General features: G+C 36.7%; 3 protein-coding genes, 1 long non-coding RNA gene and 1 other non-coding gene across 5 annotated transcripts; 2 read left to right on the top strand and 3 right to left on the bottom strand.

The window, feature by feature from the left end:
- Positions 1-24,544: 24,544 nt before the first annotated feature.
- On the bottom strand, positions 24,545-25,766 carry LOC141598432 (uncharacterized). The gene is made up of 5 exons (XM_074418170.1): positions 25,641-25,766; positions 25,443-25,550; positions 25,272-25,344; positions 25,082-25,180; positions 24,545-24,873 (listed from the first exon to the last, which is right to left on the bottom strand). The coding sequence occupies exons 2-5, from the start codon at positions 25,538-25,540 to the stop codon at positions 24,790-24,792; spliced, it is 354 nt and encodes a 117-aa protein (XP_074274271.1). The 5' UTR covers positions 25,541-25,550; positions 25,641-25,766; the 3' UTR covers positions 24,545-24,789.
- A 2,736-nt stretch (positions 25,767-28,502) lies between these two features.
- LOC141602067 (uncharacterized) lies at positions 28,503-30,422 on the bottom strand. The gene is made up of 2 exons (XM_074422377.1): positions 29,933-30,422; positions 28,503-29,758 (listed from the first exon to the last, which is right to left on the bottom strand). The coding sequence occupies exons 1-2, from the start codon at positions 30,420-30,422 to the stop codon at positions 28,503-28,505; spliced, it is 1,746 nt and encodes a 581-aa protein (XP_074278478.1).
- A 7,803-nt stretch (positions 30,423-38,225) lies between these two features.
- Positions 38,226-38,332, top strand: LOC141602996 (small nucleolar RNA R71). The gene has a single exon (XR_012524897.1). It is a non-coding gene; the product is annotated as a small nucleolar RNA R71 (small nucleolar RNA).
- Positions 38,333-51,542: 13,210 nt separating this feature from the next.
- Positions 51,543-54,492, top strand: LOC141600346 (spermidine hydroxycinnamoyl transferase-like). Its single transcript, XM_074420567.1, has 2 exons — positions 51,543-52,558; positions 53,754-54,492. Exons 1-2 carry the CDS (start codon positions 51,621-51,623, stop codon positions 54,187-54,189), a joined length of 1,374 nt encoding a protein of 457 aa, XP_074276668.1. The 5' UTR covers positions 51,543-51,620; the 3' UTR covers positions 54,190-54,492.
- Positions 54,493-54,907: 415 nt separating this feature from the next.
- Positions 54,908-68,659, bottom strand: LOC141598431 (uncharacterized). Its single transcript, XR_012523505.1, has 2 exons — positions 68,459-68,659; positions 54,908-55,500 (listed from the first exon to the last, which is right to left on the bottom strand). It is a non-coding gene; the product is annotated as an uncharacterized LOC141598431 (long non-coding RNA).
- Positions 68,660-72,089: the final 3,430 nt, after the last annotated feature.

The following is a 72,089-nucleotide window of genomic DNA, read 5'->3' as shown; positions in this document are numbered from 1 at the left end:
AATAATGAGTACAAAAAAAAATACAAAAAAAAAGATAGGATTTACACCCTCAGACTTACATGTTTGACGAAACGAGATTAACCAAGTTAATGTTTAGTGATTGCTCGACTCGAATGTATGAAGAAAGTGCCCTCGTTAGAGGATTTAGATTAAGTTGATTGATGTGTAGTGGTCAAATTGGTCGGTGATGCAACGTGACTGGTACTCATAATGATCCGAGCTTACGTGGTCGATTGATCAAGCACGTAGGCGTCGAAAGCTTAGAGCACGGTCTTAGAATGCAAAGTGAGAAGAGAAGGGCGGACACTCGCGTGAAAAATATGTGGAACGAAGGTCCCTATTTATACTAAAAAATGTGAAGAGTTATGGAATGACTCAAACTTTGGAAACAAATTACGGAAAAAAAAATCTGAAAACAGACGGAAACGAGCTGGAGAAAGGGCGCAGCAGCTGTCGCGATCCTTCCAAGAGGCGCAGCATCTGCTGCGTCATTTCCCCAGAGGTTTCCTCCAGCGGAAGAAAGATTTCCGCGTTTCTTTTATGGAATTGCGGTAGATCTATACTTCCTTATTTCTTAAAATATGATTTACGAGATATATTTTACAAAAAGATATAAAATTAAATTATGGAATAAATATCCGGAATATTCTAGAGCATTCCGACTCGGCATTTTAAACTGTTTCTTAGAAAATAAAGCGGTTTTTGACCCGGACTTCAAATGAACTCTAATTACTGTCAAAACGACCGTATCGGCGCGTAGATGACGACCAAGGGGTAGACACAAGTATTTGAGCTATCACTTGACAATAAACTTACGGATTGTCATAAATCATTCCGTGTACCAAACATGCGGCCCAATCATCACCGGGTGGTTGGCAAGAGGTGTAAAAATGAGGTATCTGCAATCTTCTGAATCCAAATCTCCCCAACAGGATGCCATCATGACTTGTTTATACTCATTCTTTGTTTTCTCTCTTTTAGCCTTGGACTTTATTGTTGGAATATGTGTCCTCCGACAATAATGCGATCACAATTGTCGATCATATTGATCACATGTTTAAATCTCATTTTAAGAATACGTAAGGGATGATTCATTTTATTGTCAACTGATCCACATTAATCGGTAACGATTGACTTGTTAGAGTTTGACGTTACTGTCGTGGGACGGTGGTGGTCAGTTGATCCCTTAAGGTCACACCTAAAGGATGATGCCCTTATCTATAAAGTTGATTAATTGTATGACGATGCAAGTTGATCAATTCCTTAAAATTGAACAACTCGATTTGTGAGAGAGAATAATTATCTTATTGTAATGGGATTAAATAAGATTTATTTTAGTAATAAAATGCCTTGTTACTAAAATTATTTATTGTTTGAGAAACAATAGAGATAGGAATGAATGGTTAATTATAATTACAAGATGTTGTGAATTATAATTACATGACCCATTTTATTTATGTGATCAACTATCACTAGTCAATTTATTGGATGTAATTTAATTAATTCATGAAATGATATTTATGTGATAAATATGCATTAAATTAATTAATAACATGTATCATACTACATGTGACATATTGTGTGACAATTGACAAATTGACAAAATAAAATGGTGGTCCATATTATGTGTAAACCGAAATATGGAGGTAGTATGGGTGAGTGGGTGTTTTGTTTAATGGACAAATAAAACACTATGATTACCTATAATGTAGGGTAGTCTTACACCTACCTTACTTAATAAGAACAAAAGTAAAAAGAAAAGACCATGCATTGGTCTTACATGTCTCCTCCAACCGGTTTTGTGAGGTAGATTAGAGAATTTTATTCTCTCAATTTTACTTATCATTCATTTCTAATATCACATGCAAAAGTTCATGTATTTTCTCTCTTCTCTCTCCTTAATCTTCATCAAAAAGATGAGTTTTTGATTCAAATTGTTTCAAAAAGATTACTAAAATTATTAATGTAATATATGAGTATTAGTAATCAATTTTAAGGTAAACTACTAAACTAATATCTAGCTAATATTATTTAGTGGGGATAAGGGATAATCTTGTGTGCAATCAAGAGAAGAATCTCTACTTTGGGATTTTGGAGGATCATCCTTATATTCATTGTAGCTCAAGAACTAACAAGAACGAGATCTTGTTGGTGCCCTTTTAATCCGAAAATCATATGGTGAGAAAACGATTTCTTTTCTATATTTAATATTGTTTGCATGCATAAGTTTTGTTTTTAATTTTATGACTAAATTAAATGTAACATATATGAATATGTTAAGTAAAGAGATATAGATTTCTAACAAGCGGTATCAAGAGCACAAGGTTGTTTGCATGCAAATCGGTTATTGTTTTTCCGAGTTATACGATTAACATATAAAACTTGTAAATTTGTGTTTATTATGATATATCACGAATTTAATTATGCATGTTAAAGTTTCTGGTCCTAAAATGTATTTAGGATATTTTGGTTAATTTATGGATTTTTATTGTTCATTTTATATAATATTGACATTAAAATGTGATTTTTATGATAAAAATGTCATTTTTGGACGAAAATTAGCTAAACTTCGAATTTTCCAGTGGTTTTTGGATATGTTTTCACATATATTATTTTTAGTTGATCTGGAAATTTTCATAATTTTTGGAGTTCTTATGCTCGAAAAATGGATTTTTCATGTTTAAAATCGGATTTAGAAGAAAAATAGGTTAATATGAGATAAATTTCGAATCTGGTCATAGAAATTTTGTATGTTGTCACATACAATTTTACAAGATGTGTGTAAAATAATAGGCTATATTGAAGTCTTTATGCATGATTTATGAATTTTTGATGAAAAATAGCATAAATAGTGACTTAATTAGTGAATAATTCCTAAAACATACTCCATGACTAAGGAAAAACGTCATATGTTGCATTTTATTATCGATTTCAGATCTAAAATTGAAAAGTTGATAAATACAATTTTTCTCATGTTTTTATGATTATATTTGTTAAAACCGATAAACCGCAACATTGTTTTTCCCGATAAATTTCGAAATTTTTAACCTAAGTTTTAGAACATTATGAGTGTCATGGTATTTTTTCCAGAATGTTCATGAGTTTAAATTTCAAATTTTGAATTTATTTGAAATTTTTGTGATTTATTTGAAGTTTATAGCATTTTATTGTAATTTTGGGTCCATTAATGAACAATTTTAAGAAATATAAGTTAATTATAGTCAAATTGTTAGTGGAGAATAATTTTGAGTCCTAAGATGGTTAGGGTAATTAACTTGTGCATAAATATGATTTTATGTAATTTATTGTGATTTTAAAAGGTTGAATCACGCAAATCCATAAAAACCATTTAATATACGATATTGTCTCCTTAAAGGCGATTTAGCATAAAATTGGGCATGTTCATACATATTATAATGCTGCATTTTATTTATGCTTGTCATAATTTTATTTTATATAATTTTTGAATTATGTAATTTTACTTAGTATGGCCTTAGTTTTTAATTGGTATTACCCGAAATGTATGGGAATATCGATTCGGTTGTAATTTATTGTGATCTCGTATAACCGTTTTGTAATTTAATAGATTTATTTTACTTTAATTATAAATGTATAATAGGAAATTATGTAATTTGTTATGTATTTTATTTATTCCGGAGTTCCTTGAAGACGGTGTCACTCAAGAAGGCGATACATAAAGACAGTGTTACCTCGAGATGCGTGCCTCAACCGAAGTTCAAGGGACCAATGGAGTTGGTTTCCGAATATGTAATAGTTAATTAGATTTTCTATTTTAGGAAGGCCATACTAGGATTTTATTTATGCTTTGCATTTTATTTATATGTTGCATGCATCGCTAAATCACCATAACTAAAACATGCATTATCATTTTAATCGAGTATATCGACCGTGTCAATTACAATTATCGTAGTTCACCGCTTTAGTTCACTTAAAACGTGATAGATAATAAATTGACATGACCTCTCGCTAAAAATAATCAATTGAGACTTAGCCTTAACAAAAATTAGAAACCATGAAGTACCAGTTTCGCAAGGGAGTTGAGCCGGCTTTACCGTAAGACAAACCTTGTTACGTTGGTGAAGTGGGTGATAAATGTCTATCCACCGAATTCATGTTGATGAGGGATGAATCGGCCCTACCGTGCCCAAGTTGATGTGGATTTGGATCATGGACACATTTATTCGAAATTTGGATTGAGCTCAACGGAAGTATTCGTGACCGTAGTCGCATGTGTTCCGGGCTAAAGATAAATGTTAATGTAATTTTATCGACCAAGAGTTCTAAAAGTAGAATCGATTAAAGTGTTAATCCACCGAGTTATATTGATAAGGGATGAATCGGCCCTACCGTGCCCAAGTTAATATGAATTTCGATCTTGGAATCATTTATCATAGTTGGGTAGAGGTCACTATGTAAATGTTATACTTGTTTACAAGTATTATTATAACGATGAATGTGTTATTTTCATTATTCCGTTATCATATTGTTCTATTTCTTTACCACAATTCATATACGATATCATTTCGATTTTTGATTCAAATCTCCTTTAAAACATCGTAACTAAAGACAAATATGAATTTGCTTCTAAAACCTCAAATGAACCATTGCTAAGGATCTATTGTAAAGAGTGTAGATAAAAGTTATTCATTATCAAACAGGTTTTTGATTCTTGACTAACACATCTACTTACGATGAATTGTTTCTAATTTTGGTAACTAGATTTGTTGGAAATCAAAATTGACCAAAATATCGCAACCACTTCAATGAAAGTTTTAAGACTAAAACGAACAAATGAAGAGTAATCTTCATGAAATTCAATTTTGCTTCACTAAGCAAAGACTCATTGAAATAAGTGGGAGCATTCTCTTAAACCGTTAAGAAAAGGGTGAGGTTCAAAGAAGTAAAATTAGAATGGAATTTATACAAGGTAATGTTAAAAGTAAAGTTATCAAGAATAACGATACTAAACCTATCAATCCCGACCGATAAAGTTTTCATTGTCTTAAATGTTGGACACTAGAAAGGAAACTACCTCAAATTGTTAAAGAATAAGCAAATTAGTTGTGGGACATCTAATAAGACTTAGTTCTTTATTTATTGACATAAGTTTTGCTAGTACCATTTCGTCAATATTAGAAACCGATGGTGGTTTTCATCATTATATGCGATACATAGGATGATTAGAATATGACGACTAGCATCAAATAATGTCGAGAGATAGAGTCATTGTGTACTCAATCTAGTTTTGGGTTTAAAGTTGTACCTTAATTAGGAATATTAAGTACATGGACCCTAAATAAGAATATAATTTTTGCTAAGATACAAAAGGGGTTTCACTTTTGTGACCCTATACACCATGATTTGATGTATGGCTAGCCCATTATCAAGGTGATTATATTCTAAACCAAACTAGAATGATATATCATGAAGATGATGCAAGACTTAAATTGGTAACCCAAGATTAAACCTTAAATTCTGGAATGATGAACGCAAAGGGTTATCGAGTACTCTTGAAACCATTAGATTGTTAATGGTATATGCGTATCTTGTATTCAAAGCAAGATGTCTCGTACCTTTTTGGTTGAAAAGGAGATCGAGGTTGTAAATCATTGATCCAAAATAGGTTGATCATTTTCTTTTACCAACGATTTAAGTTGACGCTAATGTGTTCACTTAATAAGGTAAACAGGGAATCCTTGAAGAAGTTCAAAGAGTTCAAAGAATCATGATTTAATCATGATGGGATTATCAAAGTGAAGACTTTGATATAAGCCAAATGAAATGTGATTTAATATCACAAGTTAATCTCTCTTGACACACATTATGGGATAATGTGTGGTTGGATAAGAAATCAAACGCTATTCGATATGGTTTGGACTTCAATCAAGTTACTTTGAGTTACTTGATTCTTTTGGGGATTTTATCATTTTGTCTAAATTATTTTTCCACTAAAACTAAAACGAATCATATGAGATATGATATGGTAAGGTACCATGTTTGTAAGTTTTCACAAGAAACAGATGCTCATTTTTCCTTTTCAATTATCACGAGTACGACGGGTTTGCGGCTCGTGAAGCTGTCTTTCTAAAATACAAGTTTATTTCTAGAAGACAGAGTGGGAGAAATTATTCAAGAGCCACAAAGAATGTTATGTCGCAAGAAACTGGTCTTTCTTGGCTACATGAGACGTTTTGTGTAAGATGTTGTTTCTTTAAAACCTAGGAGGTTAAATTCGTCATTTGTTGAAAATGATGAATTCATGATACTTTTAAGAAAGTAAAGAGCTTATAACTTACAAAGAAATTATTTGATTCAAGTTGATTACTTCTGGAAAGTAATGAACATATGACTTACATAAGAGTGTTTAAGTCACAACTCAATACAAGGCATAGAGCCATGAAAATCCGAAATAAAAAGGCTTGATTAGTGACAAAGGGTTTTTGCACTAATAAAGAGAGATTTCAAAGCAAGATTTTGCACTGGTTGAAATGCTTAAGTCTATTTCGATCTTCTTAGGGATTGTGTTTCATTATTATGAAATACATAGCGAGTGAGTCTAAAACCCACTTTTTCAATTAGAAGGAATATATTCAATACATGTCTTGAGTTTTATAGATTCTTGCCAATCCTAAGATAATGTGAAACTTAAGAGAGAATCTTAAGTAGGACATCAATGAGTTGGAATCAACATTTTGATCATGTGATAAAACTTTTCTCAATAAATCGATAAATTGTGTTTATACATGGAATTTAGTGGGAGTTACGGAAATTTTAATTAGTCTTATATGTGGATGACATATTGATCATTGCGAATGATTTAAGACTTTTGGAGTATTATAATACATCTTTAATATCCGGATTTATGAAGATAAATCCACATGATATGAGCGTCAAATAAGAAGTGTTATGTTCATAAGATTCATGACTAAGTTCAATAAAATTGAACATATTTCATTGATTCCATTTGCTTCCGCTGCCGGATCAATTAAATGAATAATGATGTATAACACTTCATATACTCTGAGTATGATGAATTGTTTTCAAAATCGAATTTAAGTAATCTTTACCAAGTAAGCCATAAAGATTACCCTTAAGTGCTTGCAGAAGCATTAAGGAAGTAAAGCAAAGTGTTTATAATGCAATTTTTGTGTAAGGGTGTTACACAAATGACAATTGACAATTGAGATTGCGCATGGTTTCCGACAAAACCATAATCAAAACACATCAGGATGGTTAAGATACCATTGTGGTTATGTTATTTAAGAAATAGATTTTCTAGAATCGTTCTAGGCAATAAAGAACAATGAGAAATATTTACAACGGAAATTGAGTACACTTGCAATCATGGGATGTGCAAGAAGGATGAGTCCCGCACACTGTGAAAACAGTGGGAGCTATTCTTAGGCTAGAGGGCCTATGTCTTGATTGGATCTCGACACATACTCAGAAAGTTTTGTAATGTTAATGTATACATTACAAAGGAAAACAAGTATGTAGTAAGGTTGAGTAAGGTACAACAAGTTGATAAAACCTACTAACCAAAAACTTCTCATAGGCTTAACATGATGAGTCATGTCATTTCAATTGAATTGAGATGAACAACTACATTCAAGATCAAACTGGATTATAGAATATGAAGTAGTGATCACGTATTGACTACTCATATGATAATCACATTTATCGTTCGAGTTTTTATATCTGAAAACTCCTTTATACTTTGTTACATCCAAATGGGTTGTAGAGACAACATTGAACCCCGTTAAAGTGAACACGGATTAGCATTGTATTCCCCCATAGTCACTTGTATGAGGTGACGTCTCGAAGTGACTAGAGTGTGATGCGATTGATGGAAAGTTCAAGTGCCATAGAGTCATGTGAGATGACTAGTCGATCACATAGGCAGACTGTTAGGAACACCTTGTCGGGCAGTGACCGCTTATAGAGTTCTGGCAAATTTATAAAGCCTGGTCGTGGCGAGAGCTACTATAGTATTCTAATGAGTCGATTCTTTTGACTAAAGACTGTTCGCCTAAGATGGCACAGTTTCAGATTAGCTTTGATTTATGTTACTACGACCTTCGTAAATGGGGTCAAATGGGCATATTTTGGGTTATGATGGCTGTGGCTAGTCGAAGGGAATAAGTGCGATAGGAATTGTCCACCCCCTTGTCAGGGTTAAAACAATATCTCAGGGCCACTCGAGGAGCAATGAACTGGAAATGCGTGGCCACGCTCGGAAGGTATCTATGATAGATAAATCCGTTCAATCAGTTATTCTCCAGATTGAGGAAACCACTCTCGATATGATCACTTGCAAGTACGACCCGAAAGACACCTTGCATTGAGTGGGAGATAGTAATAGGACAAGAGAATTGGTGACGCACACTTGTCGAGGACAAGTGGGAGATTGTTGGAATATGTGTCCTCCGACAATAATGCGATCACAATTGTCGATCATATTGATCACATGTTTAAATCGCATTTTAAGAATACGTAAGGGATGATTCATTTTATTGTCAACTGATCAACATTAATCGGTAACGATTGGCTTGCTAGAGTTTGACGTTACTGTCGTGGGACGGTGGTGGTCAGTTGATCCCTTAAGGTCACACCTAAAGGATGATGCCCTTATCTATAAAGTTGATTAATTGTATGACGATGCAAGTTGATCATTTCCTTAAAATTGAACAATTCGATTTGTGAGGGAGAAAAATTATCTTATTGTAATGGGATTAAATAAGATTTATTTTAGTAATAAAATGCCTTGTTACTAAAATTATTTATTGTTTGAGAAACAATAGAGATAGGAATGAATGGTTAATTATAATTACAAGATGTTGTGAATTATAATTACATGACCCATTTTATTTATGTGATCAACTATCACTAGTCAATTTATTGGATGTAATTTAATTAATTCATGAAATGATATTTATGTGATAAATATGCATTAAATTAATTAATAACATGTATCATACTACATGTGACATATTGTGTGACAATTGACAAATTGACAAAATAAAATGGTGGTCCATATTATGTGTAAACCGAAATATGGAGGTAGTATGGGTGAGTGGGTGTTTTGTTTAATGGACAAATAAAACACTATGATTACCTATAATGTAGGGTAGTCTTACACCCACCTTACTTAATAAGAACAAAAGTAAAAAGAAGAGACCATGCATTGGTCTTACATGTCTCCTCCAATCGGTTTTGTGAGGTAGATTAGAGAATTTTATTCTCTCAATTTTACTTATCATTCATTTCTAATATCACATGCAAAAGTTCATGTATTTTCTCTCTTCTCTCTCTTTAATCTTCATCAAAAAGATGAGTTTTTGATTCAAATTGTTCCAAAAAGATTACTAAAATTATTAATGTAATATATGAGTGTTAGTAATCAATTTTAAGGTAAACTACTAAACTAATATCTAGCTAATATTATTTAGTGGGGATAAGGGATCATCTTGGGTGCAATCAAGAGGAGAATCTCTACTTTGGGATTTTGGAGGATCATCCTTATATTCATTGTAGCTCAAGAACTAACAAGAAGGAGATCTTGTTGGTGCCCTTTTAATCCGAAAATCATATGGTGAGAAAACGATTTCTTCTCTATATTTAATATTGTTTGCATGCATAAGATTTGTATTTAATTTTATGACTAAATTAAATGTAACATATATGAATATGTTAAGTAAAGAGATATAGATTTCTAACATTTATTTCTTTCCATGTGGGACAATTTTTTATCATATGATCAACCTCACCACATTTGAAACAACCTTTGTTTGACATAGATACTTTTGAACCACTAGGTTTATCGTCAACAATTGATTTCTTTTGCTTGTTCTTGAAAATAGCATTTTTAAAACGGATATCAAAAGTTATTGCTTCATCCTCAATGTCAGTATCTTCATCGCTTGAAGCATCTTTCAGAACTATCCCTTTGCTTTTTCTTGAATCACTTGCACGCTTGTTAAGAGTAAGTTCGTGCGCCATAAGTGAACCAAGCAACTCTTGTTAAGAGAGTGAGGATAGATCTTTAGCTTCTTCAATCGCGGTAACCTTAGGTTGCCACTTTTCAGTTAAGCTCCTTAAGATTTATCCTCGGACTCGAATTTTCTACCAATATTTTTAAGTTCATTGGTAATATTTGAAAACCAAATAGACATGCTATTTGTACTTTTATCATCCTCCATAGAGAACAATTCATATTGTGGAATAAGTAAGTCTACTCTGTGTTTTCTGACAAGAGATGTTCCTTTATAGGCTAGTTCAAGACTATCCCATTTTTCCTTAGCAGATGTACATGAAGAAAACCGATCAAATTCAGTTAGACTTATGCCATTTTGCAAAAGAGTCATAGCTTTCGAATTTTTTCTCAGCTTTCTTATAGTCTGCCTCGGTGTAGTCATCCTCGTTCTTTTCATGGGCAATGCCTTCACTAGAAAGTACTATAATTTTATTAGGACCTTTTTGAATAATTTTCCAGCATTCCCAATCATGACCCTTAATGTAATGAGTCATCATCTTTTTCCAAAGACCGTAATTTTTTCCATCGAAAACAGGACACTTAAGATATTTGGAATCCATAATAAAAAGATATTTTAAAATAAATAAAATAAAATAAAATAACAAACTAACAAAATTAGAAAGACGCCGAATCAGCCTCTTTTGATGTTAGCCAATCAAGAGTACGAGGCTCTGATACCAATTGAAGAATCTATGGATCCCTATGAAATACTCAAGAGGGGGACTTTGACCGAATCTGTATTTGTATCATACTTTGAATTTATCGATTAAATTCAAGTGATACAAATATCACACAATATTAAAAACAATAAAATAAGTGATAAATAAACTTGTATAGCGGATTTTTGAAGTGGTTCAGCTTCACACCCCCGAAGCCTACGTCCACTATTCTCGTTTAATTATTTTAGTAACTTTCCACGGATTACAAAATAATCAACCCCTTTTACAACTAACTATAGTTATAATAATGAGTATCGCTAAACACTCGACTTTCTCTCGTTATAAAGAAAGTAATATGAGTATCTCAAAGATTGTTCACACAATTGAACGAATAAGAGATAAATCTATAACCACTATTCTCCAAAATGATACTTAACAAATGTTGACTTGAGTAACACGAATTTCCAAAAAGAAAATAAATCTCGTAATTAAAAGCTCTTTAAGACAAAATTATACTCACAAATTATATGTTTGGAAAAGTGAATTTTAATGTGTGTCAATACCTCTATTTATACGAAAACATAAACAAGAGTTTATCTCGTACTTGACTTGTATAACAATCACGTATAAAAGCAAAGTTTAATCAAATATGTTTTGTAATTTTTGTCCAACTCAAATTCTAACCACACGCATAGGAGGCATGCACTAGAATTTGAGAAACAAGCAAATTATAACCAAAGAGAATGTTACACGTGATGTTATGTTTGAGTCAAATACAATTAGTACAAATCCTATTTCTATGTAAAGATAAAGTTATTAAGCAGCCAAGCTACGAGAGATTGAGTTAATCACAAGTCGGGTCACACATGCAATTGTAAATATATATTCATGTTAAACTCGGAAATAATAGCTTTGTCAATTGTTTAGGTTTAAAGACACCAACCTTACGATATTATTGTCAACCATAGACCGGGTCCTAGAGAAACTCTCGTTTATGACTAGGTCGTCCTGCTACACATGCTTAGTCTAATCCGATTCCGTGCCTCTCGACTTATAGAACGAATTAACAAACTTAATCAATGAATAAAGCCTTTAAACAAAGATTAATCATGACGATACAAACATGTGATAGAAACAATTAGACAATATTATATCAACCTAATTTATCATTTTATATATATTAGTTATTGCATGACTTCCCTAGTCCCTAGACTTAGGAAATTTAGCTACTCATATTGAAATGTAAACTACAAACTATGATGTATGAAATGCTAAACATGATTATAGAAATGATATAAACTAAATGATGAAGCATGAAATGTAATAATAAACTATGTGGTATAATTGAAATACTAATGTTAAAACTACGTGATAACTAAAATAGAAATTTAAACTAAATAAACTAAAATTAGAATTACCGAGATAAGGAATTATAACTTGAACCAAGAACTTGCAATGAAGAACAAATGAGAACCAAAAGCTTGAATATATAATAACCAAATGTTTAACAATAACCAAATGATTAACAAAATTAAAACTAATATGAAAACTATGAGAGAATTTTTGTGTGCTTAAGAATACAAGGAAATGAGAATGTATGATGAAAATTGGATGCTAATTAGGTCGGACCTAGCTCTCTATTTATAGGGAGCTAGAAGTTGAAACGTATGCGCATAGAGGAGGGTAACCCCGATCAGGGGCGCCAACCCCGATCGGGGTTGTGGCTTTCCAGCTCGTTCACCTTAATTTATCTAGTTAATGCCTATGGAATCCAATGCTTAGCGATAAATGGCCCATTAACCGTCCGGAAATGATCTTTAAACTTGGCATCAAATGCACTCTAGAATCCTAAGTTTCAATCTTAGTTGGACTTCAAATCTTGGGCTTGATTTTGCACAAGACGCATTTTGCATTTCTCATTTGAATCCATATCCTTATGCATGCAAATCCATGAAATAATTCAAGGTTAGTCCAATGCTTGCTTCTCACTTTAGCCTTGCTTCTAGTTTCTTGCACAAGTGATGGAATAAGCTTCTAAAAGCTCAACTTCCTACAAAATGTGACAAAACATGCAAAGACAACTAGAATCCAATATTAGCTCATAAAATAACTAAGGTTAGTGCAATAATCATATGAATTTGAGCTAAAATATGGGGTAAAAGTATATATAAAAAGAACACATCGAACTCCCCCAAGCTAAACTCTTGCTTGTCCCTAAGCAAGAAACCATATCCCATCAATTGCAAAATCCCAAAACATGGGCATAAGGAATAATGCAAACATGGATGAGATTTACATGACGGCGTAGCAAGAAAGATTTTGAACGAACCTTTAAACTCTTGCATGATCTTTTGACTAATGGACTCTCACGGTGCACTCAAACTCATTTGTATGTGAAAGGACATTTTGTGTGAAAACACTCACCTATCCTCGACTCATGAGAATGTGTCCGCAATCTAATATAGTAATAATTTCAAAACTACAAGTCAAAACATTCAAATGCAAGCATGAAAAAGAAGCCATATGGGTAAGAAGAAGGCAAATAAGTAATGGGTAAGAAAGGGGAATAAATGTTTTATGGTATGTAGAGCTAAGTCAACTAGTAACAACCATATTCAAGGATGCTCAATTCCCAAAACAATTCCCAAAACTATTCCCAAAAATTCCGATACAAATCATAAGAATGCTCTCCAAAATATACGAATAAGACATGAGAACTTCTTGCATCAACTTCTTCTTCTTCTTTTTCAATTCAAATCATACTTTTTTTTTTTCATTTCATGCTTTTTTCTCTCATATTTTTTTCAATTCATTTTGTTCAACATTTTAATTTTTTCATTTTTTTTCCTCTCTTTTTTTTTCTTCTTTCATTTTTTTCTCTTTTCTCATTTCTTCTTCAAGAGTATTAAGACCAAGCTCACAATGCTATTTCAAGATAAAATAAATCCCAAATGAGAGCCCAAACACAACCAATCAAAGCTACTAGCTTAACAAGGTAGGTAATTTTTATATGTAGCTAGGGATAAATTTTGTGAAGGGGTTAAAAAAGGCAAATTTAATCATGTGAATAGCTCCAAAATGCTAACAACAAATTAATGCATGCTTATAAAGAGATAAAATCAAGACCATACTTGTGCGTTTTGATGAAACACACACCATAAGGAGACCTACACTCACCTAAGAGAGACCGGATATTGATGCATCGGTCCAAAAAGGTGACCCAGGTACTCATGACCATAGGACCACCACACGGTCGTAGAGTTGCTCAGATACCATTTATAACAACCCGACCAAACACAATCGTAACACAACCCCGATAAGATGAGATGTGTACCTTTGGGCCATTATTTGTTCTCACTTAAGCCCAAAAGCACAAAGCCTTGTTACTAAGTGGTGGGTGGCATCCTTTATAAACATATCATAAGCTCCTCACTTTCCCGACGTGGGACAACTTTACTCTAAATTGGTAGGTAGCATCCTTTATAAACATATCATAAGCTCCTCACTTTCTCGATGTGGGACAACTTTACTTTCAATACCTTGGGGTGTTATAATAACCAGTTAAAGTTGAACCAAGAAAAGAAATGTGAAGTGACCTACACCTAGCAAACGAGTCAATCATGTCGGATTCGAGTCAGGTCAATTTGGGTTCAGATTTGCATGAATTTGGGTCGGGTCGAGTTGGGTCATTTGCAGGTAGGTTGTACTCAAGTTATTTGAGGATAACGGCCAGTTTGCGTTAATAAACATTCGAGTTGGGTTAATATAACTCGGGTTTCAAGTATAAGGTTTGTGTAATACCCCGTACTTTGAGACTTGGTCAAAGGTTAGTCAAACGGTAAAAAATGTGAAAAGTATTTTATAAAATTATATTATTAATTCATATTATTATTTTACGGAATTAAGTTATGAGACGAAAATGAAAATAATAAATAATATGAGATGGGAAGATATTTCTAGTGACGGTATTAGGATAATAATAATAGTAATAATAATAATTATAATAATACGTAATATAATTGGTAGTAATACCTAATATAATATAGTTTCCTAATACCCTTCTGAAGAGTCTATCGATCTGAAATACTCAAGAGGGGGGGGGGGGTGAATTGAGGATTAAAAACTTTGACCTATTTTTCGATTGTAAGTGTATAATTAATTATTTAAAATTTATTGATTAAACTTTAACTAATTAACCAATTTACGAGTTAAAACAATGTAAATAAACGAAAGAGAAAGAGAGACACACGGATTTTTGAAGTGGTTCAGTTTCACAAATCGAAACCTACGTCCACTATTCTCGGTTAATAAATTTAGTACCTTTCTACGGATTACAAATTTACTAACCCAACTCGTACAACTAACCCTAGTTGTAACTCAAGTGAGTATCGTTAAATACTCGAGTGACTAACTTACGCTAATAAGAAAACACTAATGATTCTACTAAAATTTCACGTTAATGAACGAGTAAGAAATCGATTAAGCACTATTATCTTATAACGATAACGAAAGAACGAATGCACAAGTTTATAAACACACGACCTTTTTCGAAAATTGCAAAACGGTTTTCTTGTTTGAAACACACGATTTTTGCTTTCTTAAAATAAATCAAAGTTATGCTCAAAGGTCTTGCTTTCAAATGTAGCAAAGAGTAGAGTATTTATAGCAAAAGAGGAAGCAAGGCTCACAGTTTCATGAAACCCTAGATGGCCGAATAATAGGATATGTAAATAGAATAATATCTTATTATTTTTATCCATAAAATCTTAGGAAAAGATATAAGTCGTTAATAGATTATCTTATCATATATTCACCTAATATTCTTTCCTTAATGCTAGATATGCCGAATGACAATAAGGAAAAAATCATATCAACTTTCCTTATTTTATTTAAGCAATCTCTTAGAAAAGATATAAGATATAAGATAATTCAATCAAATATATACTTAATATATTTTCCTTAAATCTTAAGATGGCCGAAATATATGATATGTAAACAAATCATATCGTATTATTTCTATCCTTAAAATCTTAAGAAAAGATAGTGAATAACTAAAAGATAACTTTATGAATTATTCTTCTATTATCTTTTCCTTAAATCTTAAGATATGATAAGAGTTTTCCATAATAAAAATATCTTATCATGTTAAATATATAAGATATGTTAAGATAATTCTAGAGAATAAAACCTTAACAATACTTAACTTATATTATTAGGTTTACACGAGAGTCCACATGGCTCATAGGCCTTGTTTTTCGTGAAAACCCTAGCTTGACATTAGGTTAGATTTAGGGTTTAAGAGTGTGTAGTATTAGAAACCCTAATTAGTAATATGACTCAACTCAAAAGTTGATTCAACATAATTACTAATTATAAGTTTTAAATAAAACCACACTCAATATGAATATAAGCTTCCTTGTAAAATAAACACTTCTACTAAAAACATTTAAAAGAATAAAACAGTTTTCTAAAAATAATTTAAAAACTATTTTTGTCGTGCATAATATAAACTTCACGTCTCAATGTTATAGTAAAAGAGCTATAACATTGAGCTCTTATATAAGTAATGTTATGGTTGTGAAGCTATAACTTTACCAATCTAAGAAGTGCAATCTCACGTTACCATTACGAGATAATCATCTACACTATTCTAATCTTCTTAGGAGATCTTCGAATGTAAGCTTCTTCATTATTCAAGCTTGATTAATCTTTGAATGATCGTCATCTTCTCATGAATGCTTGAATAATACTTTAATATCTTGTAATGTCTTGATCCTTGACTGAGGGCTTGATCATAATATGTTCTTGTATACTTCCATCACAATTCTTTAATGCTTGCGATTCATACGTCTAATCTAAAAGGACAAAACAAACAATTAAGCGCAACGAGTATATAGAATATAAAGCACTCTTGACATCATCAAAACATAAAAATATATATCTATATGGTTCAACACCTTCTGTATGACATTTTCTAATACTTTTCTATAAGACTACCTTATTATTATATTATTATTTTAGTTTCCTATTGCTTTTCCTAATTTCCTAAAAGTTTTCATTATGATTATATATACCCAACTCAATCTTTCCACCATCACTTTTATTATTCAACATAAACTCAAACAAAACTTAGAGAGAAAAGAAGGAAAAGGGAATTGGGCAATCAATATAAGGATTTTGCACCTACTTTCATCGGATTCAATCTTATATTTTGTAAGTCATTTTTCATCTTTCTAAGATTCAATTGTTCATCTTAAAGACTTAAATTATAGTAGGATTATGGTAGAAGTTGTGCTTAACTACATAAACATTAGGTTAAACTGAAGGAAAAGTAGATTCATATACATACGAACATATTCAAATATGTTATAATTAATTTGTCATAAAATTAAAACGGATTTTATGCATGCAAATAATAATAAAATAGAGGAGAAATCATGTCCTTACATTGATGGATTTCGGTTATTAGGGCACAAAAGAGATCACCTTTCTCTTTTGATCTTGAGCTTTCCCTTATGGATGAACAAGATCTAAGTATAAGATCTCTCCCCAAGCTTTATACCCAAGGCTTCTCTTAATTTAATTAATATTACAAAATACTAGTATAATATTAATCAAGGTAGAAAATTGAACCAAAACTTTTATAAAACACTTATATGTTTCGGTTTTTATGAGAGAAGAAGAGGAGGAAATTTCTTCTCTCTAGAACTTATGTTTTTGGATGATAAGTAGAATGAATAATAATACATAACACTTAGTATATTATTAGGTAAAATTATAAGAAAAACAATGATGAGTTTTTCTTCCCAAAACCGTGTAAGAGGAGGAATAAAGGGAAGCCAATGCATGGACTTGTTTGTCTTCACAATGCACCATAGGCTTGCATGGCTACTAAAGCAAAACAATCATTATGTTTAGCTACTAATTAAATAATTAATTAGCTTAATCCTCTTCCTATATTTCGGTCCATTTGGTAATATGGAATCCATATTATATTTGTCAATTGTCAATATGTCACATGTCATATGTGACATAAATTTGTTATGTAATTTTTAACATATTAAAAATCAACGTATTAATAAAAAATATGTCACATACAAAAATCGACTTAGTAATTATAAAATTACTTGTGCCAAAATATTTTACCATTTATAAATTACAACTGATTGTATTTATAACAATTCATTCAATTTAATTGTTACATTAAACAATTATTTCATCCGAGTAATGATACAATTCAATTACTCAGACCGTATCTTATTTAATCACATTTCAATATGATACGTAAATTTTACTTCCAAAATCGTCCGTCAATTTTCAAGTAATTTAATTAACTCGCAACATTATACGATTAATTAAATAATCAATTAAGAGTATTGCCCTTTAGGTATGACCTAGGGGTCAATCGATCACCACCGTCTCACGACGAAGAATGTCAAACTCTAGTCAGCCAATCATTACCGATATATGTTGACCAGTTGACAGTAACAATATTACTTCCCAATTGTATTCATTTTAATGAGACTTAAACATGTGATCATCATGATCAATAGTCGTGATCGCATTATTGTCGGAGGACACATATTCCAACAATCTCCCACTTGTCCTCGACAAGTGTGCGTCACCAATTCTCTTGTCCTATTACTATCTCCCACTCAATGCAAGGTGTCTTTCAGGTCGTACTTGCAAGTGATCATATCGAGAGTGGTTTCCTCGATCCGGAGAATAACGATTGACCGGATTTATCCACTCTGGATACCTTCCGAGCGTGGCCACGCATTTCCAATTCATTACTCCTCGAGTGGCCCCGAGATATTGTTATAACCCTGACTAGGGGTGGACAATTCCTATCGCACTCATTCCCTTCGACTAGCCACACCATCATAACCCAAAATATGCCCATTTGACCCCATTTACGAAGGTCGTAGTAACACAAATCAAAGTTAATCTGAAACTGTGCCATCTTAGGTGAATAGCCTTTAGTCAAAAGAATCGACTCATTTTGAATACTATAGTAGCTCTCACCACGACCAGGCTATATAAATTTGCCAGAACTCTATAAGCGGTCATTAGGCCCGACAAAAAGTTCCTAACAATCTGCCTATGTGATCGACTAGTCATCTCACATGACTCTATGGCACTTGAACTTGCCATCAATCGCATCACACTCTAGTCACTTCGAGACGTCACCTCATATAAGTAACTATGGGCAAAAACAATGTTAATCCATGTTCACTTTAACGGGGTTCAATTGTCTCTACAACCCGTTTGGATATAACAATGTACAAAGTGAGTTAATAATAACTCAAACGACAAATGTCGACATCACACTCGGGTAGTCAATATCATATTATAACCTTGTGATGTATATCATAAGTGTAAACACTTATTGATTGCAATAGAAGTTTAACATCCCATGTGTCCATGTGTTCAAACTTCTTACACTTGCATTTTCCTTCACATTCATGTTCTCTCTCATAGCATGAATCTTACCAAGTACACATCAAGGTTCCTGACCTTGGTTTCGGTTCTTTAACTTGAAAGAACTTTCTTATCGACTATCACATAATGAACGAATTTGTGATGAATAATATAACTTGTACTGATCAAGTATTTCATCCACACACAATGCACTAGGTATATGTTTTGTAGAATCTTGTAACAATTGACAAGATTATTTAGCTTAGCACTTCTCACAAGTCCTAGCTTAACTAGGAAAGATTATTTTTGAATAACCTCTTATTCAACCAAGCATCTTTCAAAACTTCTCATTTCTCTTTCAAGGCTTGAAAGAATTGGGATTCTCATAAATCCTCATATGTGCTCGGATTTTCTACAATATGTGCAACTTCTTATCACATAATGGAGTATTCCGTCAAACACCGAAATCGCTCATCGGATTCTTCTTGAGAATACATGACGTTTCTATTATGGCTTACCATCCATCATCATGCTCTTATGCATATGATTCATAATTGGACATGTACATGATTATTCTAATGGCGGAAACATTAGTTACTAATAATCATGAGATCAACCGTTCTTAGGTTCAATGATCTACCATGACTGCTAATGGTAATCCCATTTTCATTCATATGAATAACCTATGTATATGTTGACACGATGTGTATCTCTTGATACTAATCCAACATCCCTCGATGTAGTTGGATTCATCATTGTCCATTTTCATCCAGAATTGAAAACTCAAAAGCTTCTTTATGAAAGAAGGTATTTGCTCGTCATTCTTTAATGAGTGATGAGTTTTAAACATTCAAGGATGATAGCTCCCACCAAATTCTATGTCTTCACATGAGATTTTCCTAACTCCCACTCAATTCAACACATTTCGAAATTGACTTCTCAATCGAAAATTTTTATTCAAGAATTTAAATATAAATTGCTTTGCCAAGTAACTAGGATAAAACCATATATGCTCCCATCATATCCTTTCAAAATACCAATTTTGAAGTGGTCTCATCTCAACCTTACGGAAAAGATTTTAAATCTCCAACATACTCATGTCATAATGATGTGTAGCAATGTCATTATTCAAGTATAAACAATATCTAGAATACGTCCTTCACAAATACCCTTTTGGAAGGAGGTTTAACCATTTCATAGGGAGGTTAAGCAATGACATTTGCGTGGTTGAAACTTTGGCCATTGAAGATATCGGTATATCAATTTTGCAACTCGATCATAACTAGTATGTTACTTTGATTCATTTAGGCTCTTAAGTAAATCTCATGGTTTAAACTATTGGTCAAATTGTTTCATAAACTCAGTCAAAAACTTGTTGAGACTTTACATTAGTCATTTTATTCCAAAACTTCTTTTGGTCTCATCTATTCGGCATACTATGTAAATAGATATACCTTTATTCAAATCATTCTCTCTTGCGTAGATCTTCATTTACACAAGTACACAATTTTAATCTTTGTCTTGTGTGTTGTGTCCTCATTTTTCTCCCACTCTATCTTTAGAATACTAAACATTCAAAGATAGCATATGAGACACAAATTAATGATGTTGATTTATAAGGAGAACTACCTCATAGGTAGACTAATTGTTATTGAATTCATATGAGTACTTGGTGATTGACATACCTTTAAGAGAGTTCATAGACTCAGAATCACTTTATAAATGATCATACACAAGCCTTAAGCATGTGGACATATAATGAAACCCGTCATTATAATTGTCTATTAGATCACCTTTAAGTGAATAATCTTATGTTTCAAAACGCAAGCATTTAAAGATGAAATTTTAGAACATAAAGGATAAATGATAAAACGGGTGACTTGGGTTGCAAACCAAGTCACCATCATCCAAAATACAAACCATTATCCAAAATACCTGATCGGAGCCATTTGGTGTTCACAATTAAACATATGTGGTCGTTGGTCAATGGTCGATACAAAACACAATTTATACTTCACAAACAACTCTACAATTAGTAAAGAGGCAAGTAAAGGTCGGATCCCAAGGGACGGGTATTGAAATGAAGATTCTATTGTAACTAGCGGTGTCTAGGGGTGTCACAAATTGGGTTGATGTAGAAGGTCACTAAACTAAAATAACAATGAAAATAAACTAGCAAGATAAATGAAATAAGGGGTGTAAACAATTGATTAAAAGCACTAGGGTGTCATGGGTTCATAGGGGATTCATGGGATATGATCATACAAACATGTTCTCAAATTATAAGCAAGCAATTATTGTTGTGATGGATCGAGTTGGGTTATGTCTTACAATCCTAGGAAAGTTTGGGTCCCGGAGCCGAATCTCTTGGATTGTACAACACCTACAAGTCGACTTAATCTTCCCTACTCAACACATGCATGGTCTAACAAGACTCGAGTTGGGTTATGTCTTACAAGTCAAGTTGAAAGGATAGAAGATGATAGTAAATGCAAGGATTCATAGGCTTAGCATTTCATCAAATATAACATGTGCATGTATTAAGATCAAAACAAGCAAGCAAATAAGATATGAAAGCATATTAATTTAAGCATGAATCATTTCCCATGTTGGTTTCCCCTAATCACCCATTAAACCCTAGCTAAGAGACTACTCACTCATTATCATATTGATCATGCTAGAAAGGTTGTCAATCATACTAACATAATGAAACATGATGAATAAATGAAAGTAATTAGCAATAATTAAAAAGGGATTAAGAGATTATACCTACTAATGATTCCAATAATAAAGATGCAAAGAATAATAGAAGAACTTGATGATTGATGGAAGGTTGTCAATCTCCCAATAAACCCAATAATCTTCTAATTACCCAAAATAAATGAAGAACAAGAGAGAGATTCAAGAACTAAAACTTGGATTAAAACTAGATTAATATTTGATTACAATATTGAAGAGAGATTTGATTGATATTAACTACTCTAAATATTGATAAGAAGAACATGCTCCTCTAATTAGACTAATGGGGTATTTATAGTGAAAATTAGGGAGGATGCATTAGGGTTAACTAAGGGCTAAACTAGTAATTACACTTTTTAAGTTGAGCAAGGAGCCTCCGGGATTATCCGAGAGAAGGGCTTCTCCATTTCGTAGCTAGAAGAACGAAACTGTGCTGTGCTGTGATCCGTGCGGCTGGGAGTCGGGACGGCCGGATCTGGGGTGGACGATCCGAGCGGATCAAGAAACAAGACGCTCGGACTGGGCATGGGGAATCCGAGCGGATTCCTGGTGAGGACGCTCGGACTGGCGAGGACGGACGGATTCTCTACAATCCGTTCGGATTGTAGTTCAAAGAACTTTCCTTCTTCTTTTTCTTCCCTTTTCTTCACGAATTCCTTGGGGATTTCCTTGGGGACTCAAGGATCCTTTTCTCAACAATGCTCTTCTACTATGCTATGTACAAAGGCCTTCTAGTCTTGTTTCTCCTTGATGCTTGGTCATTGAATACGATCAATTTAGCCTCGTTTTGCCATGAAAATGCAAGATTCTTACTCCTTTCCTACCAAGGGATCAAAACCTCAAAGAATATGCAAAACAAAGAACTAAAGATAAGAAATGACCCAAATAGGCACTAAAAAGCATGGAAACAATGGTAATTCGGGGGCTAAATATGCGCTAATTATGGTCACATCAAATATCCCCAAACCGAACCTTTGCTCGTCCCGAGTAAAGAGGTGACAAAGACTAGGACCAATACTAACCTAACCTAATAATAATAGCCGATATGAGACAATTAGCGGGTCTCACTCCGCCCCTTCAACTCACAACAAGACAACCATGAGGTAGGATGCCTTCTTGCAAGGCAAGGTGGGTCTTGCCAAAATGGCGACACATCCAAACATTAAGCACACAAAAACACATAATGGATGCATCTACAAAAAGAATAGCCACTTTCCTCATCTAAGTGGCGGAAATTATCTACAAGGGAAGCAATTCAAGGGTACACAATCCTTCATAGATGCAATTTGTTCAAACTACTAAGCCTAGAAGGATACCAATAAATCACCTCCAAAATGTGTCAAGCTAGGGTACCTTTGTCCTCAATCGTTAAATGCTTTTGTCAAGAGTAGACTTCCTATGGTGTTAGAAACACTGGAGGATCGCGGAATTCCCCCTCTTGCCTAGACAAGAAGAAGGGTCGTCCCCTCTCTACCATGCACAAAAATGGATACGATGGATAAAGGGATCGATAGTATTTGAGTTTCATTTGGGAGTTTGCTTTTGTTTTTGTTTTTCCCCCCAATTTCTTGTGGCATATAACATTTGAGAATACTTTCTTTGCCATTTCTTTTGATTTTTGGCATTTCAATACTTGACAACTTTTTTGCATTTCTTTTTGAACATTTTCAAAGTCACCCCAATTAGTAACGAGGGTGCCTTGTATTTGAAGCTTAGGAGTCTATTTTTGCTCCTTTTTTCATTTGATGCATTTTGCAAACTTTTTCTTTTCTTTTTTTCATTTCATTGAACTCAAATTGATTTCTTTTTGTGCCCATTCCCTTTGATGACAAAAATGTATGGTAGAACATGGATGAATGATGGAAGTATGCATGGTTTCAAGGGTCACCTTGGAATAAACGGTAGCCAAGGAGTTATCACACCACAAGGTACTCTTGACTCGGCCTTAAACCATGGGTCAAAGGATACTAGCATGACACATCCTAGGGTGTTTTACAAGCATTCTAACAAGCAAAGTCTTAAGAATAAAAAGCATCTACTAGGGCCTATATACACTTGTCAAGTTTCCCAAGTAGACGGTTTCGCAAAATTTTTCTAACATGCAACTACATGCCATGATGCAACTAACATATAAACATCCTAATGCAAATGATTCTACCAACACTACTACAAGAACCCTTTACTACATCGGAGTTTTAGGGTCATGGACATGGGATAGTGCTCCGATGTAGAGTTCGGTCATGTCCTTATGGTAGTAATGCACATCGGATTTACAACCGATGTCCATTTTTGGATGGACATCGGATTTCTTATATATCCCATGTCAATTATTGTTGATACACATCAGATTTTACTCATAATCCCATGTCCTTTACTTGGATGGACATCGAATTTCTTATATATCCCATGTCCATTATTATTGATACACATCAGATTTTACTCATAATCCCATGTCCTTTACAATCTTGTACATCAGTTACTTTCCAAATCCGATGTCCTTTAGTACCCATACACATCAGAGTTTTTCCAAAACTTCATGTGTTTTAGAAACAGTTTACATCCAATTTCCTGCTGAACCGATGTCCATTATTTTGTCAATTTTTAAAAAAAAAAAATTGGAAATGGTACTTCTAATGCAAATGAACTGTTAATCCAAAACAGAGGCCATTCATAAATGGCAAACCATATTCCATTCATAGATGGCTTACCCAAATTGGAGGCCATTCAACCAAACATATCAAATTCATACCAAATTTTGACAAACGTTGTTCGTCATACATTGTTTGAATTCAAGCAGCTAATTTAAACAATCCAACAAAGGTTTCGTAATACGTTTCTTACGACAACAAAACATGGCCTTCAAGATCCCGAGACAAACAGAGTTTTCAGAATCAAACTAATAGATTACTACTACAACTAGGCATTCAGAAAATAGTTCGCCCACAAGTCCCGAACTTCATCGATTTCATCTTGTGAATATGCCATTTTGTCTTGAAAAACCTGAAAATCATGCACATGACGACGTCTTATATAATACCACAAATACTAAAACAGCTGAAGCTCAATAATGGGATTTTATGGTAGTAAAACTTGGCAAGGCGACAACAAGCAGGCCATCATAGGCTATCATAGTTATTGTTGATCGTGCAAGGGGTAAACATTACTTGAAAACATTATACAAGAGTTTTAAAATTTCGGGTAATCTGACCTCATCGATAGCTTTCGTCGGGTCTGAACGAGTCACAATTTCCAGCATGTACCTCATTATGTAGTACGCGCATTCTGTATCACCTTCTTGACGAGCACACTAAAACAGCATGTCGGCAAATTAAAGCAACCATTTTTTGCTATTTAAACGTAATAAAACAAGTAGACATCTGATATAGTAATGAACTTACATTAATTTTCAGCCATTGCGGTGTTTGAGAACTCTTTCTTGCCCCACCGTTGTAGCCGTACACTCGTATAGCTCTATATAAGGTTTCCAATAAATAATTGTCGTGAATATAGTTCGAAATGGACATTCAAATAACATTGTGCATGCATAATAACTATCAAGTTCAACTTACGTATTAATGTAGGTTCTTAACTTTGAAGGCACTGAATTTCCCGTTGAATCAAACCAAAGTACTTGATTACGATCAACAACGTCAAATACAAGGAGCATCCAATGATCCCTGTGAATAATTTGTAATTTATTACATAATAATCAATAATCAAACTGTTGATACATTTTTTAATACGAGGCGGTAAGGCTGAGTACTTACTTAGCACCATATGGAGCGAAGTAAATTTTTTTTTCAAGGCTTGCATCCTTGTAGAGATAAGTGTTATTGCATCATCTTGAGCATGGCCTAATAATGAAGTCACTTCTGGACATAAGAACCCATACGTTTTGATGTCACAGACGCTAAACAAGTACCTATAACAATAAACATACAAGTATAACCAAAATTGTAAGATAAAATCAATGACCAATGTCAAACTAAATATATGAGATGCAATTTTAAATCCGGAGTCATTACATACCCAAGAAAAGTCTGAATGACTGGAAGGGAAAGCTTCTCCATGTTCAATAGTGCGATAATGTCGTCCTTGGCTAGGCGCGCAGTTCGCTTAGATCCTAAGACATCCTCGGTCAAGTAGACATCGATTACTTGAGTATCGCCCATCATACTGACTACCTTGGACATTAATCGTCTGGACTCAAATTTTTGGTCCAAAAGAGTTTTCAAGTTGTTGTTTGATCTTGCCGTGGACTGATCAATTGTTCTACTCTTACCACTTTCTACCTTTTTTGACTTAGGACTCTCAATTGTCTTTCGCTTTTTGCATTTTGAGTTTTTGTCGACTTTGCCTCTGTCTCTCTCGCCTCACGTTTCTTCCGAGATTCCCGAAGAAAAATGGAGAAGCTATAATTACCACTTTCATATCTTTGAAATACTTATGCAATTTTCAATTAAGTATGACTTTCATACCTGGCAACAGCAAAAGTGATTAAATTCTTCGGCCAAAGAAGAAATGAACCAATTGCATCACCAACAGTAGCAAAATCATCAGTTGGTACAGGTAATGGTATGTCGTCCATATCTTCCATGATAACGTAAACGCATACCCTTAAATTTTCTACTCCAATTGGTTTACCGTGACATACTGATGCCTTCTCAGTGGTCTTGAATACTCGTCCATTTGCCACCTTCTTCAAGTCAGCATTATCTTGCACAGATAGCTCGCACTCAAATCCCTGAGGAACAATAATGGACAAACAAATGAGCATTACTACAATATTAACTACTCTAAGCAAAAGTGCGGGTGACTTGTTTCTTATTTATTTACCTTCTCAGGTATATCATCAAATGATGGGGCAGGATTATCAAGAAATTTATCAGGCATACTGTTATCAATGTACTCGACCTCATCATCTTTTTCATTATGGACGGAGTAACTGATATTCTCGTTACTCCGTTTCTCTCCCATCATTTCCATTTTCTTATAAATATCGGCCTGTACTTTTTCAGTGATCTGCTTGGTCAGCTTCTCTAGAAACTCCGGCGATAATCCTCCCTCACTTTTTGCTGCTGCAGGCTTTCTGGGGCATGTGCCAAAGTATTGCTTATGCCCCACTCGACCCCCAACACCTCTTACACGACCATAATGCTCAGCAGTTCCAAGTACCTTAGTTAATTCATCAACCTTCCCACTCGGTACAAATTCCTTTTTCTTGACCATTTCCTTCACCGCTTTCGATTGGAAGTTATGAGCCACAACAAATTTAATTTCGTGCAATATATATAACATTAATAAATCAACTATAGTCAGAAAGTGTGACACTCACATATTCTTCAACTTTTTTTTTAGTCTCCGGATTTAGACATTCACCATCTTTCCCTATTCTTCCCTCTATCCACAAGTCACCCCGTTTTATCACAGTTGGGGTTTCATCAGATAATTCTCCCGACTCATCGTTGCCCGCTTCTTCTTTTTCCTTTTCTTTCTCTTTCAATTTTGCTTCCAATTTCTGCCTTGTTTTCCGATAACCCCCACGAGACATTCTGTGGGGGTACTTGTTCTTCTTCTGCCTATCAGAAGCTGCCGTCCCGATAGCTCCGCAAAAAATATGTTACTTAAAAGAATGATAGTTATTTTCGAATGCAATTAAAATATATACTTGAATGGTGACTACTCACTAGAAATTCTTGATCAAGCGCGACTCCTTAAACCTCTGCCATACCTCAGTTTTTAAGTAAGGATATTTCTTTACCGGATCAGTCTCAACAGGCAACTTTCGACCTTTAGGGGGTTTTCTGAACACGTAAAGCGCAGTCAACTTTGCCTTAAAGTTGGTCCATGTAGTATTTGCAATGCTGATAACTTGCTTCAACTTTGTCTCTGGAATGTCAAAGATCGTCTACAAATAGAAAATTGGTAAATAACTTGTACAGTCAAAGTTTTTATAGCTACATATTTGTTAAGATACGATCATTAGCAAGGACTTCTGATCTTACCAAAACATCTTCCCAAATCTTCACCTTAAGGTCCTCTTCAACATCCTTCCATGTTTTAATAGTGATTGGCACTTTCGCGCGTCCAAGTAGACCAACATAACTAGTATACTTAGCACCATTCTTTCCAATAGGCTCACCATCGTCATCAAAATCTACTGTCGACTTTATACCTTGATCACGTAATAATGTCAACTCCTTCATAAGGACTACGCTCTTGCTTTTTCTCTTAGAAACTGAACTAGTAGATGGTAAAGAAGACATGATGACCTGCATCAACATTTATGGTAAAGGGAACAGAGGGGCATAAAATAATTAATAAAAACAAGCTAATATAATAGAGTACGAATACATACAAAAGAATTATTGGGGAAACAATAAACAACGATTTAAGAATTTAGAGATTAAAATGCTGATGAAATTGTCTTAAGAATAGAACATAAGCAAGACTATTAATATTGATAGTAAAAGAAACAACCTACTGTTTTAATCCAAAGAATAATCAAGATTGCAGTTATGAGATAGTGTTTAAAAAAACATAAGTAGGTAAATTACAGATTGTAACAATAACTAGCTAATCGTCAACCCATAACCCTTCTTGATGATCATCTCGTAGATAAAAGTCATCTACGTCTTGATGCTTGTAGAAGTAGGCAATCCAGAAGAAAAAGGGGGCAATTCGTCATCAACTTCATCCATGATTTCCTTACCCGTAAATTTCTTCTTACCATGAAGAACAACCGACCACTTTCCATTCGCTGGATCTGTAACATAAAAGATTTGTCTTGCCTGATTAGCCATAATGAATGGCTCTGATTTGTAGCCTTCACGTGAAAAATCAACCAGCGTGAAGCCCATTTCATCAACTCGAACACCCTTACTATGTTCAACCCACATACAACGAAAAACAGGTATCCTAAACTGAACATAGTCTAGCTCCCAAATTTCTTTAATGACACCAAAATATGGCTGAGCATCATAAGCAGGTCTACTATCTTTAGCACTAGCAACACTCATTGACATAGCCATCAAAGCTACTCCACTATTTTGCATAGTACTTCTATCATCTTGATCCTTAGTGTAAAACGAATACCCATTGATGTCATAACCTTGATAAGTTAACACATGCATCCCAGGTCCATGGGCTAACCACCTTACCTCATCAGTTACTTTCTCACGGTCGTTTATCAGCTCAATATCTACTTCATTTGTGAACCATTTTACGAATGACCGATTATGCTCCATGGTTAACCACCTTTCTCCTTTATCTGGATTTTCTGCACTTAGAAGGGTTTGATGCTTCTCTAAATATGGATGCACATCGACCATGTGTTGGAGAATATAAAAGTGTGCCTGAGCAAGGGTTTCTGGATTAACAGTGACTACATTTCTTCCCAGGGTACCTTGTCCCTCTATTCTTCCTTCATGTCGAGACGTTGGAAGCCCAATAGACTCAACATCGGACATGTAGTCATTGGCAAAGTCCAGCGCCTCTTCCGCCACATACCCTTGAATCATACATCCTTCTGGCCTGTTTTGGTTTCTTACATAGCCGGCTAAGGGTTTCATATATCGCTCAAATGGATACATATTTCTTAAAAAAACTGGTCCACAAATCTTAATTTCCCTCACTAAATGTACAATTAGGTGCTGCATTATATCGAAGAAGGAAGGAGGAAAAAACATCTCAAGTTGACACATAGTAGTAATAACATCTCGTTGTAAAGAATTCAATGTATCTGAGTCAACGACTTTGCTAAATATTGCATTGAAAAAATAGCAAAGTCTAATAATAGCTCCCCGAACAGGAGTAGGCAGAACTCCACGAAGCGCTACTGGAAGCAATTGTTGCATTAAAGTGTGACAATCATGTGATTTCAAGCCTACAAGTTTTAACTCAGTCAAAGACACAAGATTTTTTATGTTGGATGAATAGCCTTGCGGTACCTTCACCCCATGTAAACATTCACGACACTTCTTTTTTTCGGTTAAGTGACAAAGTAAAACAAGTCAGGGGTAAATAGGTTCTTGAACCTCTAAGTTGTGGTGCTAATTACTCGGTCGTATCTTTTGAGCAACCATATCTTGTCTAGCTTTGAGACCATCTTTGGTTTTACCAGTGATGTTGAGGAGTGTGCCAATAATGCTATCACACACATTTTTCTCCACGTGCATGACATCAATACAATGTCTCACGGACAAATGTTTCCAATATGGTAAATCCCAAAATATAGACTTCTTTTTGTATAAGGTCCCATTATTTGTCCTCTTATATGGTTTACCAAAATTATTTTCAATGTTTTTGACTTTTTCATAAACCTCTTTCCCGCTTAAAATTTTTGGAGGGTTTCTAAGTTCTTGTTTCCCATTAAATGGCTTCATTTTTTTCCTATAAGGGTGTGAGCGGCGGAGCATTCTTCGGTTACACAGGTAAACATTCTTTCCACCATGAACTAAACGATCAGAAATCGTATCCTCCTCACAAACTGGGCACGCTTTAGCACCTTTCACGGTATAACCCGATAGGTTGCCATAAGTCGAAATCATTAATGGTGCAAAATATCATGGCACGTAGATTAAACGTCTCACGACGATAAGCATCATATACCTCTACCCCTTCATCCCATAATAACTTCAAGTCATCAATCAAAGGTTCTAGGTAAACATCTATATCATTTCCAGGTTGCCTAGGCCCCGAAATCAGTAGTGACATCATTAGATATTTACGCTTCATGCATAACCAAGGAGGCAGATTATAAATTGTTAGCAAAACAGGCCATGTACTCCACTGACTACTTAGATTATCAAACGGATTCATACCATCAGTACATAGCCCAAGCCTTAAATTTCTATCCTCGGATCCAAATTCGAAACAAATGATCAATGGTTTTCCACATGTGTTGAATCGGCGGGATGGCGAATTTTGTCATCTGAAATTCTACCATCAGCGTGCCATGTTAAGTTCTTCGCATCTTTTAAATTTGAAAACATTCTTTTAAATCTAGGGATAATGGGAAGATACCACAAAACTTTAACAGGGACCCCTATATTTTTTTGGGAATTTTTTTGGCAACTTGTAACGTGAAGCACCACACTTTGGACATTTGTCTAAATCTTTATAATCTTTTCGAAACAAAATGCGCGGTCGTTACGACATGCATGTATCTTAACATAATCAACTCCCATTGGACACAAAATTTTCTTAGCATCATAGGTACGTCTAGGGAGTTCATTGCCATCGGGTAAAATCTTCCCCAACAATTCAAGCAAACTTGTGAAACTTTTATCACTCCATCCATTTTTCGCCTTTAAACTATATAATTTTAAAGTTGCAGATAGGCGTGTGAAACTTGAACCAGGATATACGGGTTTCATTGCATCACCAAACAGCCTATCAAACCTCTCAATTTCAGTTGGGTCTTCAGTGGATTGCTTTAAATCATTAATAAGATCGTCTACTCGATCGTAATTTTCATCAAAATCATCTCCCTCAAAGTTGCTATCATCCTCTAAATTACTACACATAGTAGGCAACACATCCTCCCCATGCCAAATCCACCTTGTATAACTTTTGTCAATACCATTACATAAGAGGTGACTTTTCAATTCTACAAAGATCTACATACTCATTATTTCCACATTTAACACATGGACAAAAAATCTGTTCCACATTCTCTGCATTATTGATAGCATGACTAACAAAATCCTCTACCCCTTTCCTATATATAGGATCCAACCGATCAACCAACATCCATTCGCGATCCATATTCCTAATCTGCATAATTAACAATCCACCTTGGTTATTTTGAGGATTCACTTTGCAAAAGTATACGATATTATTGTACGATTCGGGACGAGTAATTAAAAAATCGATTACCTAAACAACTACATACTTAACATCGTCTACCCCATAACTAACAATCCACTAAAGACCCAAATACATACTGCAAGTATAATCAGGATCCCAAATTTGTTTCTTATTCTACCTTTCACTCACTCAACCTCCGTCCCCTCTACACCCAACAGTCAGTAGATTACTAACTAAACACAACGATTTGTAGACATAGTATAGAATAAAAAAAACAACCTAATTCACACTGTTACATTTGTTATTTGTTATTAAGCAAGCAAATCAAAATCTTACAATATTAACCAGGAATGCATGCGATAAATAGGTATTAGGAAAAACCCCCAATTTGATTATCAAAACAACAATTTATTATGAGCCCATAATTCATTATTCAAACAAAACTGGAAATAGAACAAATAAAATAACACAATACAGTAAAACAATCAAATTAACCCTAAATTAAAAACATTAAGAAGAAAAATACCTAATCTGAGATGATGGTAAGACGATGATCTTGCCGCCGACAATACGCCTGATGATGGTTGCTGATGAAGACGATGAAGAATAATGACGGAGTGATCAATGAATGAATGAATATATGAATGAATGGAGAACGAAGGTGGAGTGATTAATTAGGTTAGGTTTTTATTATTAAGGAAACAAAATGACAGAATAAGCTAAGTAGGAGGTGCATGCGATGGGGGGATTAATTATATTAGATTAGGGGAATTTGTGGAGGCAGTTTTTTTGCGCGCAAAATGGAGATTGGGTTAACATCAGACTTATGTAAGGCCGATGTAATTGTCCACTAAATAGACATGGGTTCTATTAGAAACGACATGTCCATTAAGGTCAGAAATAATGGGCATGGGTTTAAAAACACACCCGATGTACATAGCTTTATATGAACATCGGTTTTTTGAAAAAATATGATGTGCATAATTATTACATCAGATTTTTAAAAAATCAGATGTCCACCCACTGATGTCCTTGACAGGTTTTGTAGTAGTGCAACTAATATGACATATAAACTAAATGCAATCCTAAGTTCACATTGTTATACCGCATCAATCAAAATAAAGCCACATAGTCATTAACATAAAGAGGAAAAAGGAGATTGGAAAGATCATACCATGCGGTCTTCAATATCCTCATGTCTCGGATGTGGCGTAGTCGATCAAAGTGAACAAGGATGAAACAAACACAATATATACAAGACAATATATACAAAGGAAATGAACTTGTTTTTGGTTTTTCAATTTTCAAATTTTTATGATTCTTTTGAAATTTTTCAATTTTTATGTTATGGTTTTTGGATAAAAGTTAAGTGTTAGAATTCCCATCCCCACACTAATATGGGCATTGTCCTCAATGGCCAAAATGATGGAAATTATGCAAAATGATGCATGATTTTCTATACTAAATGCAATTTTACACTAAGCTATACTACATGATGCATGGTTTTTGTTATGACGGAGAGGATAATTTAGATTACCTCCCGTTGCGTATGCATTAACTTTCCCAAACCAAGTAAGACACTATTGCTAATGTCAAAGCATGGGTATAGTTCATGCACACACTATGCTATGCATGAGACTAGATTGTCATTTTGGATTTTCAAAAATGGGAACAATAAAGAACACCTCAATGGAACCGAGGTGTGAGTCCTTTGATGTTGCTAGGACTAAACCAACAATGATCAAAATGAAATTAAATACAAAGAGATATAGACAAACCATGGGAGAGTAGGAGTCTCCAAGGCTAGTCTTCCATCATGCTATCATCATCACCACTTCCCTCATGAGAAGTGGTCACATTGCCACTTTCCTTGGCACTTTCTTCATTGCTTTCTTCATCATCATCTTCACCATCTCCTTCTTCATCTCTACTCGCTTCTTCCTCAATGTTATCATCAAATTTTTCACCATTTCCAACAACCTCATTGTCTTCCACCACGTCCCTAGATGCACCCGGAAATAAGGCTTCTTTATCCGCCCAACTAGGCAAAGGACAAGATGGATCAAGGAGTCCTTGCCTAGCTAGATGTAAGAGGGGAGGATATTGAGCCAAATAAGCATTCTTCCGATCTTCATAAGCTTGCTTGTGCATGGCTTGCATTAGAAGAGTTACATAATCTTTTCCAATTTCAACTCCTTGCGGTTTGAACTCTTCATAATCATAGGGGTAAGGTGGTATAACAATGGAAGAGGAGGGAGTTTCATGATCACCCTTTTGTTGTTGAATGATGTACTCGGCGTCCTTGGATAGGGGAAGTAAATAGTTGGTCCGGTGGACACTAAGACGGCAAATCTTTGCGGGTAAAGTGAATGATCGAGCCTCACTAGTAAGCCACCCAAACTTGGTATCAAGGGGATTGTGAGCAACCCACTTAAACTTGTTAATCAAGGTGGACATATCAATAAGATGGCCACCATCCTTAGCCTTGTACTTGCTATCCTTATTGAAATTAGGATCAAAGTGCTTGGCTAGGACCGTGACAAGGCCGCCATTAATAATTACGGTTTGACCCTTCTTCCCACTATCTACATGGAGCCATCTATCAACCAATAGCCTCAAAGAATTGTAAGGCTTGGTATGAATTCTTCCAATATTCAAAGTTGATTCAAGGAGAATAAAATCGAGTCCCGTAAAATGATTGGTGTCTTTCCTAGCAATTATGGTATTTCCCACAACTTTGTGCCATACTCTTATGCCCGGATGATGGACCAAAAGAGCACGACAAGCTTTAAAATCTTCAAATTTCTTCCCGGAGATTGCCTCCCAAAGAGGCTCGGGATCATACTTCCCATATTGCTTATAAAATTTATGTTCATCGCTAAGACCCAAAATTTTACCCAATTCCGGAAAGGTAATGCGTCTACTAGTGTTAGCTAGACGAAACTCAATATTTTCCCTATTCTCAACTTTTGTCACTTTTAAAGAACTTAAGAATTCCAAAACAAGGGAGGGGTATGTTACTTCCTTCATTTCAAACAATTTCTTCAAACCCATGGCATTGAAAAAGACTCTTGTTTGCTCAAGAACACCTAACTTCTCTAAAGCATCTTGACATATGAATTTGGTGGATTGGATTTGTTTCATAGCAAACTTGACAAATGTATCTCTATGGGCATCGGAAATGAAAGTTACCTCCGGATAATGCAAGAGTTGGTTAATTACCGGAGTAGAAGGTGATGCTTCCATAGAAATTTGTTGAGGTGGTTGTACTTCCAAGCTTGGTGTTGCTACCACCATTGCCATAGCTTTCTTCATTTGTAGAGCTTTTTGCCTTTGAGAGAGAGTTGTAGTCTTTGGTGCCTTTGCTTTTGCTTTTGTTGCTCCCTTTGTTCTTGCCATTTTATGAGCTAACCAAGTAAGGAGTCAAAAATCTTCGAATTGTAGAATGCCCAAATCGATTTTGAAGGTGAAAGGCTTTGCCTTTATAAGAACAAAAATCAATTCAAAGGTGAAGATTTTGTGCTTGGTTTTGATTTTTGATGAAGATGGAGTGATTAATTTGTTGTTTGAAGGATGGTTTGGTTTGATTTTGGTGAGTTTTGATGAGGGTTTTTGTTTTTGAGATGGAGAGGATGAGGGTTTTGATGTTATGGGTAGTGTTTATGAGTGAATGAATGAATGAATGAAGGTGGGGGTAGGTATTTAAAGAACTCGACCATATTAGGACGCAGGGACAATCCGTGCGGATTAGGCGCAATCCGCTCGGATTCTTCAGCTTCAAATTTTCAAAAATCCCGCCTAGAGACGGGCGGATTCTGGGGAATCCGCTCGGATTCTTCGAGATGAGACGGGCGGATTCTTGTCAGGACGGACGGATTCTTGTCCAGATATTTTTCTTTGTTTTTCTTCAGCTTCAAGACGGGCGGATTGTCCATAAGACGGACGGATTCTGTGAGACGGGCGTCTTTCCAGAAATCCGCTCGGATTCTTCAACAGACAAGAAATTGTAGTTTTCAGCACAGCCCAAGACGGGCGTCTTCTCAGCAGGACGCTCGGATTTCTTCAGACGGGCGGATTATCAGGAATCCGCTCGGATCCTTGTCCTTTGCTCCCGGATTTCCCTTATCATTCTTTCTTTCTTTCTTTCAAATCTTGTGTTCTTCATTGTGGGGGCACTACTAAGGCATGAATAGCCTAGGCAATTGCCATCCCCACACTAAGGTAAAGCACTACACATCAATTTAAAATCATTAGTCCCTCCCTCACTTCTCTCTTTTCATGACAATTATTTTGATCAAAGTAAATAAAATCCAAAAATGACAAAGATGCAATACAAAAATTAAAAAGTAAGTTAGGGAGTTAGAAATATTTACAAGTGGTGGTTTAGGGAGGACTCCACCAAACTCTCATTCTTGATGAGATGTCAAGGGGGCATGTTCAAGGTGTTGTTGATGTTGCTCAACACCTCGAAGAAATAATTAAAAGCTTGTTCATTGTTGTGGTAGAGGTCCTCAATAGACCGTGGCCCTTGTTGTTGATCATGATCAATAGCATGCCCAATGTAGGGATTAAAGATCCCTTCAAATTCGTCGTCCCAAAGACCACAAACTTCATTGAGTTGATCATTGAAAATCTCTTGCTTGGATGGAGACAACTCTCCCAATCTCTTCTCTTGGCCAATGAGGCCATCATCTTCTTCCTTGGTTGATTTTGATGAGCTTTGCAAGCTCTCCTTGCCACAATTCACTTGCTCTTTGAATGGAGCATCTTCAATTTTCTTCCTCCATTGGAGTTCCGATTTCTTCCTTTCATCTTTTCGGCTATAGTGATCAATCATGAAACATGGCTCATGCAAACGAGGAGCTCTCATGGTCTTGTCAAGATTAAAAGTTATGCTTTCATCTCCCACTTCTAGAGTGAGCTCTCCATGTTTCACATCAATCACCGCACCCGCGGTGTGTAGGAAAGGTCTTCCTAAGATAATCGGAATGTTGGAATCTTCCTCCATATCAACAATGACAAAGTCCACCGGGATGAAAAACTTCCCAATTCGCACCGGGACATCTTCCCATATCCCTAATGGTGTCTTCGTCGATCTATCGGCCATTTGAAGAGTGATATTGGTACATTTAAGCTCTCCCATTCCCACCCTTTTACTTACCGAGTACGGCATGACACTCACACTAGCCCCTAGATCACATAAGGCTTTGTTGATCGTTGTGTCGCCAATGGTACACGGTATTGAGAAGCTTCCCGGATCCTTTAACTTTGGAGGTGAACTCCCTTGAAGTATTGCACTACTCACCTTAGTGAAGGCGATAGTCTCAAGTTTCCGGATTGACTTCTTCTTTGTGAGGATATCTTTCATGTACTTTGCATAGGCCGGAACGTGATTGATTAATTCCGTGAAAGGAATTGAGACTTCTAAATTTTTCACAATTTCCATGAATTTTCCAAGTTGATCATCAAATTTGGGCTTGGCTTGACGACTTGGAAAAGGAAGTCTAACCACAATGGGCTCCTTCTCTTTGGCTTTGTCTTCATTTTTCTTTAAACTTTCTTCTTTCGATGATTCCCCTTCTTTGGGACCTTGCACCACAACTTCATTCTCACTAGCTCTCACAACTTCATTCTCAACTTGCTCCTTGATTGCTTCATATGTTGTACCACTTCTCAAGTGAATGGCACTAACCGTTTCATGTCTAGGGGGATTACCTTGAGGTGGTAATTGCCCCTTTTGCCTTTGTGAGTTTGAGGATGCTAGTTGGGTCAATTGTGTTTCCAACATCTTGGTGTGAGCTAGAATGTTGTTGATGGTGGTGTCCTTTGCTTGGCTATCCTTTTGCATTTGGGTGAAAAACTCTTGTTGATTTTTTTGCATTTGAAGGACCGCTTTTTGGACATCAAAACTTTGGTCATTGTGGTGATTGTATGGATTTTGATTTTGGTAACTTTGGTTTTGATTGAAAAAGGGTCTTTGATTTTGATTTCTCATGGGTGGTGGAGTGTATGTTGGTTGAGGATTTTGGACATTTTGGCTCTTGTATGAGAGATTTGGATGGAACTTGGTATTTTCATTGTAAAAATTTGAATAAGGGGTGCCACTTTTGTAAGCTTGGAAAGCATTAACTTGTTCGGTTGTTCCCCTACATTCACTTGAGTCATGACCCAAGGTTCCACAATTCTCACATATCCCGCTTGGGATTGATGAGGATGCCGTCATGGCATTGACATGATGCTTTGATGATTTTGAGTTTTCCTCAAGCCTAGCCATAGCTTGTTCAAACTTCAAGTTGATTGTGTCAATGTGAGCACTAAGTTGAGCACCCAATTGAGTAACGGTGTCCACTTCATACTTTCCTCCTCTAGTAGCCTTGCGAGGCCTACTATATTGCGAATTATGGACCGCCATTTCCTCAATCTTGTTCCATGTTTGATTGTCATCAACTTCGGTGAACATTCCATTTGATCCCATATTGAGAATGTTCCTTGAATCTTCATATAAACCATTCCAAAATTGTTGCACTAAAAACCATTCGCTAAGTCCATGGTGAGGACATGAGCGACAAATACCTTTGAACCGCTCCCAAGCTTCATACAAAGACTCTTCATCCCTTTGCTTAAAACCCGTAATTTGAGCTCTTAGCATATTGGTCTTTTCCGGTGGGTAGAATTTTTTGTAGAAAGCTAGAGCTAACTTCTTCCAAGAATCTATTCCAAGAGTGGCCTTATCAAGGCCCTTCAACCATTGCTTTGCGGTGCCGATTAACGAAAAAGGAAATAAGACCCATCTTATTTGGTCTTGAGTCACGCCCGTTTGAGAGATAGCTTCACAATAATCACAAAATGTTTCCATATGAGAATGAGGGTCCTCACTAGGCATTCCCCCGAATTGGCTCCTCTCAACTAGTTGGATGAAGGCGGACTTGGCAATAAAATTACCGGTGAGATGTTGTGGGGTAGGAGTACCATTTGGTAAATCCTCCTCGGTGGGTATAGAGTGTGACGAGAATTTAGGCATTGTAGGTGGATTTTGTGGGATATTGTTAAATGGGTTCTCTTCTCCTTCTATTGCGAAAGGATTGACAAACTCACTAGTGGGTTGAACAACTTCACCAACACCTCCCAAATTCCTCCTAACAAGTCTCCTATTATTCGTCAAGGTTCTTTCGATTTCACGGTCAAAAGGTAACAAATCTCTTTGTAACCTTCTAGACATGCAAAATATCAAACAACTAGAAAACAATTAGAACAATCCTTGAGGAGTTTTACTTCCCCAAGGTGAAAAAGACACAACTAATAACAATAAAAGAAATCTTAAATCAATTAAACACCGTCCCCAAACAGCGCCATTTTTGATCGGAGCCATTTGGTGTTCACAATTAAACATATGTGGTCGTTGGTCAATGGTCGATACAAAACACAATTTATACTTCACAAACAACTCTACAATTAGTAAAGAGGCAAGTAAAGGTCGGATCCCAAGGGACGGGTATTGAAATGAAGATTCTATTGTAACTAGCGGTGTCTAGGGGTGTCACAAATTGGGTTGATGTAGAAGGTCACTAAACTAAAATAAAAATGAAAATAAACTAGCAAGATAAATGAAATAAGGGGTGTAAACAATTGATTAAAAGCACTAGGGTGTCATGGGTTCATAGGGGATTCATGGGATATGATCATACAAACATGTTCTCAAATTATAAGCAAGCAATTATTGTTGTGATGGATCGAGTTGGGTTATGTCTTACAATCCTAGGAAAGTTTGGGTCCCGGGGCCGAATCTCTTGGATTGTACAACACCTACAAGTCGACTTAATCTTCCCTACTCAACACATGCATGGTCTAACAAGACTCGAGTTGGGTTATGTCTTACAAGTCAAGTTGAAAGGATAGAAGATGATAGTAAATGCAAGGATTCATAGGCTTAGCATTTCATCAAATATAACATGTGCATGTATTAAGATCAAAACAAGCAAGCAAATAAGATATGAAAGCATATTAATTTAAGCATGAATCATTCCCCATGTTGGTTTCCCCTAATCACCCATTAAACCCTAGCTAAGAGACTACTCACTCATTATCATATTGATCATGCTAGAAAGGTTGTCAATCATACTAACATAATGAAACATGATGAATAAATGAAAGTAATTAGCAATAATTAAAAAGGGATTAAGAGATTATACCTACTAATGATTCCAATAATAAAGATGCAAAGAATAATAGAAGAACTTGATGATTGATGGAAGGTTGTCAATCTCCCAATAAACCCAATAATCTTCTAATTACCCAAAATAAATGAAGAACAAGAGAGAGATTCAAGAACTAAAACTTGGATTAAAACTAGATTAATATTTGATTACAATATTGAAGAGAGATTTGATTGATATTAACTACTCTAAATATTGATAAGAAGAACATGCTCCTCTAATTAGACTAATGGGGTATTTATAGTGAAAATTAGGGAGGATGCATTAGGGTTAACTAAGGGCTAAACTAATAATTACACTTTTTAAGTTGAGCAAGGAGCCTCCGGGATTATCCGAGAGAAGGGCTTCTCCATTTCGTAGCTAGAAGAACGAAACTGTGCTGTGCTGTGATCCGTGCGGCTGGGAGTCGGGACGGCCGGATCTGGGGTGGACGATCCGATCGGATCAAGAAACAAGACGCTCGGACTGGGCATGGGGAATCCGAGCGGATTCCTGGTGAGGACGCTCGGACTGGCGAGGACGGACGGATTCTCTACAATCCGTTCGGATTGTAGTTCAGCAACTTTCCTTCTTCTTTTTCTTCCCTTTTCTTCACGAATTCCTTGGGGATTTCCTTGGGGACTCAAGGATCCTTTTCTCAACAATGTTCTTCTACTATGCTATGTACAAAGGCCTTCTAGTCTTGTTTCTCCTTGATGCTTGGTCATTGAATACGATCAATTTAGCCTCGTTTTGCCATGAAAATGCAAGATTCTTACTCCTTTCCTACCAAGGGATCAAAACCTCAAAGAATATGCAAAACAAAGAACTAAAGATAAGAAATGACCCAAATAGGCACTAAAAAGCATGGAAACAATGGTAATTCGGGGGCTAAATATGCGCTAATTATGGTCACATCAATACCTTTCCATGTCGAACACGGAAACTTAAAGTTCTAAAAATTCAAAACATAACTTAAAATAAGACAATGAAAAACAAAGCTCCACAAAAGCTATCCTTAGCTTCTCCATGGTTTCTCATGCTTGTTTTTATTTTCCCTTGTCTTTGCTTGGTGGAGGCCCTATTTACAATAAAAAGGGAGATACATTATCACAACTTTGCATCATAATACCATAGTTGAATTTAGAAACATAAAAGAAGGTTAGTCATTTACCTACTGGAGTGATCTTTCCAGCTTTGATATCACCAAGGTATTTGGAACAATTTCTTTTCCAATGTCCCATGCCATTACAATAATGGCACTTATCAAGAGGACCCTTCTTGACTTTGGAGGTGCTAGCTTCACAAGACTTAGCTTTGGTGAATGTGGGAGCTTGCTTTTTACCCTTCTTTCCACTCTTCTTGAACTTCCCCTTACTCTTTGCGCTTATGTTAAGCACATCCTTGGGAGGGTTCACATTTAACCCCATGTCCCTCTCGGCTTGCACAAGTAACTTGTGCAACTCCTCAAGAGACACATCCTTGTCTTGCATGTTGAAATTCACCCGGAATTGCACATATGCCTTGACTTTGGACAAGGAGTGTAGAATCCTATCTACGATGAGTTCTTTAGGGATTTCAACCTTTTGAATTTTCAAGGTCTCGACAAGCTCCATGAGTTTGAGCACATGAGGGCTAACCTTTTGGCCCTCTTTGAAGTCGAGATCAAAGAATGCCGCGGCCGCCTCATATTGGACGATCCGCGGAGTTTGTGAAAACATGGTCACAAGTTTGGAGTAAATCTCATTAGCATTGCCCATTTTGAAGGCTCTCCTTTGGAGGTCCGCCTCCATCGCAAATATTAATACATTTTTCATTGCGGCGGACTCCTTTTGGTAAGCCTCATATGCTTCCCTAGTGGCCGCGGTGGACCTAGTGGAGGGTTCGGGTGGAGAGGCCTCGGTAAGGTAACGAAGCTTGTCGTCACCTTCGGCAGCTAATTTGAGTTGGGCATCCCATTCGTTGAAATTTGACCCATTCTTTTCAAGTTTACATCGATCCATAAAGGATCGGAGCCAAGACGAACTAGCGAGTGGTGTAGCATTAGGAGTTGGTGTTGCCATTTGTTATGAAAAAGAAGTGGTCTACAAAACAAAATATAAGGAGTAAAACAATTGTCGTTTTAATAATACTCGTAAAAATGTATGATTTAAACAAGTTTTATGCATTTTTCTAGTGACCTCTACCCAACTAGAATAAATGATTCCAAGACCCAAATTCATATTAACTTAGGGCACGGTGTGCCGAAATACCCCTTATTAACATAACTCGGTGGATTAACCTTTTAATCGATTCTACTTTTAGAACTCTTGGTCGATGATGTTTACATTAATATTCATCTCTAGCCCGAAACACATCCGGAAGTCGTCGTGAATACTTTCGTTGAGTATAACCCAAATTTCGAATAAATGTGTCCATAATCCAAACCCATATCAATTTAGGGCACGGTGTGCCGAAATACCCCTTATTAACATGAATTCGGTGGATTAACATTCATCACCCACTTCCCCTACGTAACAAGGTTTGTACCCCGGTGTGGCCGAGTGCACTCCCTCACGAAATAGGTTTTCATGGTTTCTACTCTTTGGTAAGGCTATGTCTCAATTGTTTGTTTTAGCGAGAGGTCATGTCAATTTATTATCTATCACGTTTTAAGTGAACTAAAGCGGTGAACTACGATAATTTGAATTGACACGGTCGATAAACTCGATAAAATAAGGATGCATGTTTTAGTTATGGCGATTTAGCGATGCATGTGACATAAAATAAAATGCAAGCATAAAATAAATAAATCCTAGTATGGCCTTTCCTAAAATAGAAAAACTATTTATCTATTACATATTCGGAAACCAACTCCATTGGTCCCTTGAACTTCGGTTGTGGCACGCATCTCGAGGTAACACCGTCTTTATGTATCGCCATTCTTGAAGAAATCCGTCTTTGGGAACTCCGGAATGAATAAAATTACATAACAAATTACATAATTTCCTATTATACATTTGTAACTAAAATAAAATAAATCTATTAAATTACAAAACGGTGATACGAGATCACAATAAAAATTACAACCGAATCGATATTCCCATACATTTCGGGAAATACCAATTAAAATCTAAGGCCATACTAAATAAAAATACATAATTCAAAATTACATAAATTAAAATTATGACAATCATAAAGAAAAATGCAGCATTATAATATGTATGAACATGCTCAATTTTTATGCTAAATCGCCTTTAAATAGCCAATATCATATATTACTCGGTTTTTACGGATTTGCGTGATTTCAACGTTTTATAATCACAAAAATTACATAAACTCATATTTATGCATAAGTTAATTACCCTAACCTCTTAGGACTCAAAATATAGTCTTCACTAATAATTTGACCATAATTAACTTTTATTTACAAAATTGTTCATAAAAGGACCAAAAATTACAAAAATAAGCCATTAAACTTCAAATAAATCACAAAAATTCCAAATAAATTTGAAATTTGAAATTTAAACTCATGAACATTCTGGAAAAATTCCATGACACTCATAATGTTCAAAATCTTAGGTTAAAAATTTCGAAAAATTTTCGGAAAAACAATGTTGCGGTTTATTGATTTTAATAAAATAATCATAAAAATATGGAAAAATTATTTTCATTAACTTTTCAATTTTCGATCTGAAAAAGATAATAAAATGCAACATTATACGTTTTTCCTAAGTCATAGATTATGTTTTATTAATTTTCCACTAATAATGTCACTATTTATGCTATTTTTCTTCAATAATCCATAAATCATGCAAAAAGACTTCTTTATAGCCAATTATTTTACACACATCTTGTAAAATTGCATGTGACAACATATTAATTTTCTATGACTAGATTCGAAAATTAACTCATATTAACCTATTTTTCACTTAAATCCGAATTTAATAATGAAAAATTCATTTTTCGAGCATACAAGTCCAAAAATTATGAAAATTTACAGGTTATCTCAAAATAATATATGTGACAACATATCCAAAAATCAACTTAAAATTCGAAGTATAGCTAATTTTAGACCAAAAATGACATTTTTACTCATAAAATCATATTTAAATGCCATTATTGTAAATTATGAACAATAAAAATCCGAAAAATTAACCAAAATATCCTAAAACATTTTAGGACCAGAAATATTAACATGCATGTAATAATTTCGTGATATATCATAATAACACAAATTTTACAAGTTTTATTTGTTATTCATATAACTCGGAAAAACTTTTAACCAATTTGCATGCAAACAAACGTGGCTCTTGATACCGATTGAAGGAAAAGTAGATTCATATACATACTAACATATTCAAATATGTTATAATTAATTTGTCATAAAATTAAAACGGATTTTATGCATGCAAACAATAATAAAATAGAGGAGAAATCATGTCCTTACATTGATGGATTTCGGTTATTAGGGCACAAAAGAGATCACCTTTCTCTTTTGATCTTGAGCTTTCCCTTATGGATGAACAAGATCTAAGTATAAGATCTCTCCCCAAGCTTTATACCCAAGGCTTCTCTTAATTTAATTAATATTACAAAATACTAGTATAATATTAATCAAGGTAGAAAATTGAACCAAAACTTTTATAAAACACTTATATGTTTCGGTTTTTATGAGAGAAGAAGAGGAGGAAATTTCTTCTCTCTAGAACTTATGTTTTTGGATGATAAGTAGAATGAATAATAATACATAACACTTAGTATATTATTAGGTAAAATTATAAGAAAAACAATGATGAGTTTTTCTTCCCAAAACCGTGTAAGAGGAGGAATAAAGGGAAGCCAATGCATGGACTTGTTTGTCTTCACAATGCACCATAGGCTTGCATGGCTACTAAAGCAAAACAATCATTATGTTTAGCTACTAATTAAACAATTAATTAGCTTAATCCTCTTCCTATATTTCAGTCCATTTGGTAATATGGAATCCATATTATATTTGTCAATTGTCAATATGTCACATGTCATATGTGACATAAATTTGTTATGTAATTTTTAACATATTAAAAATCAACGTATTAATAAAAAATACGTCACATACAAAAATCGACTTAGTAATTATAAAATTACTTGTGCCAAAATATTTTACCATTTATAAATTACAACTGATTGTATTTATAACAATTCATTCAATTTAATTGTTACATTAAACAATTATTTCATCCGAGTAATGATACAATTCAATTACTCAGACCGTATCTTATTTAATCACATTTCAATATGATACGTAAATTTTACTTCCAAAATCGTCCGTCAATTTTCAAGTAATTTAATTAACTCGCAACATTATACGATTAATTAAATAATCAATTAAGAGTATTGCCCTTTAGGTATGACCTAGGGGGTTAACTGATCACCACCGTCTCACGACAGTAATGTCAAACTCTAGTCAGCCAATCATTACCGATATATGTTGACCGATTGATAACAATATATTACTTCCCAATTGTATTCATTTTAATGAGACTTAAACATGTGATCATCATGATCAATAGTCGTGATCGCATTATTGTCGGAGGACACATATTCCAACATAAACATGATAAGAATTAAATAAAGAAAGTTACAGCAATTTGGCAGATTCGTCAGTTGTCTTGTTTAATTTCTTTGGTGGTCTTAAATTATTTTTTTCCAAAAAGTTAATTAAGAGACTAGGGTTTATTTCAAGTGTAGTTTATGCATATAAAATGTCGTAGTAATATTCCATATGGTTTATCTCGGATGATTTATTTATGAACCTGTCGCCGAAAAGTCCGCGAATCTGCTAATGTTGTAAAGAATGCTTCGAAACCCTAACTTATATGTCAAACCTATTCTGGTTATTTTTCATACATTAAACTTGAAGAGTCTAGATAATGCTAGGAATTGGAAATTCTCAAAAATCTTATGTTAAACTTGTTTTATGAATCGATACTTTTTATACGACGAGATTCGTCAATATTTATAAATCTTTCAAGAAAACCTTGATAAGTGTGGAATTTGAGGAAAGTCTATTTCACAAGAACTGTATAAATGAGTCTTATGGTTCCAACCCCATTGGTCTTGCGTCGTTTGAGTTTTTATTGAATTAATTGTGAATTTTATAGTGAGACGGATTTGTGCTGTAAAATGGTAGAGTTAGAAATTTAGCTTTGAAGTTGTCAAAAGGATTAGGACGTGATGGGCATAGGATAAATGCATGATTAGTTGGTTGGTTATGTAGTAATTGTACATAATTATGTTATGTAGGTTATGGATTTGTAAAGGATTGATTTGGTTGCTTGTGTGACTCGAAGAATTGCCATCAGGTAGGATAACTACTCAACTATAGCTGTTATTGTGTTGATTATTACATGGATGTTCATATGTTGAATGGATGTTAGCTTCTGGCTGGTTATTGAATTGGATGATTATTATTATCAGTTGTATGTTATGCATGTTCATATGGCTTTATTCTGGATTGGTTTGGTTTATGAATTGGAAGGCCCCAAGCTTAGTCCCCGGTGGATAACGTGGTTGTGTATTGGAAGGTCCCAGGCTTAGTCTCTGGTGGATAACGTGAGTAATGGAAGGCCCAAGGCTTAGTCTTTGGTGGATAACATGGTTAACTGAGGATATCTTGGAATATATATATATATATATATATATATATATATATATATATATATATATATATATATATATATATATATATTTGCGATCCTCTGAGAACCATCAAGATAATGAGAACCGTGAGAACCACTCACAGCTCTTGGATCAAACTGAAATTTGACGGTGAGAAGAACAGTGATTTAACCATATTCTAATTCTAATTTTGTAAACTGTCGTCCCACCCCTAAAACCTCAAGACACTTTCATTTTTCCAAATTTCCTTTCTCTCTCATATTTTTTTTCTCTCTCTTCGACTACAAATCCTTCGACGCATTCTAGCTCTTTCTTTTTCTACGTTCGATTTTCACAAACATTCTGATCGAAATCTTCGACGATCAAAATCTTCCTCGCTTCTCCAGCAATGGATCCTGATAATTTGACGAGGTAAAGTTTTGATATTGATGATTAAGTTTTGTGAAATTACAGTTTATGTCTTTTTGTCTTTGTAATTTTTTTTATTTGTAGATTAAATTAGTTGAATTTAGGCTTGATTAATGTGTTGAAGTCGTAATGATGGATTATGTTTGTGAAATTAGGGTTTTCGTGAATTAGATTGGGGAAACTGAGAAATTAGGGCTGGAGAAGTTGAGAAATTACATAAATTGGTTGAAATCATGAAATTAGGGACTGAATTTCACAAAGTTTCCCTAATTAAGCTAATTCATTGTTCTTATATGGCAAATTATTAGATTCATAGTCTTATTGTTCAACCTGTGTGGAATTTAAGTTTCAGTCTCAGTTAAGCAATAATCAAGCGTACGAAAATGCTTTATTTCGCTTCGTTGATCATACAACTTGTCATCATGTTTCGATTATTTCTGAATTTTTCTTTATGAAATTTGCAGGTAGCAACGCAAAAAAGTGAATCCAACTGAAATCACCTACCACAGTTTCTGGAATAGAACTCTATAAATGTGCATTTATTTAGAAGATAATTTTGGATATTACTTTTTTGTTTTTGTATGCTAAACGAAATAAGTGGATGTTTGGTAGGCTTGATCACAAAGATGTGATAATAAAATTATAGATAGCCAAACATGTGTCCAGTGTAACTACTTCTAGAATAAACAAGAAAAAATCTGTGTACTTTGCTTTGGTTGTTGAGTCCTTTTTCTTTAGAACAGCCCAAGAATCACTATAGTAATAATTGATCAAAGTATTTAGTTTGATTGAGATTTTATTCTTTTTTTTAAACGTATATTATGTTACTTCGACACCTTACTTTTGGTCTCGTGTCGCATGTCCGACACTTTATTTTAGAATAATAAAATGAAAATTTCACGGGAAATAATAGTATCTGACACTTGCAGCCAAGTGAGCGTTACAGAAGTGTATAGTACCTCGATTAATCATTTGTGAAATTAACCATTTATGAATTTACGACTCATATTAAAATGGTTGATATCGATGGAAATTGCAGATACATGGAGTGCTAAATGCTATAAGTTGGGGAATACTAATGCCATTAGGAGCCATAATAGCAAGGTATTTGAGGGTGTTCAAGTCAGTGGACCCAGCTTGGTTTTACATACACATTACTTGCCAAACCTCGGCCTATATTCTCGGAGTTGCTGGTTGGGGCACCGGTCTTAAACTCGGTAGTGAATTAGTCGGGATAGTTTACCATGCTCACCGGAACATTGAGATCATTCTTTTCTGCCTCGCCACGCTTCAGGTTCAGATTTTTCTCCCTTATTTCCTTTGATGTTAATTATGCTAGAATTGAACAAGCACTCTCTGTTTACTACATCATTAGGCAATTTCTATGTTTGTGTATTTTTTGCTTGATTGTGGAGTAGTTCGTCATAATTAATTTGGTTGCCCACACTGGCCCCACTTATGCTAAGCACTCCCCTTTTGTTTTGATAGGAAACATGAGAACTCATTCTATGGCTACGCTCTTTATTAGGAATGAAGTTAGATGCTTAGGTTTCCCAGTTAATCTTTCTACTTATGAGTCCTTATTTCATGCCAGAATTACATATAGGATGGCTTTGCCCGATACGATCATGTCTTAGTCTTCCTTTATACAATGGAATAGCATTCCTAAGCTTATGCTTATACTTTTTTGCTTTATATGACAATTGGGACTTTGCTTTCTGAGCCACCTTCTTCTCGCTCCAGAACGTTTTTAAGAAGAAGCATTAAATCAGATTATATGTGTATGAAATAAGGTTCTATTTGCATGAAATAAGGTTCTATGTTCATCAAAAAGTTCTTCAGTTGCATCAGTTGGTTCTGTTATGATACTAATTTACTGTTGGTTAAGGACATTAATTTTATACGTGCATGAAATAAGATTCTATCACTACGCCAAATAATCGGTGCAACAACGGTTAGATAAGGTGATATACCGTTGTAATACAAAATACGGAACCGTTATTACATCGACCGTTGTTATTTCGTGACTACGGTTGTTTAAAAGGCGGAACCGTTATGAAATGTAAATAACGGGTTCAGATAACCGTAATACAATATTAAGAACGGTTCAAAAACCGTTGTCTATAATATTGAAATCGTGGTAGTATTAGTCTGAATGCTCTACGGAAACCTATGACAACGGTTTTACTGAAACACAACCGTTGTAAAATAGTAACTATGACAACGGTTTATGCTTATCAAACCGTTATAAATGTCATGAATTCGATAACGGTTTGTGATTTTTAAAGCGTTATATTATGGATGAATATGTCAACGGGTTTCTATTTAAATGCGACCGTTTTCAATAGATTTATTGACGACGGTTTTATTTTTAACCGTGATCGAATTTATAAATATTTTTTATAAAAAAAAATTGTTTTAGCGAGTTCAAAGAAATTCTTTGAAATGCTAATTTTTGCGATGGCGAGTTCATTGAAATGCTATCTTGCAAAATAGCATTTCAGCGATTCGCATTGCAAAATTTCAATTCAAAGAACATCGAATATTACACAGATTGATCAATTCAACCCAGCATCAAAATATTATAAACAGGGTGACCAAAACTAAAAATCCAGCATCAAAATATTCAACCCAGCATCAAAATATTATTAACAGAATATATACACACTTTCATAATGAGAGAACTATTGACACTCCGGTAATGAAAGAAAATAAGTGACCCACTTATTTCTCATGTCATCGAGGTCTTCCTTCGAATAGGTTGGGTCTTTGTTGTTGATTGTAGGTGGGAACTACAAATCAAAATATACTTAATCAAAATAGACAGAATAAGTGAAATATTACACAGAATTAAACCCAAGTTACGTTTGAAGTAGTTATTAAAACACACTAACCGGTGAGGGTATGTCGATATACTTTCGGGTGATAATCTCCCACATGGACCGACAACAGAAAAAGGCTTAGTCGTTGCTGCCTAGTTTTTGTATAGGAGACTATTAATCACATACAAATAAGCTAAATTAGATCAACCTCTCGAATAAACATAAATTAAATTATAGGAGTAATTATTAAGAATACACATACTTTTATCCTGACAAAAGTTGGACTTGATGTTCTCATTATTTGAAACACCCTAATTCATAAATATATACAGGAAATTATAATTAGCATTTGGCTCAGTAATACTGATGGGACATTAAAAGGATCCTAGTCTTCAAAGGTCACACAATAACAATTGACATTATAATGTAAGGTTGTAAACTTACTCAGTCATCAACTTTACAAATTTATCAGTGAGAGAATGTCCGCAAGAGTCAATCCAGTACACTATGCCTTTTTTCACACTGATTACCATTAGCAACCAATGCTTGCTATGAAATATTGAAAATTGAACTGTTAGTTCATATACATGCACGTAAGCGTGTGTTAATAAATGAATAGAATCGTGATTCATTATAATAAACTACTATACATACTGATTCTCATTGTATGGGGCAAACCATAGGCTTTTGGGCATCATCAACCGTTCAGCAATTTTCTCGTTGTACTCTTCGTATGTGTATCCAAAGGACTTATGAGAGAACAATTCATGTGACACGAATCCGTAGTCATGAGAAACATAGTTCCTCTCAGCCATGTGTGTACACAGGTACCTATTACGTCAAATGGAACGAAGAATGTTATTTTCATTGATGATTTAAATAAACATCACTATTCGTAAAACCAAATGCCTAGTTTTAAGTAAAAAACTTACTTAATCCAAATTCCAATGTGCATAGCATCTAACTCGTCAAGGTCGAGAAACTGACACAGTAATTCCCCATCCATATAAATAATGAAACCGAAACCTATAACATCCTCTGCGATGTCAATCATGAGTACTTCCCCGACAGCTAGCTTCTTTTCAGCCAGCTAGTGCAAAGCTACGAACGCTGGAGTACTCAATTTTTGCTTATAATCGTCGGTCTGATATTTATCTTTAAGAGGAACACCAACGTTGGGTGTTCGTACAACCCCGGTCCACAATTTAGAAAAAAAAAAATATATACATTACACGAGACGTCATATATAATTTAAATAACCAAAAAAAAGGAAAAACTCACAATCAATTTTTCAAATTATTAATACCTCTTGAATTTTGGGTGGAGAGGCAGTCGAATCAGTGACTTTTGGTGTTGATGTAATAGTCCTAATTTCAGCCATAATGGCTTCGTGTAACTCCTGAAAATGTAAAAATACAAATACTTACTATATGTCAGATAAGGTTACCCTAATAAATTTAAAGGCGTTCATTATATAAAATGCGTTCGCTTTAGCATAACTACCCCGGAGATGTCAACAGTAATGAATTCTTCAGGCCATTGCACAATAGAACCCACAGCATCTTGCAAAAGCCAATTATCACTACATGGTACTATTAGAATACCATACTTCTCCAGATAAGGCTACCACGTGAATTTTCAGTTATAATTATAAAGTTTCAATTATTTAAAAATTACATTGATTCCAGTGCCACACAGTCTATAAGAAGTAGAATTCGGATGATTATTTAAAAATTACATTGATTGCAGTGCCACACAGTCTATAAGAAGTAGAATTCGGATGTGTATTGTACTGTACCCTCAGAAGATCAAATAAGCTAAAATCTAAAAGTGCTTAGTAGAAACTAAAAACAAAAAAAGTATAGTTGAAAAAATGGGCGTGACATTAAAGTCAAGGCATGTTGTAGTACCTGCTGAGGCAACATGGCAAGGCATACTCCCTTTATCTGAATTAGATCAAGTCGGAGTTATTGGTCACACATCTGTCTTATACTTTTATGATCGACCTACTAACCAAGATTGGGTTGATCCATCTCACAACAAAGTGATCAGCACCTTGAAAGACTCCCTAAGCCGGGTCTTGGTTCCATTTTACCCGTTGGCGGGAAGGCTAAGCTGGATTGAAGGTAGTCGTCTCCAACTGCATTGCAGTGCCCTGGGATCTGAACTAATAGAGGCTGATTCCACCAACAAAATCAGCGACTTTGGCAATTTTGTTGATAGTTCAAAATCAATGTTCAAAGATTTACTACCTCACATTGATAATGAGCATTCGCCAATCGAAGACCTCCCGTTGCTTTGTGTGCAAGTCACTCAGTTCGCTTGCGGTGGCATTTGTCTCGGGTTTCAATTCTCACATGTCCTTATGGATGGAAGAAGTGTTTTTCATTTCATAAAAGAGTGGGCCCGCTTGGCTCGAGGTGAGTCACTTGAGATTGCACCCTTCTTGGACCGCCTCCCTCTGAAACATACAACTGCCACCACGGTGGACCACCAAGTGGATGCTGGAAATCTTCCATTTGCTCAAATGGCGGACACTAGTTCAGGAGATGATGCACAAGAGGAGACGGTGGAACCGAGGTTACCAACCTTAGTACTAATGACAGCAGATCAGATTGAGAGTCTAAAGAAGGTGGCTAATCAGGGTTACATAGCGGAAAAGGTTAGTCGACCTTACAGTCGGTTTGAAGTTATTGCGGCATATGTATGGCGATGTATGACTGCGGTGAGAGAATTGGAAGCCGGTCAAATTACGGCCTTGTACGTTATTGCTGAGGGACGCAGTCGTCTGAATCCACCATTGCCAGCGAGGTACGTCATATTTCATACGTGCTTTAACCATCTTTCTCTTGCTAAGAGGACATGTAATATTTGCCTTACAATAGAGAGGATGTTCTCTTAGAAGAAATAGAGTGTTAAGAGGATGTTTTATTTCTCTCTATTGTGGGTGCTCTTATCGTTATCAATAACATAGAAACTTGGGTAAATACGTATTAAAGTCCAAACTTATCAAACAATTTCCAAATCATTATATTTTGGAGGAACTTCATACCATTATATTTCCAAATCATTAAAGTCCAAACTTGTCAAACAATTTCAAAGTCCCCAATTTATCTCTGGGAAAAAAAAAATCACAATAGTGAATAGTGATATGATGACATCGTGCTCAGGTTCGGGTTGACCTTCATCGGTCATCTATTGCTCGTTTTAAATTTTCATCCAACTCATTTGTTATCCGTGAAACTTAAGGGATTGTTTAGTTCACGGGCATTTAGTTCACCATTAGAAGTTCCAATAAAATTAAATTCGTATAAATTGGAAAAATGTTGTTTGGTTGTCAAGGGTAGGAAAATGAGTTCATTGGGAAATGAGAATAATTAATTTATGATCAATTAAAAGATACTTCTTCCCATTCAAATCAAAGGTAAAAGTTGTCTTTAGTTATACATTATTAATTATTATAAAAATTTAATATTTTAATAGCATTCATGATAATAAATATATTTAGTTACACATTATTAAATATTATAAAAATTTAATATTTTAATAGCATTCATGACCATAAATCAAACAAAATCTCGTATGATTATATTTTGTCTTATAGATTTAAAATAATATCAAAGATTTCCTACGACCATTAATAGTGTCAAAAAACAAGTATTACCTTTAATTTGGATGAGAGGGAGTAACTTACTCGTACATTGAAAATTGGATTAGAAGGATTATTAAAAAGTAAGATCCCGTACAATAAAAGACAGGCATAGTTCAAAAATTAATGTCATACTCTTTCTAGCTCATTTTTATTTCCCTTTTCATTTTAGAATTATTTAGAGTTACTATAAAATTATAAGAGAACAATTTTACCTCTTAAATTTGAGATACTGAGACATAAATAATTTATTGTTGTATTCTCTTAGGCACAACTGCACAAAATTCTAATCTGGTTGATTGTTTGTGAGGACTGTGTTAGCTCATAATAACATCGCATATTATTTGTATTACACAGCTACTTTGGGAATGTTATCGTTCCAATGAAAGCTTGTAGCGAAGCCGGAGAACTCATATCAAAGCCACTAAGCTATGCTTGTAGTAAAGTACGGCAAGCGGTTCAACAATTGACAAACGAGTACATCAGAGATACCATTGAGTTCTTCGGAAAGGAGCAAAGTCTTAGTAATCACCAGTTTCTTGAGGACCGAGGCGACATGATTGGGACTGCGCAAAGCAGCTCAGACATGTGGGTTACGTGCTCCTTGAACCTCCTCGCTCAAGGCCTCGACTTTGGTTGGGGCAACGAAATTTATGCCGGCCCTCCCACAGGTTTCACCGACGATAGAAACTTCTTGATCTTACCCCATTTCCGCCATGATGGCTCTGTAAAACTTGCAGTAGGGTCGCGACATCAGGATAAGTTCTTGCAATTTTTCAATAAATTGTGCTAAGATAATACGAAGTAGTGGGTGGGTGTCACTTTCAAACAATGATGCCTCTAGGAACTGTGTGGTGTTTTATTTTAGGGAAAATAAGTTTCACCAATTTGTTGATCTATTTAGAGGTGCCAATGGGTCACTTTGGTTGATTATGGGTAGGGCCGAACCAATTGAGTTGTTTAGATTTTGGGTTTTGTTGGGTCATATTTAGATTTCGGTCTGTTCAACTATAGACCCATAATTTCAATTTAATTCAACTTTTAGATTCATGTATTTTAGTTTTAATTTATGAATGTCAATTAAGTTTCATTTGAATCATTATTTCATGATTAAGTTAGTTTGCTCGGGTTATCCACTAACATGAGTTAGTATCGTGCCTAAGGAAATCTCTGGTTGCTACTCGGATAGAGTAAACATACTTCTTATTGGTGACCGATTTAATTTGAATTGGGCCGGTTGTCCTTTTAGATTTTTCGATTTTTCATGTTTTATCAAGTCGTGTTTCAGACAATTCGGAGCGGCTTTGCCAACCATGGTGCTAACCTCCAGATCGTACTCACAAATGAATATTTTATAAATATAATATAACTCTTATATTGTTATACTTCATCTATTCCACCTTTATTGTAACAACCCATTTATTCAAGAACCTTTAGTAATACATTCTCAAGTAAATAGAAGTGTTAGCATCTCAGTTGCCTCAGGTAATAAGTATAAAAGACAAACAATAGAAAGGTACATTAAAATAAATATTTAAACTGCCTCCGACTGGTTTTATTACAATTTGTCTAACCAACTGTTTGAATAAATTAAATAAAAGCAGCGAAAAATAAATATAGTCTCAGAGTAAACTAGGTGACAATCTAGACTCCATGTAATAGCCATCTTCGCGTCCTATCCCAAAAGCATCCAGCCAAGCATCTTAAAATCCAACCTGTTATTCAATCTGCTCCCATATTAACCAGAAATATTAAGTGGTTCATAATAGGCCACCCCATTTAAAGGAGGCGACAATTTTATTTTTGTCAACAGAAACATAAACACGTCAACCAAAAGGCTGAGTAGGATAACTAAACAATAATTAAGGCGTATTTAACGACACCTGCAACAGAAAATACAACAAGTAATAATCACAACCGTATGTCCTCCATGGTCCTCACCCACGGCTATCACAAGTGTCTCACACATCGCTCAGGATCATTGTCTCCTCCGAACACCACCGTGCTTGCCCTACCCAAACCGCTCAAGTCCACGGCTCTTCCACATCCCCGTGCCTGGCCGACCAAAACCGCTTAGGTCCACGGCTCTTCCACATCCTCGTGTCTGGCCAACCAATATATCACATTAACAAGTAGAGCTCCTCCTCCAACGATGCCAACAAAACAGAAATAAAACCAATCCCAGCAGTAAAGATACAACAATAAGATTTTTTTTTTTTTTTTTTTTGACAACGGAGGTGAATAACTTACAATGTTCGACAAACAACATAAGCTACTCGACTAGGTAGCACCAGACCATCAACTACTAAATCTAACACTACTAAGCCATGCCTAAAACATACATACACAATATTCAAAATTAAAGCTACATCATAAAAATAAACTAGATCCGCAATGATAGGATGGAAAGGGGCGGAGGAATGGCCATGAACAACCGATCCAGCATCCCAAGCACACTTGACTTCCAGAATCCATCGACGCAAGCAAGCCTTAGAGGGACCATGACAAGGTGTACTTCCGCTCTTGCGAAAAGAACGAAGAAAGACAGAGTGATGAACGAGACGACGAAGTCTGCCATCGGCGGAGATAAAACTCCTACACCTTCGAAATCGAACCCTTTGGCCTAGCGACCAACACACCAAGGAAGCCACTATACAAAGGAAGGAGGACAATGGAAGTTTAATAACCCAAATCCAGTCAGTAGAGTCCACAAGTCGACGTCTTCTGTCAAACCCGATCCTCATCTTACTACTAAAAACCCCAATGAAGATTACGGGACAGGGCACCCGTAAACAAAGGGAATTTATTATTGAAAAAAACAGGAAATAACAGCAGGAAAGGTGAAACATCAGATGGAAGCGGAAACCACCACATCCGATCCAACCAACGACACTTCCAAAGAACCCGACTTCACCCAACCCAACCCGCCTCAAAACCAACACAATGGAACCAGGCATCCACGATCAATCTCCGACAAAAGAAAAAAGACGGCCACACCATTAAAACCACAAAAGGCACAAACGGCACAGCAAAGATCTACTTCTTCAGAAATGCCAAAAGCGGCCGACACAAAAGCTCCCCCCCAGGACCGTTGGCCTGCAGACAACAACCCAAGCCAAAAGAAACCACACAAACCTCCCAGAAACGCCGGACACAAAACATAAACGATGCTCGTTTCACCAACCGACAGCTCCCAGGACCACCACCACACAAACAACAATAGCAAAACAGAAAAAACACAGCCACCAGAGGTAGAAGACAAGGGATCGATAGGTGGGGGGAATGGGGGGATCACCATATCTGACCCAAACTCAACCACAAAGAGAACGGAGCAGACGAATGAGCTATGCTCAACGACTCAGACAGGCAAGAAACAATCAAGCCAACCCAGAGGTGGGGGGAATGGGGGGATCACCTCTGGGAAAAGGGAACGACGGTGACAGGACAAAGGACGGAGGGACGAGACCGACCTACCGGAAACAACCATAGGAGGGGGAAATGGGTCGCACACAGAGCTTCAACGACAGGACAGGGGAACAAAAAGGTCAGCCTTGAACAGATCATCAGGGAGGAAGACCGTCACCGCCGAAAAACCACCGACACTCAACGGCCGACGAAGACGAAGATGAGACCGATCGGAACATACCGGCCGACATAAAAGGAGAGGCTAGGGCGATCGCCGGAGTTAGGCCAAGAGAATAGCCTAACTCCGGCGAAGGGAAGGGAGAAATTGAGGAGGAAGTGCGTGGCTAGGGGAGGCGGCAGCTCAAAAAGTTAGGGTTTTGTTTTTTTTAGAGAGAGGAACTTTTAGAGAGAGAGCCGATGGCTGCTGCATGTATCAAACCTTTCCTTTTGATACAATGATACGTGCATTTTATATAGTCTTTTTAGCCTATTTTATGCACGTATTTCCATGCTTTTATCGTAGTTTTATGCTACGAAATGCCCCGAATATGCTACTTTGGGTTATTTTGTCTTATTTGCAGGAATGAACCAGAAAGTAGTGAAATCAAGCCTTTTACCATCCATTTAGCATGCATTCGGAGGAAGAGTGAATTTGGAGCGGGAATGTAGCTAGTTTGGGATGCGCAAAGAAGAAAGATAGCTAGGCGAGCAAAGGAAGAACTTCAAATTGCTAGTGCCTACTTTGGAGAGCCATATCTCGAGTTATACAACAGATATTCAGGTGATTCCAATTGGAGATGAAAGTTTGTCCTCTTAGATTTCCAACGCCACCAGAATCGCCCTATTTGCCCAAGTAACGAAGCAATGGCAGCCGTTTGAAGTTTAGTGCGCAAAGCAGGAAAAGTACTCGATCGAGTAGATAAATCACTCGATCGAGTACTAGCTACAGCGAGAAGGTTATTGTCGAGTATGATTAGATTTATTCTTATGTTTATCTTATATCTAGTTAATAATAATAATACTACTTAGTATAAATAAGATAGTTTTAGACCTAATAGATATATAATTCATTCCCTGGAGTCAGTAGAGGGAACGGACGACTGCTTGTTCTTCAATTCTCTATTTTTCGGATCAATTATTGTATTGGTATTATTTATTCTTCTTTAATCTTTTAATCATCTTTATTGCTTGAATTCCTTCTTCCCTTATTTATTATCATAATTGCTTTTATTCAATCCTTATCAGTTTATCATTATGTTCAGTTTCAATTATTTATTTATTTGTTGTTGTTGTTAATTCGATGGTAGTGAATAGCTAATTTTCTCATGTTAAGACTATAGGGGATCCATAATTATGAAGGGAGAGTAATCGATTTATTGGGTTAATGCTGGTATTGTCTTTGTTGGTTAAATGCTGCAGTTAATTGTATCCGTCTGATTGAGTCGACGCAATTAGACCTATAATTCTTAGTGATCCTCGACCTGGACCGAAAGGTTGGAGGAGGCAAGACTAGTAGCGAACAATAGGGTATTGCAGTGAGGGCGAAAGTTAAGCTGTTTACACTTTAGGGTGAATTAAGGACCGAAAGGTGACATTCGTTACCCCTTAGACCGTATTTGCATTGACCTGAGACCTAGATTACTTGACCGGATGATTATGGTGAACCGTCTGTCTTAGCTGTTCCTCTTTATCTGTTTTCTCCCTTCTTTTTATTCCCCTCTTCCTTATTCTCTTTAGTCAGAAATCATATTCAAACCCCCACATTGTGACCCGTACTCATAGACTAAAATTAGACAGATAAATCTCATTTTTGCCTCCCTGTGGAGATCGACCCTACTTGCCGCTGACTTCTGTTAGTTGTAACTTAGGTTTATTTTTGATACTGCGACGACCGGTATCAAATTTTGGCGCCGTTGCCGGGGAGGCTATTTTTTAAATTACTAGTTGTTTATTTTTAATTCTTCTTTTAGTTTAAGGAACATCGTTCCTTAGACTATTCTCATATCTTGTCTGTAGTTTCGTCTTATGCGCAGGTCGCAAGGTGGTCCACTACTACCTTTTGATCCCGAGATTGAGAGATCTCTGCACGTAAAAAGGAGACTGTTCCAAGAGCAACAGGCAGAGGAAGAGCCTAGTTCTCGTGGTAATTTTTACGAGAACGAGCTTTTCGAAGACAATCCACCGTCTTCTCCAGTTTCCAATTCATCACTTGAGTCTATCACTTTCCCAGAATTTCCCGAAATGGCTGAGGAAGCAACCATCGCTAGTCACTCCGAGCCCACAGCTGACAATCTTTATAAAGGGTTCGAATTACCAGGAGATGCTAGGAAGTTCGAACCGAAGCCTTCTTACATTAGCATGGTCGAGAAAAATCAGTTCGGGGGAGCTGCGAAGGAAGATGCAGCTCAGCATATGGAGACCTTCATTGACTACTGCTGCTCCATACCTCCTCCCGCTGGCGTGACAGCGGATCAGATAAAAGAAACCATGTTCATCTTCTCACTCCGCGATGCTGCAAGGGAGTGGTACAGGGATTTGGACCGAGCTGCTCACGCCATAACGGATTGGAATTCGCTAGCATTGGCGTTCTATAAAAAGTACTTCTCTGCTTCGAGAACCATAGCCATCAGAGCTCAGATAACCAGTTTTAAACAAGGGCCCGACGAGAACTTCCACGAGGCATGGCTTCGATTTAAGAAACTAGTGCGAACCATACCGCACCACGGTTTCGAAAAATGGAGTCTGTGCAACCATTTTTACAATGGTTTATATGATGATCAGAGGGCTATACTAGATGCGGCAGCCAACGGTCGATTTTCTGACAACTTGGGGCCGATTTAAGGGATGGAAAATCATAGATGATTTAGCCACTCATAGGGCTGAATACGGGAATTCAAGAGGAAACCAAAGGAGAGTGCTGAATCCTCTTCAAATGGGCCGCATTAGAAGCCCTTACCGCGAGGTTCGACAAGTATGAACTAGGGGGAGCTCTCAAGCCAGGGATGTACCAGGTTAATGCTATGACAGACGGTCCTTTCGTCTGTACGAGGTGCGGGGTAGACGGACATGTCTCTGATTTCTGTCCTAGTCCTTATGAGCAATGTGCTGCCTTTCAACACTACAGGCAAAACAACACTCATTACGAGCCGAATATCCACCCCAATTTGAGGTGGAGTAATCAGAACAACGTACTCAATCCCACCGCCCCTCCAAATCAGTCGCAACAACCATATATCCCTCCACATCAGAAGCAACAAGGCTATCAGAAGCCTCCGTCTTTTAACCCTCCTAACCACGGTTCATCTTCAAGTGGGGTGAGTGAACTGGGCGAGTTAAAGTTTATGATGCAAGCCATTACAAAGCAGCTTCATGCGAGCGATCAACAAAGAAGCACAAGTGATCAACAGCGAGACGCGTCCATAAAGGCACTTGAGACTCAAGTTGCCCAACTCGCCGCGAATCAATCCTCGAGGAAGCCGGGTCATTTACCGACTCAAAATGAGAAGAACCCGAACGAGACGGTACATTTGATAGAGTTGAGAAGCGGTCTTTCTTATGAGGGACCAGAAATGAAGAAATCGGACACGAAATAGTCAGAATCGATGATGAACGCGATTGCTCTGTTAAGAAAAAGGGGCTCACGACGAAGTAGTTACTCGATCGACTGAAATCAGGTGTTCGATCGAGTGGGAATGGTGAAGAATCTGGTCGATCGAGTGGAGTCTCCGCTCGATCGAGTGAACTGGAAGCTGAAGATGGTCGATCGAGTGGGAATGTTGCTCGATCGACTGAAGCTGATAAAGGAACTGCTCGATCGAGTGAACACATTGCTCGATCGAGTGATATTGATGACGGGGAGCTTATTCGAGAGCCTGCTAGTGCTCGTTTAAGCGAGGAATCACCAGAAAGGCCTCGTTCGAGAGGTAAGAAGCGTCCAAAGGACACCGAACTTGCTCCGGAAGACACTTTGGAGGCGAGAAACAAGGGACTTGAGATTCCAATTACGGTTCCCTTCCCGAGGCGGCTGCAGAATACCAAGATTAATCAACAGTTTGGCAAATTTGTTGAGCTGTTGAAGAGTTTGGAAGTTTCCGTGCCGTTCACTGAATTGCTGACCAAGGTACCCTCTTATTTAAAATTTATGAAAGAGATTTTAGCACGTAAGAGGACCATTAATGATAATGAGACTGTAGCTTTGACTGAGGTGGGGTCAGCCCTATTTCAAAATAAGCTACCTCCTAAGCAATCAGACCCGGGTAGTTTTTCGATCCCTTGTCATATAGGTATGCAATTGATTGATAATGCGCTATGCGATTTAGGCGCTAGCGTAAGTGTTTTACCTTTGTCTCTAGCTAAGAGACTTGGTGTGACAAAACTGAGTTGCACCAACATGACTGTCCAGATGGCCGACCGTAGTTTATCACGGCCACTAGGTGTGGCGGAAGACGTACCTGTTCGGATCGGGAAGTTCTTTATTCCCGTCGATTTTGTCGTCTTGGATATCCCCGAAGATGTGCACACCCCTATCATTTTAGGGAGACCATTTTTGTCCACTACCCGTGCAGTGATAGACGTCGGGGGGAAGACTTTGACCTTCCAGTTAGGGGACGAGGAGCTGACTTTCCAACAGTCCAAGTTCCGGAGGGCTCCCATGCAAGCTCAACCTTGCAATGCCCTTTCTTCTGTTGACCCTATTATTGACACTCCAGATGAAAATTTGGAGAATATTGCTGTTATTGCTAACCCTCCGCCTCATACTGAGAGCAAAAAGGAGAAAAAATCGTCTGTTTTCCTTACTGCAGGTACAGATGAAGGCAAGAAAGGAGTTGTCAAAGGACGTGGTACAACCATTATCAATCAAACTGGAGCCAAGGATGCCAAAGAGGATGACAGAGGGGCGAGAACGAAGGCAGTTCGAACCTACATAGATTGGAACTATGTTCCTCCTCCTCTTGCAAACAGGAATTCAAGCTCATGGAAATCAAAGAGGACGGTCGGTATTCTTTGAAGTGACGTCCTCCATCGAAGCCCACGAAGGGGCTACGATGCTAATGGGAATTAAACGGGGAAATGCCCCGTGTAACAAATTGTAATAGATATTCGTTTGAATTACTTTTGAATTTCTTTTATTACGTTTTTAATTAGGACAATTAGTTTAGACATTTTTTAGCGTAGACTAAGACTATAAACTGTGTTTCTGCATATTTGGTATTTTGGGATGTGTTTGGACGTGTTTTATGCAGGTTTGGGGAAATGTCACGCATTTCGAGGAAATAAAGACGGAAATCCAAGAGTCAACGAGAAGGAGTCCTCGATCGAGTACTTTTTGTACTCGATCGAATGGCGATTGGTTCGATCGAGCTTGCTGATTACTCGATCGAGGAAGGCCACAGAGGAATTGATCGATCGAGAGTACTGTTACTCGATCGAGGAAAAGGGACAGCAAAAGTCCTCGATCGAGTGATTAAAACCACTCGATCGAGTGAAATGAACAGGGACGACGGGAGTTTACTTTCCTAAAACTCTTTATTTCCCTAATTTTATTTCATTTCATCCCTAATCCCGTCTAACCTCCCCCTTATTGCGATTTCCTTTTTCCCCCAAATCCCCATTTTTGCCCAAAATCATCAAATCCACCACCAACATTCTATCACTAGCACTTAATTCTTCAATAGCCCCTTGTTTTCCCCCTATTTTGTGTTCATTTTCACGGTTTTCAAAGGGAATTAGGGTTTCGCGGTTTTTCAATTAAAAATCCGCCTTTGTTGCTTGTTATTTGAAGTTTAATTGCTTGTATAGAATCCTCATCATCAAGTAAGTGTCTCTTTCACACTCTTTGCATTTTATCTTTAATTAATTAGAAATTCTTGAGGTGATTGAATTAGGGTTCGAAAATTCCTTGCCTAGTCGAATTTATTCGATTAAATTGTGTTTATTTGCCCTTGATTAGCTTGTTGATGATGTTTTCGCAATTCCTCACTGCTTCTACATGTTAAATTCGATTTTGCGCGATTTCCGCGATTAGGGTTCCTGTGAGTCGAAATGTGTCGACTGTCAGACGGTTTCCTGTTGTCTTGCCTGCTTAACTTCAGTCCATGCTTACTTAATACTGTTGTTAATTGCCGTTACCGTCCCCTATCGCCTTTACTTGATGTGAATTTTTGGGAATCTCGCGCTGTGAGTGGTTACCCTCGACTGCTAGGAGTCTTATGTGTTCCCCTATGTGGTTTTCATGCTGTGTTTGTCTCCTCTAGCAGTCACTACTTTGCCATTTTACCACCACTCATATGCTACCTTTCGAACTTAGTGAGGATTGTTGGATTTTGTATGCTGGAAGTCGGATTTCTTGACTGATAGGGCCTCATATTTGTTGTCACATGTTGGTTAGCGGGTTGTTTTAACCACGGTTAGCAGCATCGTCCCTTATTCATGCCTTTTGCCACTTTGCAGGATGGACGCCAGTTCTTTGCCCGCTGCTAGTTCATCTTCCAGCCCTTCTTCGAGCGAGTTAGTGGTCCCTGCTGTCACCACTACTGCCCTGGTAACCACTATAGCTCCTGCCGTTACCACCACTCCTACCAGGCCTTTCTCTTTGCTGGACTGCGGATTCATCCCCCGTTTCCCACAGCCTGGTATGGTGCCACCGAGGCCACACCCGCAGGCTAGCTAGTTAGCCGTCACTCCCAGCCCTTCTGAGGCTGTTGCTGCGGGGGAGAGCGCACTCACACCTCTACCAAATATGCCCACGGTACGTTTCACCTCAGAGGCTCACCGGAAACGGTTAGTCACTTTACTTCGTTGCCCTCTCTCCCCCACCCGTTTCCTTGCGCGAGCTGACTTAGAGACCTTAGGCATTTATGAGGAGGTCTGTAGTTTGTTGAACGGGACGGGTATGTCGGGTTTGATTACCATGCAGGAGGCTACCATTCGTACCTCTACTTACGAGTTTTTTAGCTCCTACTCTTTTGACACCGACTCCTACCAGGCTGACCACTCCAGTTCCTGCATCCACTTTCGACTCCGCAACGAGTCGCACCACTGGACCTTGGCCAGGTTTGGGCAGGTTTTGGGACTAGTTAGTGATAGTCCCACCGCCCCACCTCGAGACCTCCTTCAGGCCACTTTGGGCTGCGCTTACTCACACCCCCTTCCAGCACGGAAGGGAGCTCATGTTCACTTACCTGCGCCCCGTTACTACTTGCGTCTGTTAGGAGAGACCATTTTTGGGCGCCCTGAGCCCAATAACGTGACCAACACTGAGCTAGCGATTCTCGCGGGGTACCTCAACATTGACTACGGTACCTCGTTTGTTCTAAACATTGCCTATCTGGTAGCTCAGCATTGGAACGGAATTGGGACTCGGGTCAAGACCGCAGTTGTCTGCGGCGGGCTGGTGACTAGGATTGCCCGCCACCTTTACCCCACTGAGCCCGGCCTCAGTGCACCTGATGAGATGGCTTACCTTGACCTGGATGCCATGGCTGAATTCGCCTGGTTCCCAAAGGCGAAGGGGAGTGCGAGGACGTGGAAGATCTGTGGTTCCACGTCTGTTACCTTGCCGTGCTCTACCCTTCCCCCACTTTTACCGCTCTCATCTGCTGCTGAGGGAGCGAGGCCACCTCCACCTTCCTACCACCTTACATTCACCCCTCCTCCTTCTTCTAAGAAGAGGAAGCGGGAGGCCGGAGCATCTTCTAGCTCCCAGGCTCAGACTCAGGCCCAGGCTGGACCGACACCCACGCCTCAGCCTACACCCACACAGACTCATACTCCACCTCCACTTGACCCTCCTTCTGGTTCGGTTTTTCCGGCCAATTTTGTTTGCCCTCCTGCTTTAGAGGCGCCCGCGGTCATGGACCAAGGGCGTCGTGATGCCGCGCTTTCGGATATGTGCAGGTACATTACTGAGATGAGACGGGATATGGCTTTGGCTGCATTCCCGATCTACGAGTTCCACATCCGAGCCCGGCGACCGTTTCCAGAGGGGTGGCCGCATCCTTCCTTCTACCGATACCCAGCGGACGGGTACCCTCCACTACCTTCTGACTCAGAGTCGGAGCCGGAGGAGACAGCGGTAGCACGAGAGGTGGTGCGGTTCTGGCGAGCGAAAGCGGCGGCGAAAGTCGCCGAGAGGAGGAGAGTGACCCTCCGTTCGTACCCGGTCCGAGGATCAGCCGGAGATGACGATTGAGTCTCCCCCTTGTTTGTTGCTTTGGTTTGGGGAGACCGTTTTGTTGAGTCGGAGTACACGAGAGACGGCGGTGCCGACGACGAGTAGCTTTCGGGTCTACTCACTTCCCCGGTTTTAAGGTGGTTTGGGGAAGTTCGTATTTTGTATGTCCTCTTACTCTTTTTTATTTCGTCTCCTTTATTTTTCTTTTATTGGTTGTATACTCCCATCCCCCATTTTTCTGCTGGTGTATGCTGGAGGACAACGAGGGCGTTGTCCGTTTTGGTTTGGGGAGGGTATTGCATCCTTTTGAGTCTGCATCTGCATTTGTTTTGCATTCACGTTTAATTTTTCAGTTTGCATTTGTTGTTTATTTTCAAAAAAATCAAAAATCCAAGAAATTATAAAATGTTAAAAATTCAAGAATTTTCACGTTTATTTTTGCATTTAGGTTGAGTCGGAACGATAGATTCCCGTGATGAAATTGCACTTAACTTGTCAATTCACTTGAGCCTTGCACTTTATTGATGGTTTTTAGCTTTGTCATACGCATAGTCTACGAATTTCTGTTCAAATAATAGCTGACTGATTAGACTTGACCTGATAAATTGGCAAACTACTAAAAAAAATTCTGAGTTTTAGAGCCATAACTGGTGCCATTCATGACCAGTTCATTAGGAATTTTGAGAGTAGTACTCCTTGCATAGCATGTTCGTCTCATTTGCACATTTATGACATTCAATTTCTCGTCAAATGCACATATTCGGGTCTGCGGTTGGTGTCACATGCAGGGAGGGTCTTGCAACTCCCCTTTCTTTACATCCTTCACCCATTTAGCTCCACATTGACCAAAACTTGCCTTTTGACCCATTAGCCACATTCCAAACTAAGCCTGCCTAGTCAAGCTAGTTAGTCTGTCCTTTTGTGGTATGTTTTCCGTTGCAGTTTGGTCCGTAATTCCCGTTTGGAGTTGGTGTTTGAATTAAGGAAGGAGGAAGAAAAGAAAAAAAGTATTGAAAAAAAAAAAGAAAAAAAAAAGAGAAACGTGAAAGAAGAAGAAAAAAAAAAGAAGGAAAAGAAAATGAAAAAAAATGAGATTCACGAAAAAAGAAAAAGAGATAAATTGTGAAAAAAGTTGGACCCTCTTGTCAGAGTTGAGAAGATGTTTGAAGACGTACAATCGACAAGAGGGTTGGTTGTTTTAGTTAGTTGTTCAGACGGTGTTTAAAAAAGGGAACTTTGTGACCGTCTAGCTCCTCCACTCTTATTCTATATTTTTTGAGGAGATTGTGCTTCCAGTCTAGTGAGTTTTGTGCCAAGTGAAGGGCACCTGTGTTTCGTCTTTCAGACAGTTGAGATCCGGATGGTTTATCATGGTCCTGTTAGGAACTAGCTTGACGCTTTTACTTCCACATTTCCATAACTTGTTTAGCCTTTTCTCACCTGAACCTCACTATTCCCATATTACTTGCAAACCCTCGGCTATGACGGACATTATTGGTTGGAGTGTGTGCATTAGTACTTGAATTGTTTTTCATTTTTGTTGCATACATGCTATGTAGGTCGCAGTTAGGCGAGTGACTGTCTTTTCTTCTCTCTTTTATATATAACATTTGCCCTTTGCTTCATGAGAGAAGAGTGACCACGTGAGAGTCCGGTTTTGTTGGTCTTGCAAGGTCGATAGGTCAGCTTTATTTCTGAACAGCCTATAATTCGTTTGCGTATTGACTGCCTAGCTTTAACTGTTGATTTCTGTTGCATTAAAGTGGTTCAAGTAGATAAGTTAAGCTAGCTCTGAGTTATCATTTCCGTTCCATTAGTTTAGTTTTGAGTTTACTCGAGGACGAGTAAAGGTTTGGTTTGGGGAGATTTGATACGTGCATTTTATATAGTCTTTTTAGCCTATTTTATGCACGTATTTCCATGCTTTTATCGTAGTTTTATGCTACGAAATGCCCCGAATATGCTACTTTGGGTTATTTTATCTTATTTGCAGGAATGAACCAGAAAGTAGTGAAATCAAGCCTTTTACCATCCATTTAGCATGCATTCGGAGGAAGAGTGAATTTGGAGCGGGAATGTAGCTAGTTTGGGATGCGCAAAGAAGAAAGATAGCTAGGCGAGCAAAGGAAGAACTTCAAATTGCTAGTGCCTACTTTGGAGAGCCATATCTCGAGTTCTACAATAGATATTCAGGTGATTCGAATTGGAGATGAAAGTTTGTCCTCTTAGCTTTCCAACGCCACCAGAATCGCCCTATTTGCCCAAGTAACGAAGAAATGGCAGCCGTTTGAAGTTTAGTGCGCAAAGCAGGAAAAGTACTCGATCGAGTAGATAAATCACTCGATCGAGTACTAGCTACAGCGAGAAGGTTATTGTCGAGTATGATTAGATTTATTCTTATGTTTATCTTATATCTAGTTAATAATAATAATACTACTTAGTATAAATAAGATAGTTTTAGACCTAATAGATATATAATTCATTCCCTGGAGTCAGTAGAGGGAACGGACGACTGCTTGTTCTTCAATTCTCTATTTTTCGGATCAATTATTGTATTGGTATTATTTATTCTTCTTTAATCTTTTAATTATCTTTATTGCTTGAATTCCTTCTTCCCTTATTTATTATCATAATTGCTTTTATTCAATCCTTATCAGTTTATCATTATGTTCAGTTTCAATTATTTATTTATTTGTTGTTGTTGTTAATTCGATGGTAGTGAATAGCTAATTTTCTCATGTTAAGACTATAGGGGATCCATAATTATGAAGGGAGAGTAATCGATTTATTGGGTTAATCTTTGGTATTGTCTTTGTTGGTTAAATGTTGCAGTTAATTGTATCCGTCTGATTGAGTCGACGCAATTAGACCTATAATTCTTAGTGATCCTCGACCTGGACCGAAAGGTTGGAAGAGGCAAGACTAGTAGCGAACAATAGGGTATTGCGGTGAGGGCGAAAGTTAAGTCGTTTTTACACTTTAGGGTGAATTAAGGACCGAAAGGTGACATTCGTTACCCCTTAGACCGTATTTGCATTGACCTGAGACCTAGATTACTTGACCGGATGATTATGGTGAACAGTCTGTCTTAGCTGTTCCTCTTTATCTGTTTTCTCCCTTCTTTTTATTCCCCTCTTCCTTATTCTCTTTAGTCAGAAATCATATTCAAACCCCCACATTGTGACCCGTACTCATAGACTAAAACTAGACAGATAAATCTCATTTTTGCCTCCCTGTGGAGATCGACCCTACTTGCCGCTGACTTCTGTTAGTTGTAACTTAGGTTTATTTTTGATACTGCGACGACCGGTATCATACAACAATAAGATACTTGTAAGGCAACTCATCCAATTATAAGACAATAATTAAATAAATTATTCATTCTTCCAATTCATCTTATAACAACAACAACAAGATTATAATCCATCTTACAATTAGTCAGTCAACAATTAAGCAAACTAATAAGATTGAGTAGTTAACGTACCGTTTAGCGAATTCTTCAAGCAACAAGATGAGTAATCAATTAAAAGGGTTCCTCGACAAATTCGGCTCAAATCTTAGATTTAAGGCAAGATGAAGACCGTCGTCTTAAACTTATCTCACAATGTCTCCCTTTTCTTTCTAGTTTATAAGTTGAGTTTTTGATGTGAATAAAAGTGATGAAGTGATGTGTGAATGGAGTATTTATAGGAGGTAATGGAAACATCTAGAGTGAGGAAATAATATATAATAATAAAATATCAAGGTAGGTAGATAAAGACTACACCATATAGACCTCCCTTCCCTTTTCTTTCTCCTGGGACCCGCGGACTATCTCACCATATCATTTTTTTTCTTTTTAAGCCATCGCTAATAAAATTAATATATTTACCCATTTAAGTTATTCACATTTTATTCTAAAAACATAATACGTTGACCAAGTTGACCTTGACTTTAACTTTAAATTACGGAGTATTACAATCTTACCTCCTTAAAAAGAATTTCATCCCGAAGTTCGCCACCCTACTCAACTGAAAAAGCGTCAAACAAATGAAAACAAACGAACTCAAATTCAATTCACTTAATGAATAAACATAAATATGTACTCTTAAAAGTCGTATTATTACATTCAACCTCCATTAAAAAGAACTTATATCCCAAAATTTTCTATCCATCTCGACACCAATATAATCTTAAATACCAATCCGTCCCCTGGTTCCGTGGTTCTTACTGCCACAATCCAAAATACCCATAGGCTACGTGGTGCACCACCAACATTTGCAACAACATAAATCCTCAAGTCCGCCCTAATGTTACCACACCACAACATTTCTCACGCTTATCAGTACTTACTAGGACAACCCAATAACTAATGAAAAATGTACTGATACTATCGCAAAATGACATCCTACCCCAATTAAAATTAAGGTTACATCTGCGTAACCTCAAAAACTAAACAACACTTACCAAGATTCTCCAGACTTCTTGTAACACCCCCAATTACCCGCCCAAGGTAACTAAGGGGTCTACCATCTCGGTTTCCCGAGGTAGTGCATCAAAACTCCAATAACGAAACATTTATTACAATTTATGATTTAAAAGGCATTACAAAGTGAATTATACAAATTATAAATCTCAAATATACAACATTTGATACTAATGTGGTCTATGTCATCTCAAAAGGGATGACTCAACTAAGCTCCATCAAGTTCATGGCTCGGACCATATCCCGCTTGTATACAAATGCAAACCTGTCATACACTGCTTCCCATATGCCCGAAAATATAATATGGATCAACACAGACCACCGTAATTAAAAACGACGACAATTACACAAACACACACACGTCAGTCTAAATAATACATATATAATCATGACTAGCAACACACTATGACTAAACGACGCGACACACGGACTCCAAACCGTCTTATACTCATCTTATCATACTCATATCCATCTCATCACAATTCTGACGACGGCATCGCAACACCGCCCCAACAGCTGGACCTCAGCACGAGGTACTCGCATCGTAATAAGAACCCGGTAACCCGATGTAATACCATAGATTTCTGAGCATAGTGAATACTCGACCGAGGTGGTCATCGAGTGTTTTGAGGTAGGCTACTGCCTTGGGTGGACTCGGCCGAATATGTGAGACACTCGGTCGAGTAGGACGTACTCTGTCGAGTATGTCTGGTACTCGACTGAGTGCCCGGTCTGACAAGATATTTCCACGGTTTTGATTAAAATGATTAGAGACGTATAAAAAGACGTGTTAAGAAGTTTCTAATCAGTTTTAAAATAATTTCTCACAAAACATAAACTACGTACCTACGTTCGCTAATCATCTTCATCATTTTCAAGGCCAAGGGTGATCTATTGGGAGTTTTACATCTTGTTTTCCGTATCTATCGCAATAGTAAGTATTATTTATGCTTTATTGATTTGTTATTATAGTCGAGCAAACCCTAATTTGGGTTGATTTGGGGATTAAGGGTGTTTAGTGATGGTTTGTGATTAGTATTGTTTGATTATCAATGTTAGGTGACGATTTCGTAGAGGAATAGTAGTTCTAGCTCGCTTTGTTTATTTATCTTTCGGATTTGCTAATCAGGTAAGGTTTCCCTACTCAGTTACCTATATTGATTGATTATAAGTTTATTGGAAATGTGAGATTTTCTTTAATGTGGATTATTGTGGCATTTTGATATTGGTGACATTATTGGTATTGATTGTGGAGCCATTTTCGGGAGATGGTCTTCACCCCCATGTTCGCCCCTTGGGGCACCCGTCACAAGGGGATGTGCACATTAATGATCTGGGTTTACTTGTTGAGATGAGCGGGTCTTAGGTGGCAAGGCTGCGATCTACCACTGGCGGTGTGAATACCTGTTGTGATGGGTAACCTAGCAGCCCTGTGCTGCAGTTCAGACATTTTTATTTCGAGGACGAGATTGTTTATTGCAGGATTGTTTTGTATTGATTATGGTATTGTACCTCATGATTGATTATACAGTTGACTGACCCTTTTAGGTTTTCAGAACCAGCGGAGATCAATTGCGGGATGGTGAGCAGAAGTCTAGCAGGTTTTGCTGTTGAGCTTACCTGAAGGTTGGATGGGACGCTTGCGAGACAATGATTATTAGCTTCCGCTGAGTCTAGCATATGCTTTACCTTCTGCTGTTCTTTTAATAGGCTTTACTCTTTAGCAGTTCGAGTTGTACTTTATCTTTCAGTTGGAGTTTTGGAAATTGTAATTTGAATTAAAGCATAATCTCTCCTATTAAGCCGAGTGTTCCTCTTTCATTATAATACTACTCACATATATTAGAGAAAGGGGAACACTAGGCTTAATAGGAGGGAGTATTTTATTACATTTCTGTTTCATTATGGTAACTGTGATGCTTACTACCTCGGGCAACCGATATGGTAGCACCTCCATTTGCTAAGGTAGGCCTTGGTAGGGCACTTTTGTAGATGGGGGTGTTACAAAGTGGTATCAGAGCGACGATTTTGGAACCTAAAACCAATGAACAAAAAGAACATAGGGTGTCTAAATAAAATGAACCCGGATAGGAGTTGTTTGGAGATACCACAAAGGTTTGAGAGACGTCCTAAAACCGCAAAATTGCCCTCACAATTCAATTTCGAACCGGTCACTAAGGGATATGCCATGGGGATCTTTGCGTGTGTGTTTGCATATATACATATACATATACATATACATATACATATACATATACATATACATATACATATACATATACATATACATATATATATATATATGTATATATATGTACATATATATATATATATATATATATATATATATATATATATATATATATATATATATATATATATTTTTGGATAGGGAGTGATGTGATGTGAATTGGTTGGAGAAAGGTGGAAAGAGTATAATGTGTTGTAAGATGGTATAATGTATGATTTATGTTTATGTTTTGGTACTTTTGGTACGTAGGAACATGTGAGTAGGTTGCTTGTTATTATAATCATACATAGATACATACGTTTTTGGGAATGTCTGGGACACCGCTTTCGCATGACTCGACCGAGTGTGTCTAGGTACTTGACCGAGTAGAGGGTACTCGACCGAGCATCCAGACACTCG

Source organism: Silene latifolia, chromosome 9 (assembly GCF_048544455.1).
Source record: "Silene latifolia isolate original U9 population chromosome 9, ASM4854445v1, whole genome shotgun sequence".
In the NCBI taxonomy this organism is placed as follows: Eukaryota; Viridiplantae; Streptophyta; class Magnoliopsida; order Caryophyllales; family Caryophyllaceae; genus Silene; species Silene latifolia.
This window is presented reverse-complemented; position numbering and strand designations above follow the sequence as displayed.

What these genes read in the sequence shown, in the direction of transcription:
- LOC141598432 (XM_074418170.1), bottom strand. Translation starts at nt 25,540, where the DNA reads ATGCTCCTTGTATTTGACGTTGTTGATCGTAATCAAGTACTTTGGTTT. An exon ending in TTAAGAACCTACATTAATAC is followed by an intron (nt 25,345 to 25,442) that starts GTAAGTTGAACT and finishes AACCTTATATAG; the next exon opens with AGCTATACGAGTGTACGGCT. An exon ending in CGACGAAAGCTATCGATGAG is followed by an intron (nt 24,874 to 25,081) that starts GTCAGATTACCC and finishes CATGATTTTCAG; the next exon opens with GTTTTTCAAGACAAAATGGC.
- LOC141602067 (XM_074422377.1), bottom strand. Translation starts at nt 30,422, where the DNA reads ATGATTTCGACTTATGGCAACCTATCGGGTTATACCGTGAAAGGTGCT. An exon ending in TGCTCAAAAGATACGACCGA is followed by an intron (nt 29,759 to 29,932) that starts GTAATTAGCACC and finishes TAAAACTTGTAG; the next exon opens with GCTTGAAATCACATGATTGT.
- LOC141600346 (XM_074420567.1), top strand. Translation starts at nt 51,621, where the DNA reads ATGGGCGTGACATTAAAGTCAAGGCATGTTGTAGTACCTGCTGAGGCA. An exon ending in AATCCACCATTGCCAGCGAG is followed by an intron (nt 52,559 to 53,753) that starts GTACGTCATATT and finishes TGTATTACACAG; the next exon opens with CTACTTTGGGAATGTTATCG.